Raw genomic sequence first — 72,089 nt, forward strand, 5'->3', positions numbered from 1 at the left:
ACGCTGTGAGTCCCGCCGTTCTCTCCCGGCGGCTCCGAGGGAGAGGAAGCACAAATGAGTGAGGAAGATGCAAATGGGAAGGATGTGAGGAGGATTGTGGAAAGAGAGATGTAACAGATGTCTCAGATCCATTAAGAGGGTAATGAGCGGAGCTACAAGTAGCCTCAGCGCGCTCACGCAGCGGGAGGTGCTGCAGGGTCCGGTTCTACCGAGCGAAGAGACGGCAACACCTGGCTGCTGCTCCGTACAACCTCCAAAAGTATCTTCCTCTCGCCTCCTTTTTTATCACCTTTCCTTCTTTACTAACCCTTTTCCTGTCTGCTCCCCAGGAGCAGTTCATTGTTGGTTGTAAACGATGACTCAACCAAACATCAGGACTGTCAAACTGAAGGTCGTCAGGGGGAATGCATTGTTATTATTTTCCTGGACCTGGAACAGGCGTGTTTGGCCAATTAGGAGCTACAATCAAGTTGGGAACTGCATTTTAATCCCTGCAGTTCAAGTGGAACAACAAAAACAAAAAAATAAACACCTTCACATATTTATCTGTCATAAGAGGGTCAGCTACATCTTACCCCTCTTCTGGGGGGAGTTTCAGGGTCAGCCAAAGGAGACGTTCTAAAACATTTCACCTCAAAGTCTGGTACGTTTGGTTGCTGCCGTAGTGTTATTGACCTGGATGGTTTGGGTTGTTCGGGTTCGTGGAGGGTTGTAGAGAGGAGCAGCTGCATCTTCGGGGGAGTACAGGTGTGTCTTTTAGTTCCCTTGAGGCTCGTACGTCTACCCCAAAGAACGTCATGAAAATGGAACGTACCATTGTTGAGATTGTGGGAAGTGTATTTTGTAGAATTCATAAGGATACCAGAAGTTACATCTATGAAGTACTGGTGATGCTGTTGTACGGCGTCGTTACGCCACACTCTAGTCGTTGGTAAGGTACAAGTACTAGCTCCTTACTGGCCGCGCTCAAATGCCACATGCACGTAGTGTGCACGTGATAATGTGATACGTCAGTCTGGCTGAACACAAGGAGCAAACACTTATCACATGAACGGCACAAACAGGCTACCCGCACAGTTTGGGGGTTGAAAAAACAAAAAAAAAGTACTCTCACTGATTAATGTCTCTATCATGTTTGCAGAATTACAAGGATGTTCACGCCTTGGATTGTTCTTTGGCTGTGGAGCAGCAAACCACCTTTCTAGAGTGCTCTGCAGCTGAAGCAGGTCTCACACCACCTCCGTGTTGAGGTAACATGATCCTCGCTGCTGAACCTCACCGAGCCGTGTTTGTGTATGTGGGGGAGACGGCGAAATCCTCCTGTGTGGTAATGTGAGCATTAGAAAAAGCAGACTGCCAATTTGTGCTTCAGGCGCCTGCAAGACATTGTGAATTAATGCGTGCCTCTGTTTCTGCTCTGCGACGTGCGCTGGTGTGTGTTTGTGTGTGTGAATAGGACTGTGCAATCCCAGGTGAGTCATCCTCTTTACGATTTATGTATTTCAGCCACAGCGTTGGTTAAGATCCTCCCAGATGACAAACTCAGTCCTGTCCAGCCAAATAATCCTATTACACACACACAGACACACAACAGAATGGGGTGTGTGTGTAAAATCATTCAGAAGAAACACTAAACCGCAGAACGATTCTCTCCTGCCAGCAACAAACAGATAGAGAGCGCACACATTTGGACAAGTAGAAAAGGAAAGTTTGCTCTTTCAAAGGTCTGACAATACCGAGCAGAATGATAAACTGATCTGCAGAACATTCATTACTGTTCCCTCACTGTATTGCAGTTCACCTTGCAGAGTTTTATCCGTGCAGTTTGGCGTGCTTTTATTCACAGTGCGTTGTGTTCTACTCTCTGATTGGCTGTTGACCTTGTCAATCAATCGCCGTGTCTGCTGCACAAATGTGTTCGGTTTGCTAAAACTACATAAATCTTTGACTGCGATGTTTTCATTCTGGACTTATTTCTCTATGAAGTTTTAAAAGCAAAAAAGAAGAAAATAGTTTAAACAAGATAGAAAGTTGTACAAATGTTTATTTCTGTCTGAGAAAAGTGTGTCGTGAGAAGTTTTACAGCCCTAAAACATATAGAATCCATCCAAAGAATTGAATGTAACTCCTGCAAAAAAGGAGGGAACTATTATTAATCCCCTAAAAATATCATTTAGATCATGTCAATAAGTCAAACTGTGATAGGTCAACTTTGCTTAACAATGTGTCATGAGTGGATTTTCCACAAGCATTGATCAGAACTCCATTACAGATAAGGAAACAACTGGACACAAAAAAATCAATGGTTAAGAAATTCAGTTTATTACTGATAGAAGCTAAATTTGAAATGGTCGGATGGGAGGAACCGTTTCCAAAGTTCATGCAGTCCAACGGCGATGCGTCACATGAGGAACTAAACTGACCATCAATCATTCACACACAGTCAACTGGATGAAACCAAATCTATCAGGTGTCATTTCAAAATGTACAGGAAATTTGAGGGCGGCACGGTGGAACAGTGGTTAGCGCTCTTGCCTCACAGCAATAAGGCCCCTGGTTCACATCCCGTCTGGGGGACCAGTTAGCATGTTCTCCCCGTGCATGCGTGGGTTCTCTCCGGGGTCTCCGGTTTCCTCCCTCCATCCAAAAATATGCTTCATAGGTCAATTGGTTAATCTAAATGGTCCCTAGGTGTGAATGTGCGTGGGTTTGTGATATGTGTGACACTGTGACAGGCTGGCGAACTGTCCAGGGTGTTCCTGCCTTCGCCCATAAGTGGCTGGGATAGGCTCCAGCAGCCCCGTGACCCTGAAAGGGATAAAATGGAAGAAGATGAATGAAAAAGGAAATTTGAATGAAGTAAATGAAAGTATTAATAACTTAAAATATCTGTTAAAGCAACTATATATAGAAAAATGTAAGTAAAACATAAAAGGACTTGGAATATTTAAATTAGCTTCTTCTTACTCCTTTTTAAACAAAAAAACTCTACTTGAAAATCAACATAGGTTCGATTGAATAGATTCAGTGTGTGTGTTGTGCATGTATTAGTGGACTTATGTCTATTTGTCATTAGGAGTACTTACAATGTTAAGGAGAAACTATTATTTTTATTTTTCTAACTATTTATGAATTAAAGTCTTAATTTATTATTATTGTCTTTTTTATTTGTTTTATTGCTGAAACTTGCTGGCAATAAACTAATCAATCAAGTAATAATGAGGGTATAGTTGAAACCAAGTGAGCTTGATCTGTTTTAGTGCATGAATGAATGAATGATCAATTCTAACCACGTATGGCACTGCTCTGTGTTCCCCTCTGTGTACAGACTGATAAAGTTACTGCTGATGCCTTTTGGGTTAGTTTCCAATAGAACAATAACTGAGAAAATCAATCAACTATTCAATAATTGACGCAACTTAATGGACTTTGGTCAGAAATGTTTGATTTTGTTATTAATGTTTAAAAATGAGTGATAAGCGAGATACTTTAATTGGACGCTGATATAAAACCCTGCAGAATGAAGAAAGCAGTCGTGTTTTCTGACATGATTATTCATACAGAGTCGTTCTCACCCACACACCTTCTGCTGCACCTGAGAGGCCAGCCCTCTTCCTGAAAGCTCCTTCCTTCCATCACGACGTCTGCAGACACATCAGGAAATGTCGGAGGCATTATGCAGCGTCTCATTTCAAGGTGAAGGTTTGGGTGAAAACTGCAGGTTTACGCCGATGACAGAGACTGGTGGTGTCTATTCAAGAGTGAAGGATCCATCTCCCTTCTGTGCTGAGGCTCATACACTAGTCATGAGGTATTAAACTGAAGAGATGCTCCACTCTACTGTCTCACTTTGCTGGATGCGCCGTCCTTTACCTTCCTGTGTTTTCATCTCCATGTGTAATGTGCTGGAAGCTATGAGCACCACGAGGGGGGCTGCAGCTGCTGCGCCATCTCCTGAAGTCTCTTAGGGGAGCGCTCAGCAACCATTTTCATCCATTTTCTCCTACCGGTACAGTCAACAGCAACAACCGACGAGGGGCGACATGGATGGACGCCCACCCTGTGTGGGGGGCCCCGTCAGAGTTTGAGCCCCCAATAGAACTTCATCAGCTTTTCTAATCACTTCACAGAAACTAAAACCACTAAATACTCGGCTTTATGATACATCATTACACAGAAGAGTAGGAGTCATCAACAAGAATAATTCCACGGATGGTGTAGGTGTGATGGAGTTATTGGATCAGACTTCTGCTTAAACGTACACAGACGGCGTTCTGCCATTATGTAAACGTCAAGTCAAATTACACCTCTAATCCACTTCAGGCTGGTGTGTGTTTACATCTTTATGAAGGACATGTGAGCTTTCACTCAGAGGCATTGTGGGAGGAGGGCAGACTCCAGACCCCTCCCAACTCTGTCACAATTGGAAAAAAAAAAGAAAATCACGAGTTAAGAGGAAGAAACTGTTGAAGGAGATCTGGAAGCAAACTTTTCTTGCATTTTAGGCAAGGCAAGTTTATTTTTACAGCTCAATTCGTACATAAAGTAATTCAGACAGGAAAATCTAAGGGTTCTGTGGTTTTCTTTGGTTTTTGGTCATGTTCTGAGTTGCCCTCAGCCATACTTGTTGTTAACAGCGTGTACTTTACTACCTCCTGGAGGCGCTTTACACTGACATTCACCCATACAAACACACATTCGCACACTGATGCTGAACACCGGCACCAACCTACAACCACCAGGAGCAGCGTGGGGTTCAGTGTCTTGTGTCAAAGATATCTCGACACACAGGCGCACAGAGCGGGAACCGAACCTGCGACCTTCCAATCGGGAGACAGCCGCTCTACCTCTGCACAATGGCCGCCCTGTCCACTTTACTAGCATGTGTTGCATAAGCTGCTTTTCTCAGCTAATTGACATGGATTGTGTCAGGACTCAGTATCGGCGTATGGCTGCTTTTATCCGCCTCAGAATCCACTGGAATAACATTAATGGTGTAAAAGGTTGAGGAGTTAAGGTAGTAGAAAGAATGTGAACACTAGACCGAAAATATGTCTATGGAGACTCTCATTCATCCAGGTTGATTCCATCACAGTTGTATGTTTAGGGGATGTCATCTGGACTTGGTTTTTAAAGTTGGAAGACGTTTCACCTCTTATCCAAGAGGCTTTGTCAATTATAAATTAGCTGGTAAAAGAGCTGGTTTATATGCGCTCATGAGGGAGGAGTCAGACCTGAAACTGGATGGTGTTGTCTACTTAGACAGAGCCAGTGACTCCCTCCCCAAACTGGTCATCTCTTTCAGCTGTTAACGACCCAAATGGAACCGGTTCTGTTTGTTTGGGTTTCAGAACACTGCTGTTGATGGAAGGAAGAATAAACCTGAGACCACCATTCTGATTAAGAGAAGGTTTATCCTTCTTGACAAAGATGGCTTCTTTCACTCCTCGCTCAAACCATCCTTTCTCTCTGGCTAGAATTCGGACTTCACTGTCCTCAAACGATCGGTTTGTGGCCTTCAGGTGGAGGTTTCTGCAGACTTCTGCAGACTTACACAAGCGGTGTAAGTGGCCATATGACTAGAGCGAAAACTCCAGTCGTAACCCTTGTGCTATCCTAGGCACTTTAACGTTGGGCGTTGGGTCATCTAGACCCACTAGACAGTGCTCTGAACCTTTTTCTTCAATGATTTGTGATCTTCACTGGTGTCCATGGATTACATGAAATCCTCTCCATCTTTATCCACCTTTGTCATGGTAGGGAGAAGACGTCAATGTAAGGGGGGGTCATAGGGTAGCACAAGGGTTAAAGTGGTAACTGCTCTGGAGTCTTTCAAATAACTGGAAAAAATAAATAATTTTGAGGAAATTTGTTGATTTACTGGAACACAAACCTTCATGAATGGCTGCTTAGGAAAATCAAATTAAAAAACCTTCCTAATCCCTTTATATCTTTAGATCTGTTCTGAAGTTGGATGTCTCCTTCCTGCAGAACCAGGAAATCCCTTCATGGTTCTGTGGTTTGATCAATAATTACAGTCTTTGTGTTTTTTTGCTCAACAGTCTGTGAATCATAAACTTTTGTGAAGTTTTTTCTCCATTTCAGATAAAGTCTCTCTGAAAAAGGTTCTTCACTGTTCCTGGTTTTATCCTGAGTTGGCTTCACGTCTCTTGTCTGTGAGGATTGTGCACTTTGTGTTTTCTTCGACACCAGGCTGGGGCTGCCAATGTTTTACAGCTGTTCTGCTTGAAGTTAATCATCTTCAGTGTTTTTAAGTGTTCAGGTCTTCTGATTTTTGATCATCCACCTGCAGACAAACAGATCCATGAGCATCTTTGTTCTCCTCATCCGAGCTGGCATCCGGCTCAAACCTGCACGGATGGATAGTGATGGGTAGATGAAGCCTCGTGAAGCGTTTCGGCACATTGCCCAAACTGTATTGATACTGTGCCACTCAATACTGACTCCTGCTGGACCGAAAACGTCATTGCAGGCAACAAAGTTAAGAAACTCCGCTGATTAAATAAACTGAAGACAAAATTTGTCATTGTAGTTCCTCATTTTTATGTCTCGTTCCATAAAGCACCGGGATTGAGGAGGTGCTTTTAAGTGTGACATTTCTGCTGAAAAAATGCCACATTTAATCTCCAAAACTTTAAATGATTCAATTTAAATTAGCCAGAATGCAATGGAATTGTATGGATTTCCCTGCAAAGTCAAAATCAAAACCACCGAATTGGGCAGAAAACTGCAGAAACTGGCAACACTGCTGGTAAAAGCGCTCCCTAGTTTGGCTCCTCTGTGACACACCGACACAGTGGCGGTATTGGTCACGTGACACCGACACGGGTTTCACTTTATGAGCTCGACACGTGAGCCGAAGCGTCTGTGTTGCTGGACCCATCACTGCTGGCTAGCTACAATATTGCTCACCTTTTTTGTTGCACCAGGGTGTGAGGGGCTGTTAGATAGTGGGCGGGCTTGTAAACAGAGGGCTTTCAGCAGCGGGGAGGGAAAGTGGAGGCCCCCAACGAACAACTCAGGGGTGAATTTCTAATGAACTGCCGTTCTGCAGAAACTATGTCCTAGAAAACAACAGGTTTTTTTGATTTTGGGTAATAACGGCATAATTATAATTAGAGACTGAAAGTTTGTAAACAGACCAAAAGAGCCGGTCGGTAAAGACACAGGAAGGAAGAGAAGAAAAATCTGTTCATTGTGTCGCTAATCGTAGCCAAACTCGCCCTCAGAAGCTAAACGGCAGCAACGCATTTCTAATCATCTGTTGACTCCTGCAGACAAAACCTCAAGACTGCTCACTTTTCTTTATACAAGCATTTAAGCAAATGAAGCGTTTGTGTCTGTGTGCCTGAGGAAACCGTTTGATCACCTGAACTGTGCGTTTTAGAGTCACTTAGTTTGAAGCATCTTCTTTCTTTCAAACAAAGGCTTTCAAAGGGAAAGATGTTTCTTATTTGCCCTGTAAGTTTAGTTTTGGATCAAACGAGAGGGCCGGCGCTGCTCGCTCATATCCACTCCTGCCTGTCTGAAGAAGGAAAATGTTTTCCAGGATTAAGAAAAGGGCGGAGAGTAATGCTCCTCTGTGCCCACCATGCATCCAGATAAATTATAAGAGAGAGGACAGCCTCAGCTCTTTAATATCCTTTAAGCTTATCTTCAAAGTAAATAGCTCTTGAAGAGCTTATTAAAAGAAATAAACAATGCAAAGCCAAAACCTCACAGCTTTCTTCAGAACCAGAACCGTGAGATAAACGCACAGAACTTTGAAGGTTCTTTAGTGCAAATGGTGTCACTTTTTACGGTTTTACGGTTTATTTTGTGTGCAGAGTTTGCAGAAAATCAAACTAGATTTTTGTTTGTTTAAATTTCTTTCAGACTTATGTGTTCATGTTGACATCTAATCGTTATGTCAATCTCTGGAGAGGCATTGACGTGCAACTGAAATCCAAGCACCCATCCCACAGATCAATGCGACTAAATGACATCAAGCATCAAAGAACATCGTATTACAGACCCTTCAGTCTGCTCGTAAATCAAAAGAAGACAAAAAAGAAATTTAAAACTGAGCGTCAGCTGGTTTCAGCTACCAGAGAAAAACAAGACATGAAAAGAAAAGAGGATTAGATTTCTGTTGGCGATTGGGATTAGATGAGCTGGAGGATCTGGACAACAGTCTAATGAGATTCTGGAGGTTTGGGCTGACACACAGTTTATCTTCAATCTGTGCAAGAAGTTTGAGCTTTCACCACTTTCACACTCTCTTCTGTAATCATGAGTTTCTCTGTATGATCTGAATCTCGTTCTGGTCTATAAAGACACTCTGCTCCACCAATTTATTTTTTTCCAAACGTATGCGGCCAACATGATGACAAATCTGCCTGCTGTTCTTTTTTTTTTTTTTTTTTTTTTTTTTTTTTTTTTTTAACTTGTCCTGTCCAACAGCTAGGCAAACAGATGAGAGCTGAGGGCCTCTTGTGTTGGACATATTTTATTTTAACAAGAGGGGTTATTCATATTCATCTTCAGACAAACCAAAGGTATGTCTGAATAAACCCCTTTTGTAATTGAGGCCAAACTTTATTAATTTCAATCATGTTTGAAAATCTTTGGTGTTGGACCGGACGGAAAAGGAAAGAGGGGAAGAAGAGAGAGGGACGCTAGAGAGAGGGGGGGGGTAGGAGGGTGATAATAGGAGGGGAAGGGGGATAAGACCATGAAGCAGCATAGAGCAGACAGGTTTACTGGTTGTTTATCGTTACGGTACGGTTCAAATGTAGTACAAAAAGGGCGGGGCCTGTTCACACACACTCAAATATTATCAACACACCTGCTAGCTGCAAAAATGTCCACATGTCAACATGTACACAAAACAGATAGTGTTCACGAACGCATACCTATGCCTTTAAACCAACTAGTGTGAAATCTTTCATTCATTCAATCATGCAAACTATTAGTGCAAAGGTGAGCTAACACCTGTGCTCAGGTGAGTGTTTATGTTCTTCTAAAATGGATGGTGGAATGTGAAAAGAAGGAGGAGGAGCGCCCAGCCACCCCCACACCCATACCCCCGCCGCAGCAGCAGCGGCAGCCGGAATTCCCCCAACGCCAAAAGGGGAACATCTGCCTGCTGTTCTTGATAGATAGGGTCTCCTATCTATCAAGATTATTAACTAAAGTTGTTCCCTTTTTATTTCAACAATAACATAGAAAGGAGGGAGCACGGTTTCTCTCATGGTTTACAGACTGATGGCAGATCGGAAGGTGCTAAAGTTTTCTTTGGGTTTGGACAGGATGGAGAGGGCTAGAAATCACCTGGGGCCTCATTTATAAACGTTACGTACGCACAAAAGAAGGCGTACGCCACTCTCTACGCAATAGTTGAGATTTATAAAAAGCAAACTTGACGGGAAAATGTGCGGTCCTTCACGCAAGCTCTGACCCAGGCGTACGCACAAAAACGGGTGAAATGAGAAACGGCGACGCCGTCGGCAGATGGAAGAAACACGTGAAAGTGACTATACTGCCTCTCAGAAATAACATGAAGACTTCACAAAGCAAGTCTGACAATTAACAGCTACACCAACACCCGTTGGACCGATCAGCAGTGAAACAAACAAAAAAAATCAAACGAAAATTACAACAGAAATTCAAATGAACACTTATTTGCAGAAAGAAAAGTGAAATATGTTCTGCAATATTGGCATGTTGTGCAATTCATCCTCATAAATAATATAGAATGAAATAATGTACAAAACTGATATTCTCGTCAATGTGTCCGTCTGGCGGAGCAGATATAAGTGCAGACAGACGGACGGACGGACGGACGGACGGACGGACGGACGGACGGACGGACGGACGGACGGACGGACGGACCGACCGACCGACCGACCGACCGACCGACCGACCGACCGACAGACAGATGGATGGATGCATTAATTGTCCACTGGAGAAAGTTGTTTTCATAGTAAAACATTTCTTCATAAGCTATAGAATTATGGTATTCATGCATATGCCTTTAGTTTGTTTTATTTTTGATAAAACAATGTATGTCGTATGTCTCAACCATTCAGAAAGCAACAAGAAATTACATTTGCGCTGATCAATTTCCCATTTCCACGTGGATTATTACCGACATCTGTAGCTTGTCAGATGTAATTAAATGGATGGAAATAAAATGCCCCATCACAATGCGTAATGACGCACAATGGCTGATCTTGCGCTCTTAGAAGATGTGGCAAATGGAAGAATTCGGAGTGAACGCATCTTTAGACAGCAAGGAGACGTGCTGGCAAACGAGGACGAGTGGCTTATGAGCCGGTTCCGACTTCCTCCAGCCGTCCTGTTGGAGCTTTTGGGGGTGTGTCACCCGGTGCATCTGGCGCGTCGGTGTCCCCCTGCGCCTCAGTCACCACTCCACTAAGGGATTCCCCAATTATTGCCGCTAGTCTCTCATCAAGAGGGGTCAGCTCCGGTGTCCCCCCCACCCGTGGCAGGCACACTCTGGCGATGCAGTGCCAGACGTTTTTTTGCCTCGACTTTGATGTCCGACCATTTCTTTTTTATTTCGGCCACGGTCCGAGGTTGTGAGGCTACAGCATTAACGGCGTCTGCCACTCACGTGCCTTTTTGGCATTAGTAATGCCCACACTGTGCCCTCCAAACAACACTTTTCTCCTCTTTTCCACCTCGCCAACGATAAATTCTACTTCACATTGAGTTACTTCGCATTGAAGTTACGTTTTTTTGATTTCCTCTCTGTGTTTGCCATGATTTCGCAAGCCATGAATATTAATTTATGGGCGTTTCACGGACTATTTATGGGCAACTATGGGCGTGTCATGAAGCCGCAAAAGCTGCGCAGCATTTAGAATTGGTTATGATTTATTAAGGGAAAGATGCGTAGGATGTGCGTGCGCACGGTTTTATAAATCCGAATATTTCTGTGCGTACGCACGTCCTATGTTTCATCCGTACGCCACTTCTGACGCAAATCCTACGCAAAGTTTTATAAATGAGGCCCCAGATCAGAGGGAAGCCAGGCGCTGAGGCTGAGTTGGTCTGAACACTTTTAATGATATTACTTCACTTTCTCCAAAAATTGATAAATTGATTCAAAAATCTTTCCTAATGTAGCATAATTTTGCACATGTTTTTAACTTTTGATACTTGATGAATTTTTGCTATGAAAATTCCTGAAACAGTGTTGTGTCTGCTTTACTGATATAGTATTATGTTTATTCATATGAATGGCTTTTATAAGTAACATAATCTGCATATATTTCAGATGACTGATCTGCATTTGCCATGTTGATTTCTAAAATAGTTTTTTTTTTTTTTTAACTTGTCCTGTCCAACAGCTAGGCAAACAGATGAGAGCTGAGGGCCTCTTGTGTTGGACATATTTTATTTTAACAAGAGGGGTTATTCATCTTCAGACAAACCAAAGGTATGTCTGAATAAACCCCTTTTGTAATTGAGGCCAAACTTTATTAATTTCAATCCTGTTTGAAAATCTTTGGTGTTGGACCGGACGGAAAAGGAAAGAGGGGAAGAAGAGAGAGGGACGTTAGAGAGAGGGGGGTAGGAGGGTGATAATAGGAGGGGAAGGGGGGTAAGACCATGAAGCAGCATAGAGCAGACAGGTTTACTGGTTGTTTATCGTTACGGTACAGTTCAAATGCAGTACAAAAAGGGCGGGGCCTGTTCACACACACCCAAATATTATCAACACACCTGCTAGCCGCAAAAATGTCCACATGTCAACATGCACACAAAACAGATAGTGTTCACGAACGCATACCTATGCCTTTAAACCAACTAGTGTGAAATCTTTCATTCATTCAATCATGCAAACTATTAGTGCAAAGGTGAGCTAACACCTGTGCTCAGGTGAGTGTTTATGTTCTTCTAAAATGGATGGTGGAATGTGAAAAGAAGGAGGAGGAGCGCCCAGCCACCCCCACACCCATACCCCCGCCGCAGCAGCAGCGGCAGCCGGAATTCCCCCAACGCCACACGGGAACAGGCAGGGAACAACCGCCCCCCGGGCGACCAAGACCGCCACCCAGGCCAGGGCCAGCAGGACCGCCGCGAGGCCCCCAGAGCCAGAGAGCAGGGAGGCGCAGAGGGAAAGAGAGCGCCGCCCCAGCCCAGCCAGGAAAGCAGCCCCCCGCCGCGCCGGAAGAGCCCAACGCAGGGCCCCACCGGAGAGGGACGCCCACAGCCCCAGACGAGCACCCCACCACCACCCAGGAGTTCCGGGCATCCCCCCGCCCCGACCCCAGGTACGAGCCAGGACCCCCCAAGGGAGACCCGCTCCGCACTCCAGGCAGCCACCCACCCGGCCCACGGTTGGTCCAGGTAGGAGCAAGGCAGGGGCCCGCCGCCCCCGCCCAGGAGGGGGGAACCCCGGGGAAAAAAGGGCGGCCCACAAGGGATGTTATAAATATGGCCCGACCAGGCTCGGCCATGTTGGAAGTTTGGCGGGGCCCAGCGCCCAGGGGCAAGGACCAGGACCCACCCCCCAGGGACACGAACACCCCCGGCTCAGGTGTAATATGAACCCCCCCACCGCGCGGAGAGAGCACCGCCGGGCCCAGGGAGCCGGCACCCAAGGGACACGGCCGCCATCGCCAAGGGGCCCGCACCCCCCACCAGGGAAGGGGTAGGGGACAGATGGACCCAGGTCCCACCTTCCTTGTAAAATGTGTGTGCGTGTATGGGTGTTTGAGAGGGTGTTTGTGTGCATGTGTGTGTGTTTATGTTAGAATGTATATATTGAAGGGGGAGGGGTGTGTGTACTAAGGGGGGTGCAGTTAAAATTGGCGAGTAGGGCACTAAGGGGACATCTCCTGATTACTCACAGTGATGTCCCCTCACCCTCCACACCAAGGGGCCCTAAATGTCTAAGGTGCAAATAAAACCGAAAGAGGGGGGGCCCACTCCATACGGCAACCATAGGAGGGGGGCCACTCCCAAGTAGCCCCCCCCCAAGGCGCATCGCAGGCTAGACCCCCCACCCCCTCACCCTAATATGAGGTTATATAAGGAAGGGGGTAAGTTAAACACAAATAGTTATTTTTGACATAATACTTAAGTAATTCATCTTTGTCATGTGCTTTATCGATATCTTATGATTTTAAATTCTGTCTGATAAAAACTGGTAACCGGATATTGATAAATCATGTAATAAAATGGTTATAGTATAACGGGTGGGATTATATAAGTTTGCTTCCTTCCACTCCCTTTCAAGCAATATTTATTAATATGTCTAATCATCCTAAGTTTGATTAGTTACTGTATGAATGTATAACTGATGATTGTATTGCTGTTGTGTATTATTTCTACTTAATTGCTTGAAATAAACCATTTCAAATCAAATTCAAATCAAAAACATGTGCAAACTCTGGCAGAAAGGATCCAGGTTCAGGATGAAAGGAAGAGCCAAAGAGAAGAAGTGTGGAGGTAGTAAATGATGACATGAAACTGGTGGGTTTTAGAGAGGAAGGAGCAGACGGTTCAGTTGCTGAGATGACCTTTGTGGGTAACATGAATAGAAGGAGAAGGAGACGACTTCCACTCTGTCCTCCTGACCATCTGCAGCCTGTGACCCAAACATAACGGTGCAAACACCTGTTGGGGGCGTGGCGTGATAACTTAGGCCAACTGGGGTCCCACTCTGGAGTCTAATAGCCGTAGAGTGGGCCCCGAGCGGCTGTGTTGGGCTTGCGCTGTGGCGATGAACCCCACGGTCGGGCCGGGCCTTGGAATAAATGGATCCCCATTATATCATTTCTGCACAGCAGAACCGAGCAAGGCTGTTTCTTGAAGCTGCAGTTCTTAAGTTTTTGATATAAGGGTTATATTGGCGGAACTGGGAGGGTGGAGGAAGGAATCTGGTGAGGGAAACTGCCAACTGTGTTTTCTGTCTGAAACAATACTCATCGCTTGTGACAATTGTTTATGCTTTTATGTAAAGCCCCTTGGGATTTCAACCGAAAGGCGTTGTATAAATAAATAAAGCCTGAAGTTTCCTTATCATAGAAAAATAGGTAATGAGGCTCTCATTGCGTTTTCTGAAGCAGGACTAGCGTTCTTCTAGCTGTGCTTCAGTGGGTCAAGCTGCCATCTACTATTCAGTAGGGCTGGATAATGGCAAAGGTCTGGCGATACGATGTGTACCGTGATACACATTCCAATATATCACAGTTTTTACAAAATGGCCAAACAAACAAAGAGCAATCTCCATCATGTCTATTTCAGTTAAAGCTGAGTCCTAAAGGTGTCATTGAGTAACAAGCGCAAGACTATTGAGTGAACATCAACCACGATGGTTCCAGTGAGATCTTGTTGTTTTGGTGCAGAGTTGCTGAAAAAGGCTTGGTGTGGTGGACTGACAATAGCAGTGGGGTTAGAAATATAATATATAAGGGAGACGCCTATTTAAATGTTTGCTTGTAAATCAGTTGTCCTTTTTTTTTTGGCAGAACTTGAAATCAATACCAGTATTGCCAAAGAAAATATCACAAAGTTTCACTTTTTGTACACCCCCTGACCACGACTTTGGACTCTTTAAAGCATGAGTGTCAGTGGACAAGACCTCTAATCCAACATCCTTTCCATTTAAGAAAATTAAAGGTCAATGTCATGAATGCTTACTAATGTATTTTTATTAAATAAAATTAAAAAGATTAACCAATACCAGAAATCTTGCTTCCAAATAGTTCAAACATACAAACTAAATAGAATACTTCTTAATCATATTGACACATTTGTGGTTTGTTGGGTAATAAAATAGATATAGAGTAAAACTACATGATGGACAGAGACAGAACATTTGAGTTCTATCTTAAGCTATAATTGAGCTTCTGGTAATTCAGAAAATCCTTTTCTATTGTGTAAAAGGATGACGAGTTGCAATACTTCAAAGAAGGTCAACACTGTTGTCTTAAAGCACATTCACGTTTGGCTTAAGGGTGTTAGTTTCACAGCCATATACAAAGTACCATATAAGGAGTTTTGGTCCAAATCCTCTCTCCAGCATTTGGAATGTATAGTTTGTTTGATGCACATTTGTCCATGGAACATAAGTCCTAAATCAGGGTCTCCCTACAAAGGATTTGCAAATACCAGTTTTCCAAATTTAATCTAAATGTGTCTTTCAAGCTAACATGCTAACAAAACATATCAACTATTCATGCTTGAGTTTCCCCTAAACTACCATCCATACATATTCTTATACAGTTGAAAGACCCAAACCCAGGTGGCTTTCTTTTATCCTGGTCATGTTTGACTGTTTCTGAATGACATCACCATCTTGGGGAGCCAGCTTCTTCTTTTCCCAGAGTGGGAGGAAGAGGCATCTCAGTCTTTTTATACAATCTGTGAACAACCCGAACAAAGAAGGAGAGCCAATTTACATCTTGGATTCACACATCCTTGTTTCATTGTTCCATAATCTAAAAAAGCTGAAGACTATAGGCGTGGGGTTGGTGTTCTCATGTTTGTTTTATGTGGATTTCTGGGTTAGGGTTCTGGCGCTCACTGTCTCCTTTGTCTCACTGCAGGTCCGTTTGTGCTTTCCAGTGAATCCTGGGTTCACATCAACCAACCCCGGTCCCTCTCATGTGGGAGGCGCAGCGCGCCTTGCAGCCATTCAGACTGGATCCAGAATAGACAATGGTTTGCACAGGGTCTCCCCGTGGGCGGATTCATATTAATCACACCTTGACTCATCCACATTTCTTGTTTATGGAAACACAACAGAAAAAAAAGCTTCACCATAAGAGCAGCTCTTTTACATTTTCACAAAACACAATCAGTCTTTGAGTCACTGCCAGCTTTGGAAACAGGAACATCAGGCTGTGACCCTCAGCAAATTTCAAAAAGGTTGACTTGACGAGATGAGCATAGACTTTAGAAATCAAAAAGCTAAACAAAAAAAGCAAATCCTTTTAAATGTAATGAACATTCATGAACAACTTAGTCAGAACTACCCCAGCGGATGGATACGGGCCGGTATGGGGCGCGCTGGTGGCCCACACAGATATCAAGGTTGGTGAACTCATCCAGCAAAAAAATTCAAGGACTTTTTTTCTAAAGGCATGCTGCAGGCGACAGGCCATCGCAACACTTTTACAGCACGTTGGGGTGATGTAGATGAGATGCAGGCATCTACCAAAACATCTTAAAAACTTCCATTGGCCCCCCGTACCAACGGAAGTAGACTGATGTGTGTTTGGCAGAAAAGCTAAATTATCAAACTGGTTTTTAAATCAGTCTGGGCTGTCAGAACATACAGAGTCTGTTTGCATCATCTAACAGAAATGTTGCACGGAGGAAACGCCGAGGGGAAAGCCAGCTGAACTCCACACTCACAAGCCAAAACTTTTCAGGCATTTTTCCCTCTTCGTTTCCTTGAAGACAACGGTGAGTTCCAGGTGTGGGGGTGGCTGGAGCTCATGGGATCCAACAGCTCTCTGCCAGCAGGTTGGTGGTGATGCTGGTGGTGGTGGTGGTGGGGGGCGGGGGGGGGGGGGGGGGTTGATACAGCCTTACAGGGTTCCTTACTGCATTTGTCCTTATTCATGAGTGGATGCTTTTTCATTGCTGATGAAAATGCTAATGACTTACAAAGTCAAGCTTAAATGGGTCCAATACAAACCAAAATACAAATGTGAAAAGTTTTTCACAGATTTAGAAATGGAACCATAAATGTAGAAAAAAAGTCAGAGTAGTTGTTTTGTTTAAATATGAAGCCTAAATTGGTGAAGGCACAAAATCTTAAAGGTACAACAGTGTGAAGAAGTCTTAACACCTTCACAGAAGAGGATTGAAAGTGCTTCATATGTGTCGATGTTTGTGTGTGAAAGGGCAGACGCTCTCAGCTCCCCTCTGTGGCTTCCTCACCCCCCCATGACTTATTTAATAGATTTCACACTGAACCAGTTGGACACACAAACACACTCACTGGCCTCTCTCTTCATCCAGGTGAGGCTGTAATGTGTTTATTTGGACAGCAGCGAGGACGCTCCGGTCCATCTGTCGACTCCCAGCAGCCTGCTTTAAATAAACAGGCTTGTAATAGAAGACACACCTTTCAGTTCAGCTGCTGCAGATCAGGATCAAAACGGTAATTAGAATGTCCCTATAAAGGTGTTGAAATAAACGGGATGATGAGATTAGAGCAACTTGTCCTAATTTATGCGACAAAGATAGAGACAATATTATGAGGTAGAGTTTGAAGAATCTCTCAACAACCTGACGGAGGGCTGTAGACTGTAAACTGAAGCTTGGCCAGGGGTGTCCACACTTTTTAATCTCACTTTATAAAAAATACAGTATTATTTGGAAGTATTTAGGGAGTTAGATACACAAACTCCTCATGAAAAGAAGGTTTTTAAGTGAACCAGACAGTCATTTTATATTAAATGGATGAATATGTGAGATCACAAAATGATAAAAAGCTCCTCTGTCATTTTTCCTTCAACAGTTGTTGAGTTGGACTTTTGTGTTTCGTGGTTGTCTTGTCAACGGTACTGCAGCGAGTAGCGTACCGACAGCTGAAACGTTCGCTTTGGATTCTGTTTAATGTTTTTTTTTTTGAGTGACTGACCTCGGATCAGTCAGTAAAAATATGTGTCACATTAACAGCTACATCTGTTTTCAGGACTCTGAAGCTGAATGCTTACGTTCAGGAGAAAGAAAAACTCCACATCTGCTTGTGGGGCGTGGTATCTGAACACCTATGAGCAGTGACGTATAAAAGAGAGGATGTTTGATTGGCTGCTGTGCATTCTAGTGATGTACTTCACGGTGAGGATATTGATTGGCAGTCGATTAAAAAAAAGTTACATTTATTTTTGTTTAAGACCATGTAATACAGCCACTTTGTACATTTTTCTGCATTTTCCACGTATGAAATTTTGGCCTTTTGTGATACGTGTTTGATATACATCAATCATACGGGTTTCTTGCATTCGTCCGTCGTCAATGTTCACAGAATCCGTCTAGGTTTGACGGATCTTTATGTGAATTTGGTTTTTAACTGTTCAGAATTTTTGGTCGGTTGAGAATTATGCAGTTTATGCATATTTATCATCGTTCTTACACAATTGTAATATAAAGCTCATGCAGTGGTGCCTGATTTTTGCGAGATGGATATTCAAATCTGTGACTTTCCACGTTCGTTCTACGTATGTCAAACAGACTTTTCACGCATGAACCACATATGTATAACTTAAAATTTATGTATATGACGCACAGATTATGTTAAATTTTAATTGACACATGATTCACAAATACATTTTATTTGAACAGCGCAATATTCACACATGGTTCATGCAACGCATTGTGTGAATTTTAGCTGGTTTGTGTGGTTTTTTTGCGTCTATTCCATAGTTTTAAGGTGGTTCAGATGTGAAATATCTGTGAAAATGTCACGTAAAGACCACAACCTTTCTACTGTTTTCTCGTGTATTAGACCAATTTTTATCTGTGCAATATGCACAAAATGTACATAGTGGCTGTGTGACAATAATAATACAATCGAATTGGCCTCCAGAAGGTCTGCCCTTCGATAAATCCAAACTAAAACCTTTCTGAATTCACACCTCATTATCTGCTGAATGCTGAGCTTTCTGATGGTAGACAGAGAAGATGACTGAACATTAGTGCGTTTAGGGGGTTGTGCTGGGAAAGAAAATGCTAGTGTTGGGTCTCAACACATGAAAAAAACTTGAAGGTAGACTACTTTCTTTAAACAAATATTTCTAAAACGAAAGGCTGTTGATCAGCACATGCAGAAGCATCTCATCCTCTGTAGAAGGTTGATGGTTTGGGCTCGTTTCCCATTTACACTCATCAGTCTTTTATCCACACAAATGTAGGTTCAAAGCTTGAGTTGTGTCACCGCACACACACCAAGAATACCATCAGGTCTGCATCAGAAGAATTCATCGTTAAAAGAATCCATCTTCAAAGAGCCCAGTCATAGTCCAGACCCTAAATTGCTGAGTCGGTGGTGTTTGATGGTGTGAAGTAAGATTCCCAACGTGGAGGCAACCACAGGTAAAAATAAACTGTTCATATAACAAAGCCAACAATAAAAAGTCCACATGAAAAAACTAAAATCATACTAGTAATTATCATTATTCATAAGTTAACTATGAATAAATGACCAAAGACACAGATTGGAATGTTTCCTTTTCCTTTGAAGCTAGTTACATCCAAGATTTCTATGTTAATCCTTTTGGCCTCATTTATCCGTAATCTGTTTATTCTTCTCTGGAGAGACTCAAGTCCAGCCTCCTACCAGATTAAACCTTGTCTGATGAGCCGTGCCTGTTCCTGAGGAGAAAAGGTTTCTCTGATACACTTCACATCTGCAGGAACCTGAACTGTTTCTGGTTTAGTCCTTATTTGGTCGCTCTTCCAGGTCTCCTTCTCCCAAGTTTGCTGTTGGGTATCAGGGATCTGCCCTTTTGGGTAGGGGTGATGTTGGGCTTCAATTCAATTCAACTTTATTTGTACAGCGCTTTTCATGCATGAAAACTGAGCATAAGAGAGTATAATAAAATAGATATCAGTAAGATTTTTTTTAAAAAGTAGCTAAAATGGTAAACATAGTAAAAATAATACTACAAACAAATAAATAAATAAAAACCCAACACATACACATCCCACCAGTACAATCAAAATAAATCAAATTAAATGTTAAGATTTATCAAATCAAATGAAAACATGTGGACAAGTAAAAACTATGTAAAAAGATGTGTTTTAAGATTTTTCTTAAAAACCTCCACAGTAGATGAAGCCCCCAACCCTCAGGCTGTTCCAAGGCGAGGACCACGGCGCTGAAGTGAGGCCTCGCTGTGGGTTTTAGTTCTGACCTTTGGGACCACCAGCAGACCTGTGGATCTGAGGGTTTTGGGAGGGTCATAGACTAAAAGTAAAGCTGATCAAAATGAGGGGCCAGTTCCATTTAAACTTTTATAAACTAATAAAAGAACCTTAAAATCGATCCTAAAGCTGACTGGGAGTCAGTGCAAAGATTTCAAAATCGGAGTAATGTGCTCCGTCATTCTGGTTCTAGATAAAACGTTTGCAGCCGAGTTTTGAACAAGCTGCAGCCGATTGATTGCAAATTTTCTTAATACCAGAAAGAAGATCCTTACAATAATCAATACTAGACGTTATAAAAGCATGGATTAATATTTCAGCACTGGCATGTGAGAGAAAGGGTCTCACTCGGGCAATATTTCTAAGATGATTAAATACAGTCTTTGTAACTTGGTTTGCCTGTGCTTCAAAGGTAAGATCTGCATCTAAAATTACACCGAGGTTTCTGACTGTACTGCACACATTCAGATAAAAAGTTGATAAATAGGATTGGATTCTCTCTCAGCTTCAGGACCAACAATTAAAATGCCTGTTTTGTCTTAATTGAGTTTTAGATAGTTCTCTCTCATCCATGTTTTAATATCTAAAATACAACTTCAAAGTTCATCAATGGGTCCTATGTCATCAGGAGACACAGCCACATATAAGTGGGTGTCATCAGCATAATGATGAAAGTTTATGCCATGTCTCCTGATGACATCACCATCCGTGGTTTGGTTTGGTTTTTAAGTAGTTTCTGGTTATTTTCTGAGTTTCTCTTTGTCATTCACACGAGTTTCAGCTTCATCTCGATTCACAGCTGTTTTGATTTCAGTTCTGATCGCCTTCAGTGTTTTGAAGTGCCTGGTTTTCGTTGGTCATTCGCTGTGTTTCTCCATTGGCTGGTCTTGTTCACAGTTTTTTTAATCAAAAGTTTCATCATCAAGTAAGTCTCCTGCATTTTTGGGCCCTACTCCACCGGTACCTGATAGATTCATGGGTTTGAAGAAAAGTTTTGACACAAAATAAACCAAAATTTAGATGAACATAGCTGACGGAGGTTTGATGAGAAACTGCAGGCATTTTGGATGGACTGATGCTCCATTAGCTTGAATGGCAATGATGCCCTCGAGCAAGGCTTTCTAACTAAGAATAAAGACATTTCTGTAAACATCTAGAAAGTAAAGCATTGTTGTCAAAGACTCTTTGAAATCTTGGTTCTGAAGGTTCTACCAGGTTAGATATTCGTCACAAACTGCATCTTCTCTTAGATCATTTGACAACATGTGACGAGCTGCTGCTCAGGTTTTCTGCATCTTCAAACTTTAGAAATCCACCATAAACCTACTTTCCTTGTAAATTTCACCGACTCTCTCTCATAAATATGGAAATGTTTTCACTTCTGCATTTGTTCAGATGAAAGACTATAGAGACGCCTCAGTCTTCATACATCACGTTGCATCTTTATTTATCTAACACATACAAAACTTTTTTTTCTCACTGAATTCTTCATGTTTACTTGTGTTTGACATTTACATTCACTGTTAAATCTGTATCTGACATAAAAAATCACATCTGTTTTAGTGCTGCCACTAGTAGAAAGGGGGCGGGTCTTCTTCCTGGAACTGTCCAGAGAACTCCCAACATCCAGCAGTGATTCTGCTGTCTGTTGTCTTGAATCCACATTCATTTGCAGAACTGCTGACACAGCTTAGATTGATGTCTTTCCCTGCGTGGCAAACAGGGCTCATTAAAACCGGGTGCAAACAGCAGCGCTCCGATTAATCACAGTCAAGCTCTGCAACAGATGAAGGTGGTCTGAACGTGAAAGTGATGCTGGAGCAAAGCATCAGTGTGAAAACATTTCTGATGCTGGATTTCAAATATCAATAACAAACCACCCCAGCTTAGCCTTCAGACGCTGGACGCGAAAGAGTCGTGTGGAGGAACTAATTATTATACCGTCAGGCGGCTCCTTTTGATTAAACATTCTCTGCCTCAGAGGAAGTAATGGCTCTCATTTCATTTGGCCAGAACGGAGCGACTAATTAGAAAATAAATGGCATAACGTTTAATGAACACAACAGACGAAGGCCACCTGCAGAGACGAGCGCATCATCGAGCAAAGCATGTGAGCTCACATTCTCACCCGACCCGCTAATATGCTGATCTGCTGGAGATGAACGCTGTGCCAGGAGCCACTATCAAGACTGTGTGGGTAATTCCATTCACAGATTAGCATTTCAAAGGATTAGGTAAGAGAATTAGGAGAAGAATGGTCTCAGAGAAACATGCCGCATGGGAAAAGTGGGGTTTATTACCACTGGAAGATATGGTTTTATCAGCGCTGATTACATTGTAGATTCTCTGGGTGTTTCTGCTGAGGCAGTCCCGACATTTCAGACGTCAAACTTCAGTTGCTCAAGTTCTCAGACTCTGTTAACAGTCGCTGGTTCGTCGCATTTAACAGTAGAATTAATAAAAAATATAATCAATAAAACTGTGAAAAGTCTGGAATAAACTCAGGCTTAAAATGACAACCACAGACAAAAGTTTGAAAGAGACAGACACACAGCCGCCACTTTTTTGCAATAAGGACGCCAAAATGAATGAGGCTTTATTCATGTACCACTTTACAAATTGTGTACGAGCCAGGCAATGTCACTAAGCAGTGAGTAGTTTGAGTCATCGTTTCTATGGAAACCACTCTCACCAATCAGTACTGAGCTTGCCAGAGGGCCACACCCCTACCACTTGAAAGCGGGCTAAACAAAACCTGTCAAACGTTTTGAACATAGGACGTGGGGGCCGGCAGGCTCCACCTACTTTTATTGAGGCGTCTGATTTGTCAGTTTGTAGCTTGAATAACTTGAACTATGTAATAAAAAATCACAAAATAATAGAAGACGATGTTACAAAAAGAAGGTATCAGATCCAGAACGGCTCTTCTGACCAATAGAATGACTGAATAACAGCTGTTTATTTCTCTGAAGACGTCTATGGGATTTTGGCTTCCTGGAGCCAGCAGATACTTCCTGTTTGGGACACCGGGGGGGGGCAGATACAGTTCTGGGGCCTGTTTCAGCAAGGATGTTAAGTGTAAACTCTGAGTGCGTTAACCCTGAAATCAGGGAAACCCTGGGTTTTCCGTTTCAGAATGGGAGGTTTGTTAAACCAGAGAAAGCAGAGTAAGTCAAACCCGTTTCTGAAAGAGAGGTAACTTATACTCGGAGTCAGTGTCCATGGTTACTTATGCTGTGAACCTAACCTGGTCGGGAGCAGGTTTTATTCTCTAAACTCAAGGTTTCTGCCGGTCCCCTCCCCTTTTTAAAGACGAAGCGGTATTTTTCGCTTTAACCTTCATTGCCCACATTTCCGTCACACAGAGACAAGTGACAAGAATGGCTTGTCCTTTTTGGAGGACCCAATAGACGAGGAGGCTGCATTAATTCCTAGAGAATTACATTTACGTCGTGCGAGGATTTTGAGACCTAGACTCGATTTTTTGTCATTTCCCCAGACGTTTTTGTTTGAGCGTTACAGTTTTTCGTTGCAGTCAATTACATATATACAATGAAAACAACATTAGATATGTATTGCTATGTAGATGTTTCATATGTCAAATATTGTCAACAAAGCCTACATCCATGAGATGCTCAAATTTACCTGATTGGATTATGTTTTTATACTTCATTTTTAGCTGCTGCCATGTTCTTTTAATTCCTGCAGGATTGCATCTACATGAAAATGAAATCAGGGACATTGAATTAGATTAATGTAACAATTACTTTTTGGAAACACAATTTGCTAGTACTGCTTACTTTCTTAATCCCATATAAACCTATACCACTTTATCAATACAAGGGTAGACAAAAGTTCACTTTTAAAAACACAATTGAATGTATTAATATTAAACTGACCAACGTTTGCAAGAGGGGAAGGTTAACAAAAAAGTCCTCTAAACTTTACCGACGTTAAATGCATTTTTCCCCAGATTGGTTCTGTACACTATGCAGCATTTCATGCAATTACACCAGGAATAACACTTCAAAAGTACACCTAAATATCGCCATTTGCATTTCACACCTTACGCTATTTAAAAAGTTATTACAGCCAATATTTTATAACAATGATTTAAATGCAAACTTACGCATTAACTTGAGCAGCTATGTTTTCCACGCTAACTGTCTCTGTTTTGCAGATGCAGCGGTGTTGCTTGTCTTCCAGAATATGTGCTCATATTCACTGTAACTCTGCAGCAGCACGTCAAGTTCAGCTGGAGAAAAATATGCAGACCTCTTTTTTTCCACGGTTGCCATGGTGACTCGTGATATCTGCGCTCCATTGATAATGGCTTCTTATAGTCACGGTGCGGACGCTTAACTCCAAATCAGTCCACTCAGAGTTGATTGACCTAACTCCTATCAGCTTCTCTGAAACAGAAAACTCAGAGTTGTTAATCTCCCGATTGACCAACTCAGAGTTCAAGTTTAACCTCAGAGTTGGTTGAACCTCCTTTCTGAAACAGGCCCCAGGTTCCTCTCTGGCTGGTTTAAAAACCAAAGTGTCCCTCATGTCAGAAAAAAAAGAATTCAGTCTCGATCCAAATGTGGAATTATTTTTATGAAAAACAAATATGCCATTTCACATTTAGGAGTAAAACTGTGCCGAGGCAAAGTCTTGATGTTGTTTCTGAGGAGTGACGGTCAAATCCTTTCCTCCCAAACGGCCTCTCTGGTTATACTCCAGTTCTGTGGCCTTTCTCTGTCTTCATCTTTTAAGGCCTTGGTAACATCTGTAGACACATTTAACTTGCTAGTTTTTCTCTAGTCAAACTCCATCGAATATCGTGTTATTGGGCTCTCACCCTTTGAAAACAGGCGGGACAGACATGCCTGTCAGTTCTACAAATTAAACCTTGCACAAAAGAAAATTGCAGGAATTCACTGGAAACACCTTCCAAGCATTTATTTTAGTGCATCTCTGTTCAATTTTCTTTGACTGCTGAAGCTGTGTGAGGAATACGGAAGTTGTGTAAACCGTCAAAACTGGTTGGGAATAATATTTTTGAGAAAAAAAGGAAATATTTGAACATGACGCCGTAAATTAGGGTCGTTCTTCGCCTGCTGTTCTTGAAACAAAGAGTCAGATGAAGTCGGCGGAGTCACCTGGGTGTCCCTCCATGTCAGCGCTCGTCACAGCTCCGATATTGTGATGCATTGTGGAACTGATAGCTTTGGAAAAGCAATTTGTCTGCCGTGTTTTTCCCTCCCCCGCGCTCCTCCCCGTTTGAGTCTGTGTTTGGAAAAAGAAAACTCATTACGTTCATGAGGAAGACGCAGCAAACGGTCAAATTTCCATACGAGGAACAAACTAAATCATCTGTTTTGGTGATTCATAACCTTTGTCAGTGTTTTTGAATAAGCCAGACCCAAAAGCAGACAGGGATTAGGTTAGAAGTGCAGTTTATTGAACATAGAAATGTGGATGGTAGATCCGGAGAAGAGGCAACCAGCAGATGGGCAGAAGGTCCAGATGACTTGGCTTGATGTGGCTTAGAGGGGCTTAGCTTAGCGTTACTTAGTGGGGCTTGTCTTGGCTTTGCTTGGACTTTCTAAGTTGCAAATGAGAATAATAAATGTTTGCTTTCAATTTTCTTTTTTGCTTTCAAAAAACATTTTTGTTTTCACCTGCATTGTGTCTCATCTCGCTTATTTCCTATCTTTGATTTTGCTCATATAAGTTTCCGTTCAGCCTGACAAAGCTGCCATCAAGCAGCTGCTGATTGGTGTAGATTCTAACCAATCAAATCGCTGTATTTATCTAACATGCTGTCTGCAACTGAGGCTCAGAAACCAAACCGACTCTTTTTATGCTCGATTTTGTCTATTTGGCTGAGTCATGAGTCATTTTAAAGAAAATCATACTTTTTTTCTTTCTTCTTTTTATTTTCCATCATTGATTATTTTTTATTCAGTCAGATTTGTGAATTTACAGCTTTGGTTTAGTTTGCAACGTGGTGGCATGAATATCACTCCATACACCCTGCACTGTCAGAAAAAAGGGTACGGTTGGGGTACGTTTGTGAACACTTAGGGTACAAATGGTGAATTTGTACCCTAAGTGAGTCATAATTACACCTTAGGGTACTCATATGTACCATTTAAGGATAAAAAAGGTACAAATATGTTTCCAACCATCAGAGGGCCCATATTTGGACCCTTTATTCCACAAACAAGGGTACAATCACTTGTGTGACAAAAGTAATAATTCAAAGTGTATGAAACGTCACCCAAAATCATTTAATACATTGTTGGTTATTTGGAAAAGATGCACAAAATAACCAAATATATTTAAGAGACCACACATCTTTTATGACTAGTTCTGAACAGTACACAAGCACATTATATTTTATTGATTGTGCAGAGCATCAAGATAATAACTTTTAAACATGTATTAGTGTGAACCTGTTTTTGTTTTTTTTTACTTATAAGAGCTGTTTTAAGTTTTGCCTTTAATTTAGAACAAAAGCACAATGTAGACAAAATTATTTGATGTTTTTAACCTTATATGGTGTGCTTTAACTTGGCCTAAGTTCAATTTAAATTTCTAGTCTTTGAGCTGTTAATTTAAGTTATTTTCTTTCTAATCATACATTCTCATAAAAAAGTAAATTTCTCTGTTACTACGTTACATTTTGTGTACATATTAGTACCTTTTAGCTTTTGTACCTACACAGGAAAAATGAGAGTACTTTTTTCGGAGTTACCATCAGTAATTTTAATTTAAGTAGGTGTAAAATCGTAGAGGAAATATGTTGGAGTAAACCAGCGAGACCACGCCCACTCTACTTTCTTAAGTTTCGTTTCTTCCGCCATTTTGTTATCCCGCAGCGGCCGGAGGAAGATAGAGGCTGTGACTGAGGTAAGTCTGCTAATTGCTCAAAAATAAGTTGGAAACTTGTTTTAAGCGGGTTCGGTTATTTTATCTGTAAGGAATAACTTTTGTGTAGTGGAATGTTGCTTTTCCACCGTGTATGTGCCTGTGAGGAGATTGAAAACTATGAGCGGGAGTTTGCTAACGGTTAGCCTCAGCCGTTTGAAGTTCAGCTAAATGCAGCCATTAAATAAATTAAGTTGTTGTTTTTATTGGTGTTGTACCGCGTTCCGTTAAATACATTGAAATATATACATTTTTTCACTAGATAATTTTGTCGCCGTTTTACCGGTGTATGTACGCTGGCGTTTATGCACCGGTTGTTGTTGCCTACCCCCCCCCCCCCCCCTTTTCTTTTTTCTTTTTGTCTTTCTGTCTTTCTTAGTAAGGAAGCCAGCTACTTTTGAAACGACCAGCTCCATAATTCCTGCTGATATTTATCAGGTCCGTCGAATTCAATGCATTGATCATTTTAATCTGTAATGTGTAGGAGTCCAATAACGTTTTATTTTTATTTATTTTTTACACCGCAGTATGGCAGTCCTTCCCATATGTCAGCCTGCCTTAGCTGCTGTGCGCGCGCAGCCACCATTTCTCGAATGCAAGACAGTGACAGACTGTTTAGGTTGTCATGATCGCTCATTGTTGGTCAAGCGAAGTTTACACAATGTTGTTGATTTTGATCATTCTCCTGCAGATTATTTTTTTTAAATGGAGGTCCGTGATTCCAGATACTCGTCACGATTTCCCATACCAAAAACTCATTTATAAACCAGGAAAAAATAATTTTTTTAAATGAACTTCCAAGAAATAAATCTGTAGGCCCTTAGAAGCCAGTGCATTGTCGCCAGTGTTTTTTTAGCAGTTCTGCAAATTCTGCAACATTGCTGTGGCAGCTTGTGAACTGTATATTTGCCATTACTATTTTAAAATGTATAAATTTATTTGGAACAGGGTTTACATCTGAATAAATGCTGTGTTGGTACCTTTTGGTGTTGTAATGTTTTTTCTTTTTTGTAATATATTATTTTTTTTCCCACCAGGAAAGATGCAAGCTGTGCGTGAACATGACTCGAACGCCAAAAAAAATAAATGTTTTGAAGTTCAGCTGACCTCCAAATCCTTTTGGGAATGCGGTGAGTGGAAACATCACAATTTCCAGCATTTTTCTTTACAGGAATCAGTCAACTTTGTGGATAAACTGTCAGCTGTGATGCAAACAGATTTTTTAATTGCTTTTTAATTTAAAGGTAATTTCTGTGCTGTATTCTAAACATAATTTTGCTGTGTCACAGCTGCCAAAAAGTTCAACATCCCAACCTTGGACTTGAAAGTGTTTGATGACTCAAAGACAGAAGTTGATGAGCAGGTTTTTGATCTCCTGTTGAAAAACCCAAACCTTGGTGTGTTGGAAAGTTGTCTGGCCAAAGATGCAAATCCAGAAGGTGAAGTTTTTCTTTTAAATTGTAATTTATCTATTTTGTTTTGAATGGTTTTGGGTAAATTCCCCTTTGATGCCTGAATTTATTTCCAAGGGAAATAATCTGTGTTTCTGCTTTCAAGTACATGCTAAATTAAGAACATTTTTGAGCTGAAGAGTTTTGATTGTATATTTGCATCAATAGGAGTCTGAGGGTTAATGATTTATTTGACAGGATAGTGTGGGGAACAAAACACGGGCAAATAAGTATAAGTTTTTTTTATCCTATTGCTGTCTTAGACAAGATAATAAATCTGCTAAACTGTTAAGTTGGTCAGTATTTAAAAATCTTTGTTTTTACTTTTTTTGTTTTTGCTATCATACTAATTTAAATATTACAGTAACTGAAAGCTTTAATACTTTGACAGATCAGCAGAGTTGTCCTGCAAAGAGCTGCAATACCAGTTCAATTGGAGATACTGAAGTGGACTCAGATGACACCATAATATTACAACACAGTCCTACAACAAGACGAAGAGTTGAAGGCACCTCTCTTGCCAAAGTAAGTAAATAATCTTTTCACAAAGTCATTTCAAGCATTCAAAGTCAGGCTGTCTTTCCAATTCAGTTTAGTTGTCAAACAGTGCAGTAAGGCAGATCATCCAAACTAGTTTAAAGTTTTCTAGGGAAACAGCAGATTGCACCGAGTAAGTCACAACACATTGAATACATTCTGGAATACTGTCTTCATCATACAATTCTTCTGTATTTCCTTCAACAAATCTCTGCATAATTAACAAGATATTGACTATCAGCCAAAAAATGTCGTTGTGTCCTTGGGCAAGACACTTCACCCTCCTTCACTTCACAATGTGCACGAATGATCCCGGTGATGGTCAGAGGAGCCGTAGGCGCGAAATGGCAGCCAGTCTGCCCTAGGGCAGCTGTGGCTACAACCGTAGCTACCATCACCATGTATGAATGAGGAGTGAATGAATAATGGACACACTGTAAGCACTTTGAGTGTCTTGAAAAGCGCAGATAAATCCAATCCATTATTATTATACAAAGACAGACATTGATTATGCAGTTTTTGAGGGGGAAAAATGTTTTCTGGGACATGGTTTCTGCAGTTCAATTGGAATTCACCTTCAAGTTCTTGACAGGACTGTTTTGCAGAGTTAACAGGCCTTAATTTCCCATCATGTCATTGTTTACGCTCCCGTTACCTTACAGTCCCTCACAACCCCCAAGCAACAGAATTGGCGTGCAATATTGGAGCTATCCAGCCTTCTAGATGTGAGCCAGATGCCAACTCAGACGAGGAGAATGAAGACAAGCGGAGCAGGGAGCTTGTGGCCTGCCAAATGTAGCTTGTAACGTAACAACTACAAGCTTTCTCAAATTACATCTTTTCATCTGCTCCTGATTCATCCCAATTTGAGAAAATAAATATTCAGAAACACAGTTTTATTCTTAAATCTTATAACAATATGTCATCATAAAAATGCTACATTTTAAAAAATAACTTTCATTGGAGTGGGTCCCCCATTTTTAACATGTCGCATTATTTTTCTCATGATGGGCACGTTTAAAAGAACACATTTGAAACTGCACATTTGAGTATTCACTCAAATTGGGATGAATCAGGAACAGACAAAATAAATGCAGTTTGAGGAAGCTCTCTATTGTGACGCACCACACGAAATGAGGTGGGTCCGAGTCCCTCTGCTCTGGTCTATTCTGATGCGTCCACTTGCAGACAAACAGATCCATTAACATCTTCATCATACTTGTCTGAGCTTGATCTAAACTATGGCCAGAAAGCTTCAATATTGGTCACCATTTTGCTTTCACCACTAATGTTGGTTTTAGGTTGGAAGGACTGTAAGCTAGAGGGAGAGGGCGTACACAAAGGGATGATAGGACATCAGCAGAAGGTAACTACTATGTCAATAACCCCGCCTACAAATCAGAAGTTAATTTCTGATCAACTCCAAACCACTCTGCACAAACTGTCTTTAAACATCATCTCAAAGTGCTTTAACCCCAGTAATCAGTGCTTGCGGTTGTATTTTTTTTATTATTAATATGGACTTTTAAATTTGATCCAATAGGTGGTTGCTGTCATTGGTGAGGATGCATCATCCGTTGAAGGTCATGTGAATGTCCTGCATATCCAGTACAGCAAGGTGCGAGAGGATATACTAAAGAAGTACCCTTTCTTGAAGACAACCTCAGGGGTCAGTGACATTTTAAATCAGTTCTCAGCTTAAAATACATTTTGAATGTCAATATGAGCTGAGACATCTGCTAAAATGACCATTAACAGCTTTAACTCAATTGTAAAAACATTGTAATTTTCTAAACCCATATATAAATATATAGTCATTCAAGCCAAGTAATATTTATACAATGAGATCACTAAAGGGAAATGGCAATGAAAGAGGCAACAAAGAATATTAGAATGTTTTATGTCTTTTGTTTGTTTTAGATAAAGTGAATGATTAATTTTCTATTTTTTTTCCAATTTTCAGTTGTTTGATGTTGACCGAATGCATCCATCACCTGTCAGTTTAAGCCAGCGCTTCAAGGACGGCGTTTACCAGTATTGTGCCAAAGGTGCTTGAGCTTGTTCAAAGAAAAGCTCCATTAGCTAAAGTCTACAACGAAGCAAGAGAAGAGATGCTTGCAGAGGATCTACTAGGTATTGACATAAACGTAATCCTTGGTAATCTTTTGTGTTTATAGTTCTTCTTTTTAGAATTCGTATCAATATTATCTTATCACATTTATGCATTTTTTTATTTAAATTATGCATTTAAACTTGGTTATAAGTTTACTTTTTTATTATCTATTTTTAGAAAATGTAGAATGCAGTTGAAAGATTTACTTAAAATGAGGTCTAGTGCTTCTTTTGTTAATGTCACAAGTTTTATTTCATGGTTTAAAAATGGTAACTGAAGTGCTATGTGCTGTTTACAATTGATCAAATGTTAAGGTTATAGTTACAATGAATGCAATGTGAACTGAAGGAAAAATATAGATTTTTCATTATTGTAAAATTGCTAATAATTGTAAATATATGCAACCTGTTGTGACACTGTACATACTGTGAAATGTCAGAATTGTAATTGTTTTGAATGTTTAATAAATGTGATAAACCGTATACTGGTCTTTTAATGTGCTGTATCTGGTACAAATTTGCCATCAAAGGGTACAAAAGGCTTGTCACTGGGGCAGTACCCTTAAAAGAACAAATTTGTACCTTTTTTTAAAGGTACATTATGGTACCATAGCACTATAAGGTACAATTTAGTCCACAGAGGTACATATTTGCCTTTGAAAGGTACATACTGAAAGGGTACAGATACGCACCTATATGAAAGGGTACAACATTTGTACCCTTGAGGGTACTGCCCCAGTGACAAGCCATTGTACCTCTAAAGGTACAAATTTTGCACATTTTTTCTGACAGTGTGGATAGGTCGCCAGTCCCACAAAAGGCTTAGACTTTCCTCATTGCAGGTAGAGCATTAATGATATGAACCCCAAGTAAAGGGTTTTTTGTTCCTAATGCAACATTTGAAGACAAAAGCAGCAGAAATTGGTGATGATGGTCAGACTGAACGACAGCCTCTTTACAAAGTCAACATATCAGATGGTGCAGTGGTGAACGGGTAGGTTTATCTCTTTTCCATTTCCCTCCATTTTACTTCTTGTTCTTCATTCCTTGCTTCCATTTTTTGGCTTTGATCTTTTCCTTCATAATTCATGTTGCTCCTCTTCCTCTCACTTTTTTTTCTGGAGATCTCAGTTCCTTTCCTCCCTGCTCCTTCATCTTCACCTTTCCCTGTCATCTTTGCCTCTCGGTGTCTCAGCAGTTTCTTCTTTTTAGCCCTTCATGAGGTTCCTCCTCTCGCGCCTAATTTCCATGTTTTCCAGGTTTGTGTGAGTGAGTGTGTCTTTGTGTATGAATGGCAGAGAGTGGCATCAGTATTCATAACGCCGCTGCTTCTTCTTTGATATCCCTCCTCCTCCTCTTAGCTGCCCAGTGGAACCCCATGTGTGTGTGAATGTGTGCACGAGCGTGTGCATGTGAGAGAGAGAGACAGCACTAAGTGTCTTCATCTACATTGGGGGACATTAGTAGTCGTCTTCCATCGTCCCTTCCTGTCCCTTTCATTTTTTTCTCACAGTTTCTTCATCCTTGCTGCACTTCTTCACCTTCCTCCTCTTCTCAGGCTTGCACATCTTCCTAAAATAAATGCCAATTGTGTTTTGTAACCTCACAGAAACATGTTCCAGTGAATCCATGACCAAACATGAATTATGGAAATGAAAAGAAGGCAAAAAAACAGGTTTCATAATTATGGGGAAATGAGCCGCTCTCCCTCGCAGAGTGTCTGCGCTCCTCTGAAGATGCTCATTCAGAGACCAGAGGATCTGATTCCCACTGAGAAGACGAGCACTGCTCTGTTTAATAACTCCTCCGACCCGCTTAAATATGAATCAAAAACATGGCCGCTCATGAAACGCTTGAGTCGCCCTGCAGCTCTGGGTCTAAAATATGCAGATGAGCTCTTTGGGGATGTTCTCCAGTTGAAGTTGGATATAATGACCAGGTCGGAGCTGTTTTCAGTAAATTGTCATGAAATTTGCATCCGTTATTGGTTTTCCGTTCTTCATTGTCAGGTCATCAGTTTTTCTTTTGTTGCTCCCTTAGTTTCTGGTTGAAGTCCCGGTTGGGGGACCTGGACCAGAACATCAATGGGGGACCTTTCTGTGTGGAGTTTGCATGTTCTCCCATGCATGCGTGGGTTTTCTCCAGGGTCTCCAGCTTCCTCCCACCGTCCAAAAACATGCTTCATAGGTTAATCCAAATTGTCCATAGGTGTGAATGTGAGAGAAAATGGGTGTGTGATTGTGGCCCTGTGACAGACTGGCCCTCAAGTGGCTGGGATAACTACAGCAACCCGTGACCCTGAAAGGGAACAATCCGATTAGAAGATGACTGAATGACACTTTCTTTAGTACAAATAAATATATTATAAATATTTAAATGAAGCTTTATGAGAAAAAATAATTCATCAAAATTGTTAATGAAACTTTCTTTTATGTGTTACATTTTGCCCTTTTTTGGTGGTCAAGTCCTGCAGAATGATTAAAGTCTAATAAACTGCAGTCACACAAACCTTCCTGTGCCCCATTTCCCCTTAAGGTTAACATCTGAGGTCACATCCTGCTCTTCAAAGAGGTCAGACATCTCCCCAAACATCTGACTGAAATATTGCAAAACGTTGGTGTTTATTGATCCAGGAGGGAACGCCGGGACCTTAAAGCGTAAAACTAATAAATGAGTAAAAGGTTCATAAGAAGGAAATGAAGTGAGAAGATGAGATATCATGGGCTGCTCATGTCATGATTGACACAGATGTGTGCAGCAGCGCTACATGAATGAGCTGTGGTCGTATTGACAGCACCAGCAGCTGCTGGTTCAGCCCGGCGCATCCATCTTTACCATCAGCACCGCAGAGCTGGAGTTTCACACATCCTCCATCTGCGTCCCACTTCCCACCTGAAATGTTTTTCCGCTTTGTTCTGGCGCAAAAGCACATCGTGTGCTTTCCCCCACTTTATCACCAAAAAGGCATTGATTTAAATCTGCAGCGCGGCCTTTATCCTGTGAGGAAACAGGAGGAGAGCGCACTCTGAGGCAACAAATCTGATCAATGAGCTTTCCATTAAAACGACGAAATCAAAGGCAGAATCTTCAAGCCTTCTATCTCATATAGAGAGAACAAAGAAACAGGAAAACAGTCTGTCATTCTCAAAAGAAAAAGAAAATGTATTTTCGTGGAAATAGGACAGACATGGAGGTTAGAAGACCTTTACTGTCGGCAGATCTAGTTTATGTTGACTCTCATCTGAAAACATCTAGAAGGAAGTAACAGCATGCACTTTGTGGATGAAGAAGACCATCCTTAACCCTTGTGCTATCTTAGATGACCCCCCCCCCCCCTTCCATTGACGTGTTCTTCCTACCATGACAAAGGTCGATAAAGGTGGAAAGATTTCATGTAATCCATGGACACCAGTGAAGATCACAAATCATTGAAGAAAAAAGGTTCAGAGCTCTGTCTGGTGGGTCTAGATGACCCAACTCTCAATGGTAAAGTGCCTAGGATAGCACAAGGGTTACGGTGTTATGGGGCAGAATCGCAGCTGTAGAAGAAGCTAAGATACTAACTGAAGAATCACCACACAGCAGAAGTGCAAACTTGAGAACACATCAAACTGATGGAAGTCAAAGCAAAACCATAAGATGCGGCACCAAAATGGACCACAGTATTATTTTCTCACACTTTTCTCACACAAACATATGTCTCGTGTTAAAACTCGAAAAGTCCAGGATTATAGAATACAAACAAAGATCTGAACACGATCAAAGATTTTTGAGGATTCTGTAGAGGAGAAAGACGGACGAGGTTGATTGACAACGTCCACAGCCAATTAGGATACAGAACCCAATGCACTAGTAAAAAAAAACAAAAAAAAACATGTACAATTGCACAGAAAATCTGCAAAAAAGCAACACAGTGAAAGGTGAAATGCGAAGTAGCAAGAGAACACAGGGACGATAGTGGCCCAGGCGGTTTAGTAGGTCCTCCAGTGATCGAATGAGCGGCGGCTCGATCCTTTCTACCCCCAGTCTACCGTCGTTGTGTCCTTGGGGAAAACACTTCCCCCTCTCTGCTTCAGCGTGGCTCCACTGGTGTGTGAATGCGTATAAATGTGATGGTCAGATGGGCCTTAGACGTGAACTGGCCGCCACGCCACTGTCAGTCTGTAGCTGTGGCTACATCAGTAGTTACCATCACCAAGTGTGAATGAATAACCAACACACTGGAAGAACTTTGAGCGTCTGGAAAAGCAGAGATAAATCCAATCCATTATTTCACGGATTACCAAACATCTACGATGTCAGGAACTGCAACAAAAAGAGAACAGGATTACTTGGAGGGTATAGACTTGAGCAGTGGAGAGCAAACAGGAAACTAAGAATGCAATTTACAGACTAACAACTAATTGTGTGAACAGTTTCCTACGTCCTCATGCGGATGGTCAATGGTTATGGTAACTTAAAGGATGTGGAGAATAAAATATGACAGACGTAACAAGAAAACAGGAGTAAGATGGACAATTGTAAAATGGAATTTTATTCCCTGGTAATTGGCTAAGATGTTGACCTACGTGGGTACCAGCAGAAGCAGCAGAAGACATCAACATGTCCCGTGGCGGACCTGCACCAATGATTCTTTAATTATTCTAACTCAACAACATGAGGTTGTCATTGATCTTTTCCAGAGCAGAATTGAGACCATCAGGATGATTACCGGCCCCCGTGAGAAGATCATTGATAATAACACCCACATGTGAAAAACCCACTCTTAATCTTCCAATTATTTCTCCATAAATGGTGATTATTGATTTTCATCTGCTGCTGTTACGAGTTATTCGCTCTTTATCGCTGCTGGATTATTTATGAACATATTTGCAGTTTATTTTGTTATTGGACTCATGGCTGCTGTCAGCGTCGGCGCTCAGCGGATGGAGGACGCTTCCCCCTCGTTGTGTGTGCATGTGTGAGGGAACAGATGTCAGCTCTTGTTGACGTGGACACTCCTCATCCTTTCCTCTTGGGAGTCTGAGCTGCCTGTAATTGTCCCCGTCTCTGTCTCTCTCTGGAGTGTCTGTTCCAGGGTCTCTCGCCCTGTGGATTCAGCCCCCGCCCTTCATGAAACGCGGGTCCCGCTCATCCCTCCTCTGGCTGCAGCGACCGTCTCATGCCCGAAGTGTCTGAACAGACCATCTGTCTTTATTTCCACTGTCTCTCCAACTTCTGATAGACTCTTATCAAGAACTATTAGGGTGCTTTGAGGTACACACACACACACACACACTCATGCACATACCAATCACAGCCTGCCTGGTGCCTGGAGAGGTGGGGGGAGTCTTTGTTAGTGACAGTCCTTCTCTGCAGAGGACTGACTAACCACCAATTTCCAGCTGATGAGTTGGATCCACTCTGTGAGATGTGTTTGTGCACGCGTGTGCTCATGAGAACGTGGGCGGGATAACTGCTGATGTGGATGGGGGGGGGGGGGGGGGGGGGGCATCCATCATAACATCCAGTCTGTTTTTGAGAAAGACAAATCCAAAGGAAAAAAAACACCAAAAGTCATCGTCTCTGTCGTTTTCACTAAACCGCATCACACACTGCTGCTGCCACTATTAACCTATTTTCTCTGCTTTCTCCGTCCGTCTGTCCGTTCGTCCATCTGTCCGTCATTATGATGGAACGCAGAAATATAGATGGTAAACAAAGCTTAAGTAATGCGCTGTAGTAAATGCTTTGGTTTTAACAACTCACTGGAGTGACGTGCATTGGGAAAAACCTATACTTCAATACATCTGAAAGTAAATTCCGGTTGTTCTGACAGTGGTTTGTGTTTGGCAGAATGTCTGAGGTTCTCATCACTTCTGCATTGAGTCAGATAAGGACATTAGTGTTTGGCAAACCAAGCTTTTGGTGTATACATACATTTAAAGCCTTAGTCACAACTGTACTTAAGAGTGGTGTCAGGTATTGAGTTAGCTGGACCCAAAAGCAGACAGGGATAAGGTTTGAAGTAGTGCAGTTTCTTGAATGTAGAGATAAAAGCCTGGGCGGTAGTGTTCGTGGATGGTTGACCTGGTGAAGGGCGAACCGGCAGGAGGGCTGTAGATCCAGAGTGAACTTCCTGGGGGAAGTTGATGGCGTGGAGAATAAGAATCCAGAAGATCTTGACGTGGCTAGGCTTGGCTGGGTTCTATGAGACTGGAGTTGACTTGACTTGGCTTGAATTGGTTTGGCTTGGCTTTCAGTGGTGTGGCTTGGCTTTATTTGGCTTGGCATGGCTTAGCTTGGCTTCGACAAGGCTTCAGCAATGATGGGTGAATTATTCCATAGAAAAGCAGACGAACCGACAATGGCTGGAGGGCGTGATGGACTAATAAAGGTTGTCTGATTGGATGCAGAACAGATGCGAGTGACCCGATCCTCAGGCAGGTGTGCGAGGGCAAACCCGACACCTGAGAAGTGGATACTGGTTGTCTGCAGGTGAAAAATGCTCAAACCTGCACAAGGCACACAGGTGACCCACATTAATTATCAAAGTCATAGGTCACTCATTGAACCTATAGAGAGAAAATGTTCATGTACATGTTTTCTATGTACACGCAGCGGCTGACAGGTTGTAGAAATACTTATATACAACACTTAAGGGTAAGTAAGGGGGCTGCAGGTATCATGCAGGCGTGTTGTACTGATGTTCTCTTTTTTCAAGCCCTGCACTCTGCTCCCGTTAGTGCTCTTCATGTGATATGTTCACGCTCCTTGCTGCTGCCTGACTGTTAGAAGTCAGGAAATTGGACAGTGTCGTTTGTGTAGACATCCTACAGGTGTCCTATCACAGCACGCCCCATGACGTTTCTGTGCAGTCAGTGCTTACAACTTCCATCCCAATACTTTTGTGATAGTTTCCATGTTTTTCTGCATAATCTTGGTGTTTTTCTAACGGTTTGTCATGTCAGGTTCTGCTTATTTGGCATCTGCTGAGTCCAAAGCTGAAGATGGGTACCAAAACTCTATGCCGAGTTTGTACAGGTACTACTATATGTACACTGTACAAAAAAGCAGACTTTGGCGCTTTGCTTTGAACATCTCATTCACTTATATCCTATTCAGTTTTGCTGTACAGCTCTAGCCAAACACACTACCTTTCCAGGTTGTGGGTGGGCTCATTATAGGTGGGTGTGGCCATAGGGGTGGGCGGAGTCAAAATAGAGTGAAAGTTTGTCTGTTCTTCACAGCAAAAGACTCAAATTCAGTCACCTAATGGATCAGAGTGACGTTGTCGTGGGTCCCACCAGGGAATAATTGGGCAGAGGTGCCAAGGTGAAAGTATTCTTGACTTTAATGCAAGAACAGAGCACACCAATTGCTCCACAAAGGTTAACCAGCATCTGTTTCTCTCCTCTCAGACTCTCCAACTTCTCCACTCAGACTCCCACACTGACAGCTGTATCTGGTTCTCTTTTAAGTGGTAAGCCCCTCCTCCTGGGCGTTGCTCTCCATCAGTCCAAAGAGAAAACAGGGAGAAGTGTTTGCATAAATAACATAAATAAACATACCTAAATAAACAGTTTCATTCAACTAAACATTCTGTGTCGTGTACAGAAAAATACCAATAAAAATAAATACAAACAGTGACCGATGCGTCACATGACCCAGGGTGTCCATGACCACTTCCGGGTTACCGGGTTACTTCCGGGTAAACAAACCAACGTTAATGTTGGCGTCGTGTGTGCTTCGTGTTAATGTATGCATGGGGATGGTGAGTCAGCAACCTAGTGTGCACCCAGGGCTACCTGCAGAGGGATAGGGACGGAATGAAAAGGGTAAGCTGATGTAAATGACGTGTTACCGGGTCCGAGCGTGCGCGTCTATGCGCACGTGTGTGCGCGAGCGTGTGTGCCCGCAGCGGCAGCTGACGGTTCTACACCGTCACAGACGTGGACTCCAAAAAAAGTTTGTCGTTGTGGAGATGAGCGTCTTCTGCTTGTGTGAAAACAGAGATACAGGAAATGTCAGACTGTCAGAAAGAAGGCAATAAAAAAAAAAAGAAAGACGGCAATAAAGCATCTGAGGAACATTCAAGTGCTCTCCTTCCTGCTGTCACGCTGCTTCATCACATATAAATGTTTAGAGAAAATTGGCTTGTTTTACCATTTTTAAAGCACAGATTTGAGCGACGTTTAGGGACCAGAACCGTTTCAAAGGTACCGGTTTGGCGCCGGCATTAAAGTTGAATGACAGATTGTGTGTGTACCCTTAATTTTTGTGTGTTTATTTTTTTATTTATTTATTTTTTTTCTTTTTTTCTAACTTGTCCTGTCCAACAGCTGGGCAGTCAGATGAGAGCTGAGGGCCTCTTGTGTTGGACATATTTTACTTTAACAAGAGGGGTTATTAATCTTCAGACAAACCAAAGGTATGTCTGAATAAACCCCTTTTGTAATTGAGGCCAACCTTTATTAATTTCAAACATGTCTGAAAATCTTTGGTGTTGGACCGGACGGAAAAGGAAAGAGGGGAAGAAGAGAGAGGGACGTTAGAGAGAGGGGGGGGGGGTAGGAGGGTGATAATAGGAGGGGAAGGGGGATAAGACCATGAAGCAGCATAAAGCAACAAGTTTACTGGTTGTTAATCATTATGGTAAGGTTTAAATGTAAAAAAAAAAAAAAAGGGCGGAGCCTGTCCACACACACACTCAAATGTTATAAACACACCTGTTAGTTGCAAAAAATGTCCACCTGTCGACATGTACACAAAACAGATAGTGTTCACACGCATACTTATGCCTTAAAACCAACTAGTGTGAAATATTTCAGTCATTCAGTCTGTTGAGCTAACACCTGTGCTCAGGTGAGTGTTTATGTTCTTCTAAAATGGATGGTGGAACGTGAAAAGAAGGAGGGAGAGTGCCCAGCCATCCCCACCCCAAGACCCCCACCGCACCAGCAGCGGCAGCCGGAATCCCCCCAACACCACACGGGAACCGGCAGGGAACAACCGCCGCCCGGGCGACCAAGCCCACCACCCAGGCCGGGGCCAGCAGGGCCGCCGCAAGGCCCCCAGAGCCAGAGAGCAGGGAGGCACGGAGGGAAAGAGGGCGCCGCCCCAGCCCAACCAGGAGAGCAGCCCCCCCGCCGCGCCGGGAGAACCCAACGCAGGGCCCCACCGGAGAAGGACGCCCACAGCCCCAGACGAGCACCCCACCACCACCCAGGAGTTCCGGGCATCCCCCCGCCCCAACCCCAGGTACGAGCCAGGACCCCCCAAGGGAGACCCACTCCGCACTCCAGGCAGCCATCCGCCCGGCCGACGGTTGGTCCAGGGAGGAGCGAGGCAGGGGCCCGCCGCCCCCGCCCAGGAGGGGGGAACCCTGGGGAAAAAAGAGGGCCCACAAGGGGTGTTGTAAATATGGCCCGACCAGGCTCGGCCACAGTTGGAAAATTGGCGGGGCCCAGCACTCAGGAGCAAGGACCAGAACCCACCCCCCAGGGACACGAACACCCCCGGCTCAGATGTAATGTGAACCCCCCCACCGCGCGGAGAGAGCACCGCCGGGCCCAGGAAGCCGGCACCCCGGGGACACAGCCGCCGTTGCGTACCCCCCACCAGGGACGAGGCAGGGGACAGATGGTCCTAGGTCCCACCTTCCTTGCAAAATGTGTGTGCGTGTATGTGTGTTTGAGAGAGTGTGTGTGTGCATGTGTGTGTGTTTATGTTTGAATGTATATATTGAGGGGGGAGGGGTGTGTGTACTAAGGGGGGTGCGGTTAAAATTGGCGGGTAGGGCACTAAGGGGACATCTCCTGATTACTCACAGTGACGTCCCCTCACCCTCCCCACCAAGGGGCCCTAAATGTCTAAGGTGCGGTTAAAATTGGCGGGTAGGGTGCCAGGAGGACATCCGCTGCTTGCTGGCAGTGATGTCCAAGCACCCCCCTACCAAGGGCCCTACATGTCTAAGGTGCAAATAAAACCGAAAGAGGGGGGGCCCACTCCATACGGCAACCACAGGAGGGGGGCCACTGCCTAGTAAACCCCCCCCCCCAAGGCTCATCGCAGGCTAAGCCCCCCACCCCCTCACCCTATTATGAGGTTATATGTGGAAGGGGGTAAGTTGGGGTTTTTTGTGTGTTTAATCTTGTTATTCCAGGTGTTCTTGTTATGAGTCGAGGTTTGTCGGATGAAGAAAAGATCCATTTGCTCTATTTTCCAGTGTTCTTCCAGCACCAGCATGGCAGAGGGAAACCCTGTTCCTGCTGTTTATCCCAATGCCACCCAACCAAAAAAACGCTTATTTATTCTAAGAACTACACTTATTTGGGGAGTTAGATAGAACAAAGGAACCAATACATTTATGTATTGGTCAATTCCTCTCCAGAAGAGGAAACATTGATGACAAAGCCAAAAAGAAGAACAGAACTGGAAATGAAGAGGACGATTAGGCCGGTGAAGCTGAGAGGAAATCAGGAGTCAGAGAGGAGGAAGCATTAGCGTCGTATTGGGAGGATCAGGCTGGTGATCCTTTGATGTCGGCAGCCAAATACCGCACACATCCACACACTCAACTGCACACACTGATCCAACCTGCGGACGAATGCGACCTGTGGATTGAGAAGCAGCAGGTTGAGAAAACTACAGAGACAAAAACAGGAAGTGGCCCATCAGAGAGCCCCAGCCCATGCTGAGACTTGAGGGTGGGGAAAGACCAGCACCTGTCACATGCGCTGTTTTCACATGCTGTAAACACATTTCAGTCAGTGCGCACGCCAAACCTCCATCCTCTTCGCCACACTTCCCTTTTCTGTTCAACAGCAGAAACTGCCAAGCTTAAAACTGCAGGGACAGACTGCAACCACGAAACGTAACAACACACGTGTTTACTGTCTCGGACCTTTAACTCCGGAAATGTTTAACTTCAAAGTGCGTTGATGATTTATTTACGCTGTTTATTTCTTTGTCCTCAGAGCATTTCAAGGAAGGGGCCGGTACTCTCACTTTACTAACGACTAGTGTATCGTTAGGACGCCGTACGACTGCATCACCCGTACGTCATTAGTGTGTGCTGCTAACATTAGCCTTACAAATACTTCATAATGCACTTATCACACACATGTTCCATTTTCGTGAATTCCCTTGAGGTGGGAACTACAAGACACACCTGTGCTCCCCTGAAGATGCCTCCTCTCCTGTCTACGACTGCGGCCCCCTTAATGCCCTAGTCACATGGACCCGTACAGGTGCTGCGGATTTTGGGTTGACCGGGTCAGCAGGTCAGGTAACCTGTACGGGTCACCTTCATGCCTTGTACAGGTTTGCCTAATCTTTCCCCCCGCGCACAGCCCGTATCCCCCTGTCGGGGCAGTTACGATAGGGCATTTGATGTGGCTGCTTTTCTCTGTGACCCCCCATGGGCCCGGATAACCCGCAGCTCCTGTGCGAGTCAATCCCCCCATATAGAAGCCTGCGACTAAGCCTGCTTTGTGTTAGTCTGAACCAAATGTAGACCCCTCTTTGAATAAGACACACTGATTTGCCAAACTCCACTCAAGTCTGTGCTGATCTTTTTACTAAATATCAGTGTTTGTAAATTGAAGGGTTTGGTATTCTGTCCACAGCTTTCCCTCGAAAAACTGAATCCACGCAGAAATGTGCGATGGCTGAGCGGGGTGAGCCGGCCTTGGATCATACATTATTCAGAGTGTTTAGCAGATAGATATTCACCAAGTAGATCTGTGTCTTCGCTCAGAAACTGATTTGGCTTAATGACTTCAAAGACGGACAATGATTGAAAGTGCAGCTTTGAGAATACAAAGGGCCCAAATGAGGGGACTCTGAAGGGCGTCTGCTCTTCATCACATAGAACAAGGCTGACTCATTGATCGTGTGGGGAAGCTTCTTAAAGGGGGTGTGAGGAGGCTGGGGGATCTGCAGGTATCTTCTCATATCTCCCAGTGAGCAGTGGAGTTCTTTGGTTTCTGTCCAGTGGGGAGGGATGTCAGGATTTCTGCCCTCCTGCTAACAGCGCAAATAAAATCGCTGCTCTTCGTCTTCACCTTTTTAATTGCATTTTGAGCCGCTTCACAGCCTTTTGTGCTTTTGTCATTTCTCTGCAAAGCCAGGTTCATTCTTTTAGTCACTGTGGAAAGATCTGAAAGCTAAAGAAAGGTGAAATCTGTCAAAGTGTATTGAATTATCATGTTTAATCATGACCCCTGAAAGAGCTGAAGCCAGGCCTGTGTGGGGGTTTAATTGCCCTTTCTGCCCTTAGCACCTTTAATTGCATTGATTTATTCCTGGAGCTGCTTTTAGTTCTTATTGTAGCTTTAAATGTCTGGTGCTGACCAAAGTGCTCCTTTGCTAATCTCAGAAATACAGCAGAAACGAGTGGAGCAGGTTAGTTGGAGGTGCATTTTGGAGGATGGCTTTATGGCTTTTAAAGTTCTCGTATTGATGGGTAGCTCTGTATTTTAATAACTTGTTTATTTTAACTCTCGTTTTTTTTTTAAATATTATGCATCACTCTCTCCTATATCGTACAAAAAACAGACTTCCAGAAAGTCAGGTTTACTCAAACATCAATACATCTGTGTTTTATTTTGAAAGGCCTGTCATACTTTCTCTGCCTTCCTATGACAGACTTCATGATTTACTCTGCAGTGATGGAAACTGAGGCAGCACGGCTGCAGCCGCTCAGGGAAATCCTGCGTGAGGGACATTTCCAAAACACATGAAAATCAAGTCTGACTGCAGCCTCTGACCAAAATGAGTCTATTTAGTGAGACAACACCTTGTCTGTGCCTGGACTCCTGTGATTAAAAAAAAAAGGCAGCCTTTTGGTCTGTCAGAAGACCCTCACACACTGCCGTTATTTGACTTCTTTAATGCTGAGATCTGCACAAAGAAAAACTGAAAGAGTCTTTTTTTATTCAGGTTCATTAAAATTTACTTGTTCCAAAATAAAAGTAAACTTTCACAGACAAATAAAGCAGTTTCACAGTGGACTGAAATCCCTTTCAGACTCGCAGAAACCCACGTCGGAGCCTGGTGTGTGTGGGAGGGGTCGAGTCACTGGCTGCAGCAGCAGCTGGTTGGTGAACGTGGCTAGGAGTGGTTTGTAGCACAGCTTCAACATTTCTGAGAAAGTTTTACCAACTGATCTTTTAAAATGAAGAGTTTTTACAAAGCTCTGCTAGCATGACTCAACTTCAAGACATCACCGGGATAAATGAGGACCTTCAATTTGAAGAAAAATAAGAGTCTGAAACTATTCCTCTGACGTGGGCTTTAGCAGATGGGATTCTTAAAAACTGAATGAAAATATTTGAATTCTAGAAGTTAAAACCTGGAAATGGTTTTCAGTGTTTGTTGCTCTGATGCACACCACGAGCTGCTGCCCTTTGACCCGACAGATCACGCAGGGAAACCCAAGCAGCAAGTCAGATCTGAAGCTGCACCTTTTTAGTTTGTGTTGTCTGTAATCTCATGGTTGTAGCTGCTTGTGGTAACAATACCGACAGCGGAAAAGAAAGTCTAGAATAAACATGAATTTAAATTGATATTAGAAAGGTAAAACTGTTCAATCTTTCTACCAGAGGATTCCGTTTCCTTCTTAATCGTGACATCTTGTATTTTAATTACCAAACCAGACTAGGTAGTCCGTGTGTTTCCTTCCCTCCATCCTCCTTTTTCAGAAATGATTCATGTGTTAATCCCTCATTCTTTTGTTTTTGTATCTGTCTTTTATGTTCCTTTTGGGGACCTTACGGTTTGTGGTGACAAGTGCAAAACAACTATATCTTTTCTGATGTTTCTGCTCCACTTTGTTGTTCTGGATTTGTCATTTCTTTAAAATTCCCTCCAGTTCTTGAAGCGTCACCTTCAGTCTGACACTTTGCTTCTATCTTTTCTTCTCTAAGCCTCCTCTCTCTTTCTCTGCCAAAAGTCACCTTTCCCGTCAGCTTGTGTGTTACAGGCACACTTCTTAACTCTAACATTGTTATCGAACTACTGGCAGCTGTAATTCCCTCACTCTCAGTCAAACACACACCGACACACACACCTTCTAACTGTGCTGAATCTAAGAACAATCCACTGCTGTCTCTTTTTATCAAATCTCCCATCTGTGGCTCCACACACACACACAGACACACACAAACACACAGGCATTTATACAGACATTATAAACCAGTGCTGTATACACACACACACAAACACACACACACACACATGTGTGTGCACACACACACCTCTAAATTCAGTCGGGTAGGTGACCTAAACGGAGAAATAACACTCAATTCTGAACATGTGCACTAAATGACACGTGTTGTTCTCAAACAGGAGGAAGTGGGAGGGGCTAAAAAGACAAACAAAGCTAATTGAGTCACATCGTGAGAACTACACTTCCTTCTCTGGATGGACTGGCCTTTTGAAGAGACGCCCTGCATTCACCCCGTTAGCAGAGATGGGATTCTGAAGATGGATGGATTGATGGAGGATCAGTGGATAGATGGTAGATGTGTAACGATTCCTTTTAAGGATTCACTTCATTTGTAGTAACTGATCTGAATCAAAGTCAATATGGATTCATTTTAAATGATCCGATTCACTGACCTAAACGGATCCAGGACGTCCTTAGCCAAAACTTCAACCAGTGTGACTCAGAGAGAAATACCTGGCACTGGATTTTTCCAGATCCAGATGATCCAAAGGGAACATGGAACATTCTAGCACGCTGTTTTTAGCATGTCTTTGCTAAATTCTAAGTGTTTCCACACATTGGACTGGACTGATGATCTGTTTTTGCTCCATCACATGTGTGTTGTCCGCTGTGATTGGTCATTTTTACCTTTATTGTAAAATAAACTACTGTGCCTCAATTCAAATGGTATTTTCCAAGATTGATTATTACTGATTTATTTATTTTGAAGCAATTTTATAATGGTGTAGATCAATTTGATTAACAACTTCAGTTAGATAGATTTGGTTAGATCGAGGGACTACAAATGAATTCATTGGTTAAGTTGATCAATCCTCACAACCCGTACCAGATGGAGGATGGATGATGATGGATGAAAACTTTCTTCCTAGATGGTCAGCAAAACTATGGCGTTGATTTTCTGTCCAAAATCATGTGACATAACCAGGCTTTGGCTGTTTTTGGAAAATGTTGTTCCTGTGAGAACAGAAAGAGCAGATAGAGCTGAAAGACACGTCACGTTGCATACCTGCATACCTGTCTATCGATTGATCAGTCAGTCTTTCAAAGCGTCCATCCATCCATACTGTCTGTCTGTCTGTATTTAAATATATATGTGGATTTCCTGGAAAACCTTGACAGCTGGAAATGGCTTCCTGGAGATCCAGTTCTTGATTAGCTTTATTGGTTGTAGGATCAGTATTTTATCAGCATTGTTAATTGGTGGGTTTAAAATACATACATTGTTTAAATCACCATAAAGTACAGAGTCAGAAGACAATCCAGCATTTTCTTAACTATTCCTAAAGGATTTTCCAGGAACCAACATTTCCCCGCAAGTCAGTGTTGGTAGTAAAGCATAACAAAATCAATTTGATGACTTTTCAGAGTAACAAAGATATTGCAAATTATCTCATGACGGTTAAATCACCCCAAAATGTTATTTTTCACAGCAGTGAGACCGTGAGGTGTTAACGGAAACAAAATCAAAGGCTTTTTTACGCAGAAGTTGCTGCCGATTCTGTGAATATCTCACTTCATTTCTTCAAGTCTGCATGATCTCAGGGTGATGCATATAAAAGGAACATGCTACCTTCATCTCATACCATTGCTATGCACAGCAGGCTTTAACCTTGTAAAATAACCACAGAATTGCTAATAATGGCGTGTTAAGGCTGCCATTCATCACTCTCTAATGGGAGAATGTGATATATGCGAAATGAAAATGTGCCGTTACAAGCGTGACTCGTGTTTTTCATGTACACTTCATGAGACCGGGCTCTCCGGGCCACAGAGAAAATCTGCAAAATGACTTTTTGCTCAGAACATTGCTATGAGCCTCCATGCAAGGCCCCTTTTATTGTAACCATTAATCCTCTCTGACAGTGGAAATGCTTTAAGCGGATGGACAGGTTACTGATGGCGTAGCTGTGGTCCAGCGGCATGCCCTCTTCTGCAGAATGGATGCAAACAATATGCCACTGCAGGGAGCAATTCAGACCATCATCGAGCCAAGAGCATGTCTGGAAAAGCGGTCTACTGAAAGCGCTTTCAGACTACGCCATTGTTAGAGAGCTGTGGAGCTCTCAGCAGCTCCCAGAGGTGAAGACTTTAGCACATAGGTGATGATAGTCAATGGTGAAATAAACAAAATCATTCTATATATCAGAGGAAGCATCCATCCCTGGATACAAGTCGTTTCAATTTGGGCATTGAGAACTGCTGATGTCAGTAGATATTGAACTGTAAAAAAATCCCAACATGCCTCATGAGGGCTAACAGAACAACAACTACTAGCCACAGTGCTTCCTACAATCCTATATGTTCCACAAATTGGGAGTGATTGAAGTCAAAGCATTTATTCAGTGACCTTCTTATCTGCTGTGTTATAACCATTGACTATATATGAGAAGTGGACTGAGTGACTCCTCCCCTCCCAAACAGGAAGTGGCCGCTGGCGCCTACAAACCAAAATCTATTGGTCAGAATGACAATTTTTATTCTGATACCTTTTTTTAACATGTTCTTGATTATCCTCTTTTTTCATATTTTATTTCTATATTTAAATTATTCAAGTTAAAAACTGAAAGATCAAATGCCTCAGTGTCGTGCCTGATGGCCCCCACATTCAACAACATATGATTGACAGATTTGGTGTAGGCACTTTCAAGTGGTGGGGGTATGGACTCCTAACAATCTCCCTCTTGATTGGCCAGAGAGCTTGCCATAAAAATGTTGACTTAGACCGACTTGGACCAATAAATGTTTATTCTGACAATGTCTTGCATGGAAGCTCTGCCACCAGCAGTTGGTGAATTAGACTCATGGTAGAACAAGTTTACAGACGTACATCCATCTGTAATGTGAAATGCATACAAGCCTTTTTTGTTTGTTTGTTTAAAAGCTGGATACCGTCACCTGCTGTGTGGGGTTTGAAACAGCAGCAACATAATAGATGATGCAACTGCTGGTGAGGAGGAGGTCAGAATAGGTGAGGAATCAGACTTTGGCTGTGATTGTTCAGATTTTGCACCCCGTAAATCATTTAGCCTAAAGAGAAGAGCTAAACCCTGAAAGAAAGGCTCAGATGTCATTTATCTTATTGTTTGCATTGCTAACACTTTGGATTCCAGACTGTTATAGTGATTAACAGTAATGAAAGTATCGCTGAGAACCAGAGGTCAGTGACTGTCTGTGCCCCAGTCTCATTTGTTTGAGGTAATCTGGTGGTGACTGCAGCAAACTGTCCTCATTAATTACAAGCTTTCCTATTAATTGGTGTTTGAACACGACAGCCATCACAGCGGCCCTTTATCCCTGCCGTAGCCAGAACGGTCCTAACAAAGACCAGAACAGAAAGCAAATCACCGAGCTGAGCCACAGAAATAAACTGCCTGTGTGTGTTTGTGTGTGTGCATTTGTGTTAGTGTGTGAGAATCAGTCTTGTGTGTGGCATGATGCCGAAGTGATTTCTCTTTGCTCTTATCTCCTTGTCCTCTTGTCTCTGTCAGCCACCTGTCTGCTGCAGAGCAGCTCTAACCAACAACCACAAACAACATCAGCAGATCCTTTGATAACCCCCCCTTCACAAACCCCCCAACTCTAGTGTTCATCTACTCCCCCACAAGCAGGCCTTGCAGAGAAAGGAGTGGCCCACAACACAAAACGTTTTAAACACCTTATAAAATATTTATTCATAATATTCTCATAATGAGCTTTAAAATGTTCAAGGAAAACTGGCCTTTTTGTGAATCGAACGGCCTGGAGCTTGAGTACCTTTTGTCATGATAAATAATCAATCTATTATCCTCCATCCTAATCAATCCATCATCTATACGTTCATTATTCGATCCCTGCATACATCCGGAATTGCAGCATTCTTGTCAGATGTCCAAAATCACTCTGCTCCCGAAAACATCTCTCTATCCTGTGTGTGCCCAAAAAACAATATAACTGATCCTGGTACCTATTCTGGTACTGATACTGGTTCTGATCCTGGTACAGATACTGGTACTGATCCCGGTACAGCTAATGGTACTGATCCTGTTACTGATCCTGCTCCAGATACTGGTAAAGATACGGGTACTGATCATGTTACAGATCCTGGTACTGTACTGATACAGATCCTGCTACTGATCATGGTACAGATCCTGTTACTGAGACTGATCATGGTACCGATCCTGTTACTGATACTGTTACTGATACTGGTCCTGATATTGATACTGGTACTGATCCTGGTATTGATCCTGATACAGGTCCTGGTATAGATACTGTAACTGGTACTGGTACTGATGCTAATGCTGGTACAGATACTGGCACTGATCCTGTTACCAATCCCATTACTTATACTGGTACTGATCCTGTTACTGCTTCAGATACTGGTACTGATCCTGTAATGATCCTGCTACTGATACTGGTACTGATCCTAGTACTGATCCTGATACTGATCATGGTTCAGATCCTGTTTCTAATACTGATCCTGGTTCCGATCCTGTTACTGATACTGGTACTGATCCTGATACAGACACTGGTTCTGATCCCGGTACAGATAATGGTACTGATCCTGTTACTGATCCTGCTCCAGATACTGGTACAGATACGGGTACTGATCATGTTACAGATCCCGGTACTGTACCGATACAGATCCTGCTACTGATCATGGTACAGATCCTGTTACTGAGACCGATCCTGTTACTGATACTGATACTGATACTGTTACTGATACTGATACTGGTACTGATATTGAGACTGGTACTGATCTTGGTATTGATCCTGATACAGGTCCTGGTATAGGTACTGTAACTGGCACTGGTACTGATGCTGATGCTGGTACAGATACTGGCACTGATCCTGTTACCGATCCCGTTACTGATACTGGTACTGATCCTGTTACTGCTCCAGATACTGGTACTGATCCTTGTACAGATCTTGATACTGATCATGGTTCAGATCCTGTTTCTAATACTGATCCTGGTAAAGATCATGTTACTGATACTGGTACTGATTCTGGTACAGATACTGGTACTGATCCCGGTACAGATAATGGTACTGATCCTGTTACTGATCCTGCTCCAGATACTGGTACAGATACGGGTACTGGTCATGGTACTGATCCTGGTACCAATACAGATCCAGGTACTGATCATAGTACAGATCCTGTTACTGATACATATCCTAGTACCGATCCTGTTACTGTTACTGTTACTGATACTGATATAGATACTGTTACTGATACTGGTACTGATGCTGGTACAGATACTGCTACCGATCCTGGTACTGACCCTGTTAGTGATACTGATCTTGGTACAGATCTTGGTATAGATACTGTTACTGATCCTGGTATTGATGCTGGAACAGGTTTTTGGTGATGAGCCTAATGAGAGTAGTTTACAAGAACCTAATGGAAATGAGGAGGACGACCCTCAGTTTGATGCTCCTTCATCTGATATGGCATTTACAGGTCCCCGGATTCCAAACTGTTGCTCATGGGGTTCAGTCAAGCATAGCTTAAAGCACAGGTGTCAAACTCCAAGTATCGAGGGCCGGTGTACAACAGGTTCTACAGGTTCTAACCTACTACTGAAGTTCCTTAATGGCAAAGCACACCTGATTCAAGCCGTGGAAGCCAGGAGTCTGACAGCCCTAAAGAGACCACATGGGTCTGTACTCCGATGACTCTACCCCTGTAGTACCAGCCTTGGGACTATTGGAAATCAATTGCAGGTGGGAGCCTTAACATTCAAATCCACGGCTAAAAAAAACTAGCTTTTCGGACAAATTAAATCACCAAAATGTGATTGTTTGATGAGTCTTGAGAAAAATGTTGACAGGCTGATTTGTAGGAGGAACATTTTAGGACTGTCAGACAAAATGCATCATCTGTTTTACTGCAGCCCTTCATCTTGTTTCCAGCTGGAACTTTAGACACTTTGGTCTCAACCAGGAGGTGCCTAAAAAATGAATAAAAAATGTAAAATCACTGAAATCAGAGATTTAGACAGAGGGAAAGGGGGGGGGGGACTTTAGAAAGGGCACAGCCATTACTCCTGAAAGGATCAAAAATACATTTTTGACTCTGTGTTATTATTGATGTTTTAATAAAATTGTGTTTCACAAAAATAATGCCGGATCAGCCGGCGTACACGATTCAAGGGCATAGCAAACGATTTTCAGTTTAAAAGTTTAGTTTAAAAACGTTGCTTTTTTTTTAGTTTTGCAAAGCTTAAAGAAGCTTGTATTGATGGTTTTTTAATCTTTGCCTGTAATGACAATAATATTGATTTCAAAATTGGGAGCAAGTGGCGGGGCTGATCTTTTTCCCCCTGCAGCTCTGCTCCTTCTCAGTGTCAGTTCCTGAAAATGAGAAGCAGCTAAAAGAAAAAAAAAAAAGAGTTGGGTAAATGTTGGTTTGAAATACTTTCTAATGTCTTTTTACTGCTGCTCAGTGCTGCCACACAAGCATGTGATGCTGCGATCATCTTCAGTTGTCCTCCACAGGAGAAAGCACATTTGTCAGATGAAGAGTCTGAGCTTAAGCAGCATCTCAAAGGATTCAGTCTTGGGGCAGTTCTATCTCTTAGATGTCTAAACTTAGCAGATGCCACATGTCTGTCGTGAGACATCTAGGATGTAAGCTTAAACGGATCCAGAATTAACCACGCAGCTCGCATGTAATGGAGATCCAGGGCCATCAGCTAACTATTTTCATATGTAACCACAAAACAGTGGAACATATGAGTCGGGGATCGAACCGCCGATCATCTGATCGCCAAGAACCAGCTCACATCTCAGATGTGAAAACACAGATATGTGAGAATTGCAGATCATTTTGCATAAAACAACTTACAGTCTAAACACTTTGAACCTTAACAATGTGGCACTGATTCATATCTTAGTTTAAGTTGGACCATGAAAAAACATTGAATTTGACTGAAAATCTCTGCTGTTTTGTTTTGACATTTAGCTCAAAACTTTGAATCTTTTTCATTTAGAAAAAAGTTTTACTCTAATGATGTGTTTACACCAAACCTGATTCGTGTATCAAATTCATATCCTCCACCTGTCTTCTTATGCACGTCAGTCTCAGTGTTTCGATCGTTTAGGGGCAACTTTTCATGCTTTTTTTTCTTTTTTAACAGCACTGTGTTCTGATTCCTGGTCAGCTGCTGATGCCAGAGATAAATAAATCATTATTGAATGAAGGTTTGACCTTTAAGAGTTTTAACAATAGAGAAAAGTGTGAAAATGTTCATGTCTGAGAAAAGTGTAGATAATTTGTTGTGAGGAACCTTTAAAGATTTGAAATTCTTCCTTCCCTATTCCACCTTTCACAGTTTTTTAGCAGAACGTATCCCCTGTGATAAATGCAGGAACACTGTTTCTCATATCCAGTCAATGCATGGAAAACGCAGACGACGTTCAGAGATCAGATATAATTATTTTGAAGATTTGCACAAAAACATCAGGAATCCAAGAAGCTTTACTAGAAACTCAAGGTCCATTTGCCACAAGAGACACAAAACAAATAAAAGACTTATGGATAGAAATAAAAAAAACATTCATAAAAGTATAAAAACAGTAAAGTAAATAAGTATCATAGACTTTACAAAAGACTAAAACTACTGCTAAAACTATAAGAAAGACAACCGTACCAAAGCCTCCAAATAGGGGACTGGTATCTAAAAGTGCGTATATTGCCTTATATTGGTGAGAGTTAGGATGGTTTTGTTAATTGAAATGTTAAAACGATAAATAAAACCATAGATAAAGTGTCTTAACATCAGTTATCACATCTCCATGGATTCATGAGGTCATCCAGAGATACAATGAGCTTCACTGCGCCTGAATGGCGGACACTTGCAGTGGTACTTCCGTGACGGGTCAAAACTCTGTTCCTGATTGGTTAACACAACAAAAATAGATAGTTGAACTCTGAAAACATCTCTCAAAACAAGTCACTGCCAGACCGCCGCACCTGATACTAAAATTGCATCAAAGGACGTCTGATGGCGTCTGGACATTTACATTGCAACATGGACGCCCCCGCCACAGGAATCACAGCCTAAAAGATTGTGGTTTGAGATTTTACTGCTGCAAATGGATCAAATGTGATGCTTTATGAATGTCTGAGATTCAGACGTGCATGACATCAAAGGTGCACCATCGAGTGAATGTTTGTTTCTCCGGCCACAACAGGGGAGCAAAAGACGGAGGCAGGTCAAAACTGGTCAGTGAGGCACATGCGACAGAAATAAAAGGAAAACACATACAGATATGCAAGGAATTTGTAATTTTTAGTTGTTTAAGGCATCTCTATTTCATTAGGTACTAAAGCAACTTCAACATCCTCAGCTTCAGCCGTCAGAATGCACATCTGCATTTGAGCAGGAATTCAAACTTTTTCTTCTGTTCATTTTTCAGAAATGTTTAGCATTCAAATGTCTACTTTCTTAAACTCAACAAGTTCTACTGATTTTTCTTTCTTTTTTAGCTAGATTTGGATTTAATGCAAACATTTTAATTGTAAAATTGTGTTGCACTTAAGCTTTGCTCACATGTGTGATGGAAACGCAGCCAATGATGTGAAGTCTTTTCAGCCCCAACTCCAGCGTTTTACCAGATTCAGAGGTTTTCTGGAGATGATCGGCCGTTCTGCTGCGGTGAAGAAGCAACACTTTCAACGCAGATCCAATACCACACACGGAGAGGAAAGACTGCTGCGGGGCGCAGAACACCACCGAGACCCGACCTGCATTCAGGCAGAAAATCACAGCACACGGGTGCAGGACGTTGTCATGCTGAACGCAGCTCAGCACCACTGGCTGCAAAACTCAGAGAATTCATTCCCAGCCATGACTTCCAAATGCAGGACAGAGGCCTTTTAAGAACGGACACGTGCATGTCTGGAGGGCACGTGCACGCGGTAGTGTGAACACGCCTCCGACGAACGGCTCCGTTTGTTCAGGCTGGCTGCCTCTAATGAGTCTCACACAGTGATGCCGGCTGACAGCGTGTCATTACTGTCATATGTTCAGCTCAATGTTGGCACCACATTGTTCTCCCTCTCAGTGATGTGGGGCTCCCTCATGTACACTTGTGTACATTATACAGGAAGAATTCACGCTGTTGGGTCTTTAGGTTTCTTTTCAAACCTTTAAAATAGTTTAAATTATTTTAAAAAGATTCTGTTTTGGCAGGTTTTCATTGTCATCTCCAGATAAACAATGTTTTACACCAAACTAATGCATTCATCTTTGTTAAAACATTGAGAGGAAGATTTAATATTTCATTTAAGACTTGTTCTTCTTCCACGAAGGCCTCTGGGGTCTGAGTCTTCCTCTTTTTTTCTCTTTGTTCAATTTGGGAAACATAATTTATGCTTTCTCGACCATATGATGCACACAGAAGTAATACACATGTCGCTTTTTCTGGCACAGGCTCTGCCCTACAGGGAAAATAAATACATTTATGCATCTTTGAATGTATATTTAATTCAGCTAAAGAGTAAAATGCAAAGGAAACACCCTGTTGTTTTCTATGATTACAGACAAATTAATAACCAGCTATGCAGGAACACATCTCACAAAGTCCAGTTTGTGAGAACGCTGTGGAATAAAAAGCAGCTACAAAGATTCATATTTATTTCATCCCCACATTTTTACAGCATCATTAGGCAGCAAAGACGACATAATTACCATGCAGTTAGAGGCTAACTGTTACCAAAAAATACACAACATCTACACCTATGAAGCCAAAAGCAGCTGTTGGTCCACTGTTGCAACAATCAAATCCAAATTAGGAAAAAAAGCGATTACACTCACACAGTAATGAATTAACCCTAAGAGTTGCAAGAGTTGAACTTTTAATTGATTGTTGCCCCAACATCATTAACATACATTTTTTAATTTTTATTTGAGAAGGGATGTTAAATAATTTATTTCTATGGAAAGTTCTCCTTAAGAAGAGGGTTTTGCTACCCACAATGCAACACGTTCAGCAGGTACTGACTACATAGTTGAAGATCATTATAATTATCTATTTGTCCAGATCTGAATTCATCTTCTACCCCTCTGGCTCTTCCCTAGTGCTTCTTTATAGGGGTGTTTGGGGGGGATAGGGCTGTTCGGAATCGTTTTTTGAAGGGGATTCACAGCCCTCCGCCGTGAGGGTGTTCCTCGCCACGCTGTGCGGCGGAGGAGAAGCGCTCTTCTCCACGTGGTTGTGCTCTGGAACACAGTAGTGCACATTTAAATGGAAGTCATGACTGTTTTAGCACGTCTTTTTAAAGTTATGAAACTGATGTTGTTATGTGTTTTCCAAGCGCTAGCAGCTATGTGCTAACACGCATGTCCGACGACTATTCATGACATCATCGAGTGGGATTGACTTCCGAAATAGAAGACAGTATTTTTCCCATAACTCTGCGTTTGGAGTCTTTGTATTTATCTGTCTGTTATTTGCCCATCCATCCGTATTTCTATCTATCTGTCCGTCTGTCTGTCCATCCATCCATTCATCCATCCGTCCTTCTATCTCTCTGTTCGTCCGTCTGTCCATCCATCCATCCATCCATCCATCCATCCATCCATCCATCCATCCATCCATCCATCCATCCTATTTGTCTGTCCATCCATCTGTCCTTCTATCTATCTATCTATCTATCTATCTATCTATCTATCTATCTATCTATCTATCTATCTATCTATCTATCTATCTATCTATCTATCTATCTATCTATCTATCTATCTATCTATCTATCTATCTATCTATCTATCTATCTATCTATCTATCTATCCATCCATCCATCCATCCATCCATCCATCCATCCATCCATCCATCCATCCATCCATCCATCCATCCATCCATCCATCCATCCATCCATCTATCTATCTGTCTATCTGTCTATCTGTCCATCCATCCATCCATCCATCCATCCATCCATCCATCCATCCATCCATCCATCCATCCTATTTGTCTGTCCATCCATCTGTCCTTCTATCTATCTATCTATCTATCTATCTATCTATCTATCTATCTATCTATCTATCTATCTATCTATCTATCTATCTATCTATCTATCTATCTATCTATCTATCTATCTATCTATCTATCTATCTATCTATCTATCTATCTATCTATCCATCCATCCATCCATCCATCCATCCATCCATCCATCCATCCATCCATCCATCCATCCATCCATCCATCCATCCATCTATCTATCTATCTATCTGTCTATCTGTCCATCCATCCATCCATCCATCCATCCATCCATCCATCCATCCATCCATCCATCCATCCATCCTATTTGTCTGTCCATCCATCTGTCCTTCTATCTATCTATCTATCTATCTATCTATCTATCTATCTATCTATCTATCTATCTATCTATCTATCTATCTATCTATCTATCTATCTATCTATCTATCTATCTATCTATCTATCTATCTATCTATCTATCTATCTATCTATCTATCTATCTATCTATCTATCTATCTATCTATCTATCTATCTATCTATCTATCTATCCATCCATCCATCCATCCATCCATCCATCCATCCATCCATCCATCCATCCATCCATCCATCCATCCATCCATCCATCCATCCATCCATCTATCTATCTATCTATCTGTCTATCTGTCCATCCATCCATCCGTCCTTCTATCTGTCTGTCCGTCCATCTGTACATCCGTCTTTCTGTCTATCTGTCCGTCTGTCCATCCATCCATCCATCCATCCATCCATCCTTTTTTCTATCTATCTGTTTGTCCATCCGTCCTTCTGTCTGTCCATCCGTCCTTCTATCTCTCTGTCTGCTGTCCATCTGAGACGTTCAGCTTCACTTTCTGACGTGTTGAGGATAAAAAAACAAACATGAACTTCCTCTCCTGAACCCCAACACAAAGCTCATCACAGGACGCTGCCAGAATGTGTCTTCCTGTGTTGCATTTGATGCCTTTGTGTTCCTCTGAAGCCGCGGCGCTCTGTCTGATGGCGGCACTGATCCTCAGTACAAAGACAACCCACAGTGCCGAGCAGCTGCATGGACGCCACAATGCTCCGCTTCCTTTGAGTGGCGCTGGTGGAAGTGGAGTCCAGGACACTGGTGTCCTCCTCTCTGCCGCCTGCCGCCGCTGGACGGGGGGGGGGGGGGGGGGGGGACTTTGATCTGCCCACCACCCTGCTGGCACCAAAACACCTGACTTCCTTCCTCCAGCTCTGAGGTGATGGCGTTTTAACACACGCACACGTGTGTGTGTGTGTGCACAGACGCATTCAGGAGTGTCAGCATAACTGTAGAAGTGAAACATTTACTTAGACTAAAATGTTCCTCCCGTGTCCCGCCATTTGTCACCCCCCCCACACACACTGCTAAAAGCCACAGATGACACGACATTGTTAAAACAACAACACACAGTTCACCACTTTATGAGCAGGCAACAGCTTCCTGACTGTTTCCTATCTTCTTTTTTCCCTCGCTGTCATTCTGCTTTCCCGTACTTCTATTGCTCCGTATTTGCAATATAAAGGTCATACAGCGGTGGTTCATGTATGAAAAGACATACGTGGAACGGTGGTGGAAAGACACAAATTTGTGTATGCATCTTACAGAAATAACACACAATTGCAAATGATTTAGGCAATAAATGTGCGTAATTCTCAACTGACAAATATTTTTGAACAACTCAAAACGGAATTCACATAAAGACCCGTCGGCTGAAACCCTCGATGGACATCTGAGCCCGTCGATGAATGACGAACGCGAAAAAAAACACCTATGAGTTACGTAGATCACTCAAGGATCACGAAAGGCCGACGTTACATACGAGGAAATTGTACACAGTGACACTGCCTAAACTAAAGGAAGAATATAAGGTTTTACACTTATTATCAAACTCCAACAGGAAAATCTTTTTTTATTCCTCTTTTTTCAGACTCTGGTTTCTGGTTCTTCTCCTTTCCTCTATCCTCCTCTGTTCCCGACCGTCCCATTCTGTCTCTGTCCATCCTCTCTGCCTTTCTGCTTACTTTGAGGAAATGCAAATCAGGTTCCGGCAGAGCTGCTGGAGTGGAAAACTCCTCCGTCTACTTATGGAGCAAAACATCTGCTCACACTTTGGTTTTCTTCTGCCGGTGTCAATGAAAAGATTCATGGTTTGAATTTTACGGCCACATTTCTCAGTTTTGTCCAGCAATGCCATGGTGAATGTCATTTACATCTTGATGCCATCCTAATGTGATCCCGTCACTCTGACTGCAGATTAGCAAACACAAAACAGGTTTCTCGTAAAATACGCAACAACGTGGGACCCAAAACTTGTGTGCTTGGAGGTCAAATGACAGACGAAGCATGGTCTAACCTGTAATGAAGCTATGGGGACTGAGTGTTGAGCAGCAGGTGTTTACCCAGCCTGAAAAGAGGTTAACGCTAAAAGCAGGCAGCAGGTATTTGGTCCACACCACAACATCCAACAGCTTTTTTGTGTATCTGTCATGAATTTGGTTTCTCAGCGCGTCCTCAGAACATGAACTTTAATTGAACTGACAACTCTCAGCGTGGCATCATGCTGCTGCAACGCAGATGAAAGGATAAGCAGTCGATACTTGGCCCTCGGTAGGAGCGAGTGAGTCGTTCCTGCAAGCAAACACCTCGCCTGCAGCCTCTTCGAGCTGCTCTGACTTCTGCTCACCATCTTAAAAAATTCATTTATGTGAAACATGCACTCCACTGAATCATTTTTCATTTGACTCATCTGGGCTTATCTACAGTTTTTAGCTGCTAATCGTGTTTCATGCTAATTAGGACCTGATTGGGCGAGCACAGACGCCTCTAATTGCTTATTATTCCTGGTTTTGTGGCGCTGTCATCTTAGGTGAGCGCTGCTTTTGTGTTGACACATTTCTTAATGTGCTCCTTTCTTTCAGACTGATTGTTGCACTCCCCGATCTCACAACTTGCCTGACAGACAGTCAAACCCTGTTAGCTCTAAAGGCAGACTGGTCTGCAGCAAACGTGTTGCATTCAAAGCCTCGGCTCACTCCCGTTCTGCAGAGCGCTTCCATCCTCTGACCAGCGTTGTTCGGTTTTCCCTGTCCACACTGCTCTCCACATCCATTTTCCCTCAGCTCAAGGCAACGTCCCATGCACTCATCGCCTCTCCAACTTTGCTCAATCACCCCGTCATACGCTTGATATTTCTATTAACACCTGGCCCTGAAAGGCTCAAACAGCATTTCAGAGGGCACGCTCACAGAGCGGGTCGCAATCCCGTCCGAGCTGTTGGTTCAGCGGGGGCTGGCGGGCATTAAAGCGCTGTCTCCTCTGTAACTTATCATTTTCATCAAAAAATGCAGCTTCATTTTGAAAATTAAAAAGCATTTCTGGTTTTGACTTAGCTTTTTATTTATGCTACATAATCGCTTCCATAACCTTCAACATTAACGTGTGCTGCTTTAGCAAATGAAAGAGGATCATAGATGACAAATGTATAAATCTTCCTGACGATGCTGCAGGTGGGGCTGCAGAAGCACTGACAGAGAATGTTCTGTGGGTTTTCAAAGAATTCAAGGACTACAACTGTGAGACTTTTTGTGTTTCCATGGTGATCTAAAGGCCGTGTTACACTATAGCTATTTTGCGCATTTTGTGTGGATGAAAACTGGTCATACGTGAACGTACGTGGAAAAAGTGAGAAAAGTTGTGGTTCTTTATGTTGAATTGATCAATGCATCACAAATGGATGATGTTAAAACCACAGAAGTACAAACAAACCACATAAAGCAGCGCTTCTGAAGTATTAGAGCACTGAGCACATTCAAATCACAGCACCATAGTGGGTGGATGGAGCTGATTTAAACATCTAAATTTTGAATTTTTCTTCCAAATGTCTGAAAAAAGACATGAATCTGCAGTATTTGACTTAAAGGCATGAACATGTCGTCAAACATCCCTCTGAGTTCTCAGTATCCTGGAGTGAACTGACCTTTCTGAAGGTCAGAAAGCACAAAGAAAATGAGAAATAGTTTTGTTCTTGGTGGAGACAAAAAAACGAAAATCAGAAGCTGACACTTCAAAACACTTGATGTTGGTATGAAAGAGGAGTTTCAGTCCAAAAGACAGAAGAATTTTAGGCCAAATCAAAGTCCAATTACATTTTTAACAGAGAAAAATATCTGCCAACTGTTGTCCTCTCTGGTGTGAATAATGCACCTCTAACTTCTTCAGACATCAACATATCAAGTTGAATGACTAAATCAATGGATCTCACTGTAATTGTTCTCTTTGCCAGCATTAAATGCAGGTCCCGTCACCGCAGCCGGCAGCCGCCGCGGCTTTCAATTAACTTCCAAGAGAGAAGGCAAAATTTTAAATCTCATCATTTCTGACCCTGAGATCAAGATGAAGAAAAGCTACTTCAAGGTGAAGTTGATTCAAATGAACAACTGGGAATCCATATTTTAATGGTGTTTTCTCTAATCTCTGAGTGACGTGACGCTCAGAAGTTGAGGCGCCGTCAGACGCAGCGCTCAGCGTTTAATGAGGGGGCAGAGAGACTGCAGCAGCAGAACAAAGCAGGAAGTCAGAGAGAGAACGTGGAAAACACAGAGTTTCTGCAGCAGCCCTGTGGGAAGACATGACTGAGACACTTTCCATCGTCTGCATACACAGCAACAGCAAACACGTCATCTGTGCTTTCCTCACTCCTTCTGTGGAGTTAAATGACAATTCTTTATGTAGGTTTTGACAGCAATGTGGGCGGAGACGCTTTATCTTCCAGTACAGGATGATTTATTCATGTTATGATAAACTTCTCACAGATTTGCTGTTTTCACTAAAATGTCCTCAGAAGCAAAATATTGAGGATTAAACAAATGAACATGACACACACATAAATGTTCTCATTGTTTGGTGCCTTTGATCCAGCAGGAGTTTGAGAGTTTCTGGGCCTGTGGACGTGTCTAAGATGACGTTCGGAGAAGCTCAGATGTTTCTGACTTCAGCTTTCAATAATTCCTTAATGAAGCCTTAGTCACATGCACACATAAGGGGGGGTTGATGCCTACGGGTGCTGCTGGTTTTTGGGGTTTCCCCGGCCTGTGCAGGGTGGGGGTGAGGAGCGACCTTAAGGGACGTCATGAAAAGGGGGCGTACCATTGTTGCACGCGTGGCAAGGGTAACCTGAAGTATTTGTATGGATGATGTAAGCTGTACACACCTATGAAGTACAGACGATGCTCTCGTACTGTGTCTTTATACCACGCTGTAGTCGTTAGTAAGCTGTAAATACTGACTCCTTACTGATGGGGAAAATAAGGACGCACCAGGTGTGCACGTGATACGTAAGTGTCTGTAGGACTACCGCTGGATTCTCACACAAACTACACTCTGTCTAATTTTCAGGATGCAGCAAGGAGCACGCACGTATCACATGAACAGGACTAAAGGACTCCTTGTGCGTTCTTTAAGAGACTCACCTACTTCACCCTTTCTTACCCTTACATGTTGTAAAGATGTTCACTCCGACCTGCCGCCTGCAGCATGCCCATAGAGAAAAATGTGCATGAACATTTTCCCTCTTGGGCTCACTGAGGGTCACCTGCATGCCCTGTACAGGTTTGACCATTTTTCGTCCATATCCACCTACGAGGGGAGTTGTGATTAAGGATTTAGGCGGAGACTTGGAGGAGAGTCCCCCTACAGTAAAGTTATAACTTAAATTATGAATGAAGTAAATGTTTTATAATAAAGAAAGAGAAAAAATACAAACCCAAAGACCAAAACAACTTGAACCTGAATTAGAGGTACTGCAGGTTTTAAGGCAAAACTACCAACTGATGGCATCATTTCTGGCTTAATAGGTATAGAAATTCAAAGTTAGACGCTAGCACAGAACAAGGGTTCGAGCCCCTTCTCTTTGGGCTTCGTCTTATGAAAACAAAGCTGACTTCAGAGACGTGTGGTCAAAATTCTCTGATCCTAAAGGGAAAAAACAGGTTTTTCTATCAATTTTGACCACACCTGTTGAGGTCAGAATCATTGAAGTCGTGGTTCCTTAAGACCTGTTCCTTAAGGTGGACCCAAGTCTTTCACTGTTGTTTGGGAACCAAACACAACTTCAGTTTGTCTGTTGATGAGATTTAAAATGTTCACCGTCAAGCAATCACTGGCTGTACCGACACAACAGAGTTGGGTAAAAGGTTATTTTACTCAAAGTTTGGTGTAAATGTGACAATCATCAGCACCAAAGCGGGAAGAGATGCCATTCTTCTTCAACATCAAACCTTTCTTTTAGTTCATGTTGGCAGTGAAGTGCAGATATGAAGGCAGGAGGAACATAGCATGACTCTTGCAGCGTTCTGCTGTAATGTGTAACATAAACCTTTCCACTAAATGGATGCGTGTGGGTTTGAGTCTAGTTTATTATCTTCTTCTCTCAAGTTAAGGCAGCTCTGACTTACACATGCTCCCACAGAGCCTACAAACACTCCTTAGAGGCGCACACTCTCCCTGCAGCCTCAATTTGTTCTTATTTGTGCCTGGAGATGGGAAGGCGGGCAGAGTGATACGGATGGATGGACGGCGACGCGGACAGCGGGAGCAGGGGAGGCGGCCGGGGGGGGGGTAATAGTAGAAACGAGCCGACACTTAAGAACATACATAATTCATACTGGAATGAATGCTGCCTTCGTAACCGTGGTGACATCAACATCCATCAGAGAAAGCGTGGTCTTCCCCGCTCGTTGAGCTCTGACAGAGCTGTGCATCAGTGCATGTTGGTGTGCACGTATGTGATAATACCTGGTCTTCTTCTCATTTGGCTCCTTCCTCCCCTTCAGCGCCACGGATGAACTGTCGTTCAGCGATAAACCGGCCGTTGTGATAACTGTGGTCATGGCACATCCTTCATCCGTCTGCCAGTCCACCTTCACTTTTCCTCCTTTTAAAGAGACACTCACCAAAAAAAAAGCGATAACAACTGCAGCTGCTGGTTTTCAGCTTTCACTATGTTTTTATATAGAAAGATGATTTTGTGATTTTCATGATTTTAGGGTTATTTTTTCCGTGCAGATACTCTTTCGTTAAATCAACATATATGTCAAAATGTGACAGGTGTTCGTCCATCACACCTGAGTTTCTCCAGACATTTATTTATGGAACTCTCTTTTTACTAAAACATCTCTCCACGTCCTTCATCTGTCTTCATGATCCCATCTGTACCAATGATTATTATGTTGATCTTTTCTCTACAAAACCCACACAAGCACTCCTCCTGTTTAGCTCTATATTAAGTGTACGGCCAAAGCAGTTATCCAGAATGTCTCGGCTGTGGAAGGACTGGCCTTTAATGAATGTTTCATGGCCGTGACACTGTCCCGCTCTACTTTATGGGTCCATTTCTTCCTCCTCTGGCTTGTTCACAGTGTAATGTTCCTCCGGTGTCGTATTGGCAGTGATTTTTTTCTCAGTATAGATCTTGTGGACTGCGGTGCAGTTTGTTGGAAGCATTGATTTTCCTTCCTGAAGCGTCCTACACATCCCTTTGTAGAGGATGTAACGCTGCCTTGGGTTGCATAGCTGGCAATGGATCACTTTAAAGGAGAACCTGGCTCCATTTCCAAAAATATCTCTTCTTATGGTACATTATCCTTATCTCACACTGTAAGTTGCACAGTTTATGTGCTGGAAGAATAAATGTCTTCCTCAGTCAGCAGAGCTCACGGATGCATACTCCTGCTGCTGCAGGAAAACAAAGTTTCCCCCCTGGCAGCCTTGATTCTTTATTTTCTTGAGAAACTACTTTGTATTTAAATTCCCTCTTTGTGCACGTAAACCCCATACTTATTCCCTCAGTGTGGACATAAATAAAGTGCCAGATAATTGAAAACAGAGACAGACAGCAGTTATGTTGTAAACGGTTTCTACTCTTCTCCAAAAGGAAAGACTTTCAGTGCTTGAAGCCGTTATGTGATCTCAATATTTGTAAAGTTAAAATACCAAAAAGGTTTTTTTAGTCATGAGTATTTAAATGCATTCTGTGGATGAGCACATGCAAATAGACATGGGTCAATGTATGGCAGAAGTATTTGGTCGCCATCAGGTTTCTAAATTATATGAAAGTGATCATAAACTCTACAAATGACTATTTAACAAATGAGGTACAGCAATAAGAAGAATTAGAGAAAATATTTAGTTATTGGTTCTGTCATCAAGACATGACTATGTGGATGGAGGGAGGGAGGGAGGGATGGAATTTGGATAGATAGAAGAACAAGTATTTAAATGGATGAATAGTTGGGTGAATGAACGGATAGATGCAAGGATAGGCATTTGTATAGATGGATGATTCATCATAGATGGGTGGAAGATACAGTGGATGGACCACTGCATAAAAGAATTAATGATTGATGGGCAGATGGAAGGATGGATGGTTGGATAGTTCAATGAATGTATGGATAGATGATAAAAATGACTATGTCAATGAATGTGTGGATTTATGAAAGATGGATAGATCGTGGGTGGGTTGGATGATAGACAGATGACTGACAGGAGGAACCAATAATTGATGGATGGATGGATGGATAATTGAATGGATGGATGAGTAGATGGAAGGTTGGGTAGATGCATGGATAGTTGGGTGAATAGATGGATATTTGTTTGTTGGAATGGATACACACCACCCTTTTTTCTTAATGCCACCCAAACCTTTTGCATCTCCTTCGTTGCTGAATTACATTTTCCATCTCTTCATTCGTATTTCCGATTAACCTCATGTTCCAACACAGAGCTTCAGACATTTTTGCTCTTGAACGGTACTTGACGTTGAAGACGGCGTGACTTCAGCTGAGCCCACACATTCAATTTCCAATCCACATCTCTTTTGTCTGCCTGTCCATGAAGAAGTGGATTAGAAGGAATGCACCCAGCAGACTTAGCATGAGCAAAGTATGACACACAGGCATTCACGCTGGAAATCTCCATCCTACATCTGTTCAATGTCAATGCAAAGTGATAAGCCTTTCTTTAAAATTGATTTTCTTTGAGGGGCAGAGATAAATCTCCACCGAAGCATTTAGGAGGAAGAAGAAACGTCTTCTGAAGAGGATGTGTGTGTCTCCCTCCTTCAGGGTTTGGCTTTTTTGATCTTTGTAAGTTCATTAATCTTATTCAGTTATTAGTTCTTTAACTCCAAGAATTTCAAGATTCTAATCAGCAGAGCTGTTTCTTCACTGGGCATGTAAATAAATCCATGTTTGGACCTGTGATTTTATATGCTGATCTTAACCTTTTACTATGAAGCTGTCTCCACCACGACGACTCAATGCCCTGACTTAATGCCCCGACTTAATGCCCCATCCTCTTCTGATTTCTCTGCCAAGGATCTACAGATGTTAATCAGCATTGTTGCTATAATCTGGTACATTTACATGACTCGGAAATGATGTTCATCAATGCCTATGGTCCCTAATTAATAAATAAAGTTAAAGCTTAAGTGCTCCAGGAACCGTCTTTAAACCGTGGAGGTAGTAAAAATGTTTTAAAGTACCACAGCAACTTTTTTCCGCTTTGTTAGCTTCACTCTTCAGTTTCTCTTTATACTTTGTACTTACAGAGTACTAGTTTAATTGTATGTGCTGAATGTTGTTTCCCTCTCCTTTGCAGATGGTAGCCATAACAAGTTAAAAGTTTTCAAGTCTTGTACTTTAAAGGTTGATTACCACTGCTTTCTGCGCTGCGTTTCGGTTGCGTTGCGTCTCCGTTGCGTTGCGTCTCCGTTGTGTCTCCGTTGCGTCTCCGTTGCGTAGTGCGGATAAAAAAAATAGAACGTTCATGAGTCGATCAGAATGTCCGCACCACAATGCAAGCTTTACACACGGGTTCTATTTCCGGTCCGCTCACACGTCTGGTTCCCCGGCTTATTGCCAGGTCTGAGTTTCAAAATGAAAACGTATGTTGTACTTTCAAAAAAAACTTTATACGACTTCACTTCATACTTATGGAGATGTGCTCACATGATAACGTTAACACTACGGACAACAGCACCATGGACGACGAAAGCTTAACTGTGGAGGTTCAAAAACACAACATCATATTTGACACAAAACATGGATTTTACAAGGACTCAGTTGGGAAAGCGAGAGCATGGGGTTTGATAAGTGTTGGATGAGCACCGAAAGCGGGATGAACTACTTGACACGGGGGTGACAGGACAAACCACTCCTGCAGGATCCATGGTGGAGGGGGATGGAACAGACACAACAGAGTCAAAGTAAATGACCTGACGGTCGTGAGATGGACTCGCCACGCAACAGAGACGCATCACAAACGGACCAGTGGAAATACAGGGTAAGGTTTCCACTGATTTATTTAATAAAGACACATTTAATAGAGTCTGGTAGGATCTATAGGTCTGGAACTTGAGTATCTTATACTTTACTGCTTACAGTAAAAAAAATGAAAGCAAGATTTCAATTTTGCTTTTCATACATGGTCCAGAACTGTTCCAACTAACTTTCAGGTCTTTAATGTGCCAAAAATAACTTCAACAATGAATCCCCTACAGAAAGTATTTATTTTCCTGCATATTGTGTTTGCACACAAACATGACTGACTTCTAATGATGGTGCCTCTGACATCCAGTCTGAACAGTAATGATTTCCATTTGGTTCAATTTATGCACAAGAGGAACAATGTACACTTGAAGGGTTGCACGCGGGAGGTCATGCGTTTGGAAATCACATCCACAGGTTTGTGTATGTTCTCAACATCCTGACAACAGACAGTCCATTTGCTTCAGATTTCCTCCCAGCAGCGGAGAAAGCATAAAAATGATGTTGAAAGAGGAGCAATGTCTCGGCGCTGAGCTCCAGAGTGTCATTTATTCCTCCAGGCAGGCTCTTTGCATCAAAAACAAGCTGTGGCTCGCTCTCAGAGTACAAAACATGTTTTTGAATTTGTCCCTGCCGCTGAGTGTTTGTGTGTTTCAGGTTTGGAGAGGAGCACTTCTTCATGTTTTCTTTAAAGCAGCTGCACTGGACCTGAAAAATCCCATTCTTCGGGAAAAGCGTTTAGGCCACACATCATGGGGAGCGGAGGGATGTTCGCTCTGGCGCTGCAGGAAAACCCTGCAGGGTCCAAAGTGATCAGGGGTGGAGGACTCCAAAAGAGGTGTAAAGAGGTGCGGCCACGTTTAAGCTGGAACGCAGATGTGTCTTGCAGTTCCCTTGAGGCTGGGACAGGAGCCCTAATGATGTCATGAAAATGGAATGTACCATTGCGTGTGGTAAGTGTATGGTGAAGTATGACGTCCATGTGATGCTGTTGTACGGCGTCCTTACACCACACGCAGTCCTTTGAGGTTTGTTTTCATATGTTCTTATTACTGTATTTTCCGAACTATAAGTCGCCCTTTTTTTCATAGTTTGGCAAGGGGTGCGACTTATACTCCGCAGCGACTTATATTAGAAATAAATTGAAATAAATACATTGTTAACCCTCCTGTTATGTTCATTTGTGAGGAACAGAGATGATGTTCCTGGGTCAATTTGATGTATGAGGTATGTTAAGTGTTAAGAGTATATTATTTTTTTTTTTTTTTAACTTGTCCTGTCCAACAGCTGGGCAGACAGATGAGAGCTGAGGGCCTCTTGTGTTGGACATATTTTACTTTAACAAGAGGGGTTATTCATCTTCAGACAAACCACAGGTATGTCTGAATAAACCCCTTTTGTAATTGAGGCCAAACTTTATTAATTTCAATCATGTTTGAAAATCTTTGGTGTTGGACCGGACGGAAAAGGAAAGAGGGGAAGAAGAGAGGGGGGGGGGGGGTAGGAGGGTGATAATAGGAGGGGAAGGGGGGTAAGACCATGAAGCAGCATAAAGCAACAAGTTTACTGGTTGTTAATCATTATGGTAAGGTTCAAATGTATTACAAAAAGGGCAGGGCCTATCCACACACACACTCAAATGTTATAAACACACCTGCTAGCTGCAAAAATGTCCACCTGTCGACATGTACACAAAACAGATAGTGATCACACGCATACTTATGCCTTTAAACCAACTAGTGTGAAATATTTCATTCATTCAATCATGCAAACTGTTAGATCAAAGGTGAGCTAACACCTGTGCTCAGGTGAGTGTTTATGTTCTTCTAAAATGGATAGTGGAACGTGAAAAGAAGGAGGGAGAGTGCCCAGCCATCCCCACCCCAAGACCCCCACCGCAGCAGCAGCGGCAGCCGGAATCCCCCCAACGCCACACGGGAACCGGCAGGGAACAACCGCCGCCCGGGCGACCAAGCCCGCTACCCAGGCCAGGGCCAGCAGGACCGCCGCAAAGCCCCCAGAGCCAGAGAGCAGGGAGGCACGGAGGGAAAGAGAGCGCCGCCCCAGCCCAACCAGGAGAGCAGCCCCCCCGCCGCGCCGGGAGCGCCCAACGCAGGGCCCCACCGGAGAAGGACGCCCACAGCCCCAGACGAGCACCCCACCACCACCCAGGAGTTCCGGGCATCCCCCCGCCCCTACCCCAGGTACGAGCCAGGACCCCCCAAGGGAGACCCACTCCGCACTCCAGGCAGCCATCCGCCGGCCCGCGGTTGGTCCAGGGAGGAGCAAGGCAGGGGCCCGCCGCCCCCGCCCAGGAACCCCGGGGAAAAAAGAGGGCCCACAAGGGGTGTTGTAAATATGGCCCAACCAGGCTCGGCCATGTTGGAAGTTTGACGGGGCCCAGCGCTCAGGGGCAAGGACCAGGACCCACCCCCCAGGGACACGAACACCCCCGGCTCAGATGTAATGTGAACCCCCCCACCGCGCGGAGAGAGCACCGCCGAGCCCAGGAAGCCGGCACCCCGGGGACACGGCCGCCGTTGCAAAGGGGCCCGTACCCCCCACCAGGGAAGAGGTAGGGGACAGATGGTCCTAGGTCCCACCTTCCTTGCAAAATGTGTGTGCGTGTATGTGTGTTTGAGAGGGTGTGTGTGTGCATGTGTGTGTGTTTATGTTGGGATGTATATATTGAGAGGGAGGGGTGTGTGTACTAAGGGCGGTGCAGTTAAAATTGGCGGGTAGGGCACTAAGGGGACATCTCCTGATTACTCACAGTGACGTCCCCTCACCCTCCACACCAAGGGGCCCTAAATGTCTAAGGTGCGGTTAAAATTGGCGGGTAGGGTGCCAGGAGGACATCCGCTGCTTGCTTGCAGTGATGTCCAAGCACCCCCCCTACCAAGGACCCTACATGTCTAAGGTGCGAATAAAACCGAAAGAGGGGGGGCCCACTCCATACGGCAACCATAGGAGGGGGGCCACTGCCTAGTAACCCCCCCCAAGGCCCATCGCAGGCTAAGCCCCCCACCCCCTCACCCTAGTATGAGGTTATATGAGGAAAGGGGTAAGTTGGGGTGTTAAGAGTATGTTAAGTGACTCAGAGAATCAGCAAACCTTTTTTTACAGTAAGATCTTGAAGGCTAACAACATAATATTCTATTTTCCAATGATTTCATAGATTCAGAAATGCAATAAAAATGACAACTGTTTCTACAAATACAGGATGAAAACAGAGTATTAGTTGGACAATGATGCTTCATGAAAGGAATACATAAATAAGTTTGAGAAAGAATTACGGTGAAATTATGAAATAAACAGTCTGCTATGATTGTGTCATATGAGTTTTTGCAAGTTATTAGTTCTTGGTCTCAGATTTTGTCAAATAAATTTCCCGTCAAAATGCGACTTATAGTCCCGTGCAATTTATCTGTGTTTTTTTTTAACTTTGTAATGCATTTTTGGGCTGGTGCGACTTATAGTCCGGAAAATACGGTACTTATGCTAAAATCTCCTTTGACGTCTCCGTTCTTCTTTCTAACAGTCAAGAGCCAAGTGTAACACTGAGGCTTTAGCATTCTTCCAGCTACTCTAAGTCTTCTACTGTTTAGGCAATTAATTTAATTAAACCATGGAGTGGCCCATATTCTCACATTCTAAAGCGGAGAAAAGCGCCTTTGTGCCAACAGGCAACATTTTGTGTTAGGAATGCATTGTGCATCTTAACCCTTGTGCTATCTTAGATGACCCCATCCTTACATTGACGTGTTCTCCCTACCATGACAAAGGTGGATAAAGGTGGAAAGATTTCATGTAATCCATGGAAACCAGTGAAGATCACAAATCATTAAAGAAAAAAGGTTCAGAGCACTGTCTAGTGGGTCCAGATGACCCAACTCCCAATGTGAAAGTGCCTATGATAGCACAAGGGTTACGGGGCGGCAGTGGCTCAGGCGGTTGAGCGGGTCGTCCAATGATCAAAGGGTCAGCGGTTCGATCCCCACTCCCCCCAGCCAACTGTCGTTGTGTCCTTGGGCAAGACACTTCACCCTCCTTGCCTCCAGTGTGGCTCCACTGGTGTGTGAATGTGCATGAATGATCCCGGTGATGGTCAGAGGGGCCGTAGGCGCGAACTGGCAGCCACGCCTCTGTCAGTCTGCCCCAGGGCAGCTGTGGATACAACAGTAGCTTACCATCACCAAGTATGAATGAGGAGTGAATGAATAATGGACACAATGTAAGCGCTTTGGGTGTCTTGAAAAGCGCAGATGAATCCAATCCATCATTATTATTATTATTATTATCTTTGCAAAGCCAATACATAAAATTGCTTTCCTCAGCGTTGCGTCAGAATCAGCGACTTACGTTGACTGCAAAAACAGTCAAAGAGTTACTGTGTCATTTTGGTGTCGCTATAGCAACATCTTTGGTGTTGAAGAAGCTCCAATAGGGGGTTCTATTCCTGCCCTCTATCGTTTAACAGATTCTTGCAGGCTGATGATGTGGATCTCAGAGTTATAAGTATGACTACAACTCCACGAAGTTCTGATCTCCGTCAAACAGCCTTTGGGTGGTGACAGATGAACATGGATGATTTATTGTCAACACTTTAACAAAGAACCAAAAATTTTTCTGCTTTGACATTGTTCTGATCACATTTTTCAATTAAATGACATCAAATTCTAATTCCACTGCTAAAACTGCAATAACACATTAGACCTCACTGACTGCAAGGAGTGTACATCCACTGAAAATCTGATGGATGGCTTAATTAAATAATGATGCATAATTTAATGCAACAATTAGGTTTTTCCTTCATGGTGAATAAGAAGGCGTCGTTCACTTTCAACAGTCAGGTCTGTGAACTGGAAACAGAGAGCAGGAGAGACAGTGAGGCTTTGCTCTGGGGAATTCTGAATAATGTTTTCAATGACAGGGGAAAGGCTGGCATGCAGAGGAATGGTTGGAATTTACTAAATTGCCATCATTCACATCCAGGCATGCAGCAATGTGAATATTCCAGCAATCTGCGGCGCCTGTCACTGTGGGGAACCCTGTGAACGAGAAGATTGCATTTAAAGTAAACATCATGGGTCATGTTATTTTTACAGATCAGTTAGCTGCCTCATGGTTCTCCTTATTTAAAAAGCCTCTTCCAGTGGTGTGTCAGAACAAGCTTTGATTTAACTGGATCTGCTGTGGGGATGTTAAACGCTGAGTGTTTAGGAAAAACAAAAAAAAAACAGCTGCTGAATTCGATGAAGATCAAAAACACTCATCCAGTTAAAACCTTAGAAATAAGGAAAAATTCTGTCATTTATAAATAACAAGGTGTAATCTTCCATGACTAGCAATTTTTTCAAACATGAAACTGCAGCAATCTCTAAAAATGCGACAAAAACCTAGATTATCTACAAGTCACGTTAACAATCATACCACATATAATAACACAAATATAACCTATGTGTTTTAATATTAAATGTAAATATTAAACATGAGGATGGTAAACAACCAAACATGCTCATCATATGCCTCAACCACGCCCTGTTGTCCTTCGGTTCCCTCCCATGTCACCATCGAGCACAGTCAACTTTATTCCTGTCCCCGATGTTCCTCTGCGTACACACGCC

At 42.7% G+C, this 72,089-nt stretch overlaps 1 protein-coding gene across 1 annotated transcript; it reads left to right on the forward strand.

Moving 5' to 3' along the window:
- Positions 1–26,707: 26,707 nt before the first annotated feature.
- On the forward strand, positions 26,708–31,407 carry LOC110014377 (uncharacterized). The gene is made up of 6 exons (XM_023962021.2): positions 26,708–26,823; positions 27,884–27,971; positions 28,131–28,280; positions 28,684–28,817; positions 30,373–30,498; positions 30,793–31,407. Exons 2-6 carry the CDS (start codon positions 27,884–27,886, stop codon positions 30,883–30,885), a joined length of 591 nt encoding a protein of 196 aa, XP_023817789.2. The 5' UTR covers positions 26,708–26,823; the 3' UTR covers positions 30,886–31,407.
- The last annotated feature ends 40,682 nt before the right edge of the window (positions 31,408–72,089 follow it).

This window comes from Oryzias latipes, chromosome 13 (genome assembly GCF_053564925.1).
Source record: "Oryzias latipes strain Hd-rR chromosome 13, Olatipes_Hd-rR_3.1".
Classification (NCBI taxonomy): Eukaryota; Metazoa; Chordata; class Actinopteri; order Beloniformes; family Adrianichthyidae; genus Oryzias; species Oryzias latipes.

What these genes read in the sequence shown, in the direction of transcription:
- LOC110014377 (XM_023962021.2), top strand. Translation starts at nt 27,884, where the DNA reads ATGCAAGCTGTGCGTGAACATGACTCGAACGCCAAAAAAAATAAATGT. An exon ending in AAGGCACCTCTCTTGCCAAA is followed by an intron (nt 28,818 to 30,372) that starts GTAAGTAAATAA and finishes TTGATCCAATAG; the next exon opens with GTGGTTGCTGTCATTGGTGA. An exon ending in TCTTGAAGACAACCTCAGGG is followed by an intron (nt 30,499 to 30,792) that starts GTCAGTGACATT and finishes TCCAATTTTCAG; the next exon opens with TTGTTTGATGTTGACCGAAT.